The following is a 71,477-nucleotide window of genomic DNA, read 5'->3' on the forward strand; positions in this document are numbered from 1 at the left end:
GTTCGAGTTAGCGGTAGCACCGAGTGATCTAAACGGTGGCGAGATATAAGGCACCAGCTCAGAAATATAGAGAAGGTGAGTTGAAATCCAAACAGTGCCTAGTGCAATGGTCCTTTCACATCACACTCATCAACTATAGATTCAGATGTTTTTGAGCGGATAAATAGTATGTATAAAAGGCACAGTGCATTAAGATGACACAGCCTAAGCATTTGTTGTGTACATCCTCACACTTGACTCCGAAAATAATTGAAGTAAAATGCATGTGTTCCTAAATACACTAGTATCTTCATGAGTGGTACAAAGCACCTATGTTTAGCGTGTTGCTTTCACAGCCTATATCCATCCATTCATAAATGAAAATGAATAAACAGTAAATATTTCACTTGCTATGCAGATTGAGTTAAAGTTGCAGGAATAAGTAAAGCACGATTCACTGAGAAATAATGTGAGACGTCAAATGAAATTGTTTCACCACATAGGCACTATGTCCAAAGCTTGCATGCAGCTGGAAAGGACTTTATTTTATATAGGTTCAACATTAATGGTTTTAAAGGAGCAAAAAAAAAAAATTGCTTTCAGTCATGGAGTTCAACAAGGCATGAAAGTGATGTTTGTGGGTGCTTTACTTGCTCTGCCTTTTTTAGGGGGTGTATAACACCTCTCACTAATGATGAACAAATGAAATGTCAACTGCAATTGGCACTCGACAAGACTGCTCAATTTAAATGGCAAAAGCAAGTAACAAAACAGCAATCTACTGAGCAAATGTTCCGTCACTTCGACATTTCAAATGACTGGTGATAAGGGGAATGTCTGATTTAGACATGTGTGAACAAACTCCAACCTTTGGGTTATGCTTGGCTATGGCTATAAGAGATATATGCAAGCAATGTGACGAGCGCTGGTTCATGAGTATTGATTGGCTGTCACATGCAAGCACTACTTGTTATGAGTGATATACAAATTCAGAAATTGAGACTATATTTAGAACTTAGCCTTAGTTGGCTTCACCTCATAGTATTACTAAAACCTTGCTTATTACACTTCCTTATTCTTTCTATTCTTATGCTTATTACACTTCCTTAGCAGATGTGCCCATTGGACTAACACCACTCCCACTTCAAATTGCTGAATCATCCTGGTTGGCTATGTTAATGGAGAAACTGCCATGGAGTGGCAGTTGTCCTAGGTTTGATCTCTGAACCAAGACAACTTTTTTTCTACTGTAAGAATTCAGAAGTTTGTAGCTGCCCTCAGATGGATATTAATTGGTAATTACTCTCAACTGCACACTGCTAAGCACAAGGTACCAATTGTTCACCACTGTAGTATGGCATGGTATATGGCATTTAATGTTCTATAGTGATATCGGCTATAGGGGGCGTTGTATGCAGTTGATGGCTGTGGTAATATAGACCATCCACGTTTCTTTAATGTGGCCTGACATTGCACAGTATACAACAGGCGCCTTGGGTTTCACCTTGATTGAGGTGCGGCCAATATTGAACCTATGTCCTCGGGTTCAGCAGTCAAGCACCTTAACCACCACTGCAGAGCTAGTGCTACATGTTTTCCTGAGCAGTGAAAGCATTACTCAGACAACACACTGTGCAGTTAACTCTTCAGATGCCCATTTTAAGATCCATGTTTTTTTTCATGACCTTTTTTAACACCTGCTAGAAACAAACTTGTCCAGAAATATCATGCTGGAAAAATTTTGGCATGTTGCAATGAATGCAGTGGGCTTGCCTTTTTCTGAAGACATGGTAAGAGGTGAAGAAAAAAAGCGCGAAAACGAAGACGAAACCACACAACACAGCGCCTGTGTTGTGTGGTCTCGTCTTCGTTTTCGCGCTGCTTTTCTTCACCTCTATTATGCACCAACTAGCCCGCCAAAATGCTCTCTTGGACATGGCAAGACACTGAAGCTAGATGGCTTATGAGGTTTAACATCTCAAAGTGACTCTGTCTCAGAAGTATGCAGTAGTTGAGGTTCCCAAATAATTTCTACTGCCTGTGGTTCTAGACACTTTTTCGTGTCTTTGTAGGATTACTCACAGCAGTAACTGAAGTGCTATGTAGCCCACAGTGAGCGCCAACAGTGAGAGCTGCACTGCTTTCATACACAGGCGTAAGCTAAATGCCCATGTATCACTGTATCCACCCATTACACTTTTTCCATCTGCAGTGTTCTAAGGAAATATTTAGATCAAGAATGCTAAAGCCAGCGAATGACAACTATCAGAGGACAAGACATTAAGTGTTGCCATTTGTAGATGAATTCCAATTTTGCCTCCTATACTACCACTCATATACTAGCACTTCGAAATAACATAAGATATAAAAGCAAGTAACAGTTGCTACATACTCCCTGTGGAATAATCACAGATGAAATCAAGCCAATTTTCCAGAAGTTTAGGCATCATATAAGCACACACACACACAAAAAAAAAAAAAAAAAAACGGGTTTGTTTCAAACCAAAAATGTCACACCAATCAAATTTCTGTTATGTGAAGCCCATAGCAAAAAAATACTATGACCTAAACTGCATACAAACCACAACATGAATATTTAAAAAAACCACAAATTTGCCGACAGTGCATGACAAAACTGAAAAAGTTCCTCTTAAAAAGAAAACTTTCAGTCGAGCACAGATATTGACTGACACAGCCAATCACAGTATAGAAATCCAGTGTGCATTCTTCTATACACAACAAAAATCTACCTGTGATTAGCATCAGACGAAGCTTAATAGTCCAGCATTTGAAGCACTCGACCAATATGTTTAATTTAGCAAGCTGCCAAAGCATATGAAGCAATTAGTTAAGCATGCTATGTGATTTCGAGGCTAACAAGTGTGCTATGAAATTGCTTTCAAATGACAGTTTTTTTCTTCAAGATTACAGAATACCAACAATTTTATTTGCCCTTTACACCCAGAATTACATATTCATGTTCGGTTTCTGGCCTGATGTGTCACAAGCAAAGCCTGTTACAGTTCACTTAATTTCAGCCCCGAGCTGAGACAGTTGCTCCAAAAACTGAGCAGCATTGACCAGTTGCGTGCAACCGTAGACCACTTTCTTGGATTTGCCTTTTGTGTAGTCCAGCAGGTTCTGGTACTCTATATAATTTCCACCTCCCAAAACAAACACAACTGCCTCTTGGAATGGTGCCTGGACTCGTGGTTCAGCACGTCCCAAAAGTTTGGGATCCAAGTACCGGAAATCATCAGTCTCGGGCAGTGATTTCAACTCCATCAAAGCATCCACCAGCCGTGTAATTGGTAGCTTGTGCTTCTTGACAACCAGATTCTTGACGCCTTCCATTACAAACTGTGAGCCTTGGCTCATCAACTTGGAAAACATTCCCACCGTGCGAGGGCCGCCACCATAAGAACCTATGGGTTGTGGGGCAGTGATGCGGGTGTAGTCCTTCCAGCGACGCAAGTACCGCAGAGCACTGAGGTCACAGCCTGCTCGCTGCAAGGCCTCCTCATATTCGAGGGCTCCGTCGACTCCCAGCACAAAAGCTATCAAAATTAGCCTTAGTTTGTCCTGCGCTGTGCCAGCCTCTGGGTCATTGATCAGGTCCAGCAGGGAACGATCCAAAGCTTGCCTACCAAGCAGTTTCTCCTCAGTCTCAAAGTACAGGTCCAGTTTGCGAGCCTTGATGTGTTCCAAGATTGCAGTGGCTATGCTCGTGTGCATATCAATAAGCCTCTTACGTTCAAGCAGCTCTGGCAGTGAGCTTACGGCTGATGTCAGTTTTGCTGTGTTATCAGAGAGCATTGTAATAGCTTCATCTGTTCGGTCACCTTCCAGTCCCATGGCTGCCTTGAGTTTCTTCACTTCATCTTCCTGGGCTCGGTATGCCTCTAACTCTTCCTGCACTGCTTCAGCCACAGTGGGGAAGGGGCTTCCTTTATGCTGCTGCCAGAATTTGTCAGCCTGAGTCAAGTCGAATGTCTTGGTCTTTTTCCTTGGCTTGGCACCTACATGCTCGGATGACGGGGATGATGCAACAGGTTCCTCTAAGGTAACACGGTTCAAGCTCAAGCCAAGGACGTCATGCGCCAAAGCCTGATATGTCCACGTGTGGTGCAATGGTGTTGCCATATCCATGTTGCGATCGAGCACAACCAAGAGAGGCCGTTGAAAACTGAACTGGCCGCCGCCATGAGTAGAATCCAGGAACAGGCTGTTACGCGAGTCGCGCAGATTCTCGCGTATTCTTTTGTCCAGTTTCTCTGCGACCATTTCAGCAGCGTTTCCTTTGGGGCTACGGATTATGGGCACGGTCCCTAGCGTCGCGAAAACGGAAAAGAGGCAGTCGACGATGTTATCCATAATGGACTCAATCTCGGTGTCCTTTACATCGCCACGGTTAATGGCGTAATAAGAAACAGTGTGCCGATCGTTGTGCTTCAGCAGAAACAGGTCATTCTCTACTGTGATGAAATTGAGGTACTGGTCGAACACTTTCGATACGTTAGCTACAGAGTTTGCCTGCAGAGCTGCTGAAGCCAGATCTTCAAGGTGCTGGCGTGACACAGGTGACACGAAATTCAGGTAATACTGGTCGTACAACTCATTTCGGAAGTCCTGTGATATTCGCGAAATGTTTTCGTCAGTGGGCGCCACGAAGTAAATCGCAGGAACCTCCGGAATGGGATCTCGGTCGGAGTGCAGTAGCATGTGCAGAGTGATGCCCATGTCGCGTAGCTCTTTCACAGACAGAAGAGGCGATATGATGTCCTGTCCGCAACGATCGTACACCAAAAGTTTCCATACAGGCTCCGAAAACGAGCCTTTCGGCTGAGGGACGTTGAAGTTGAGCATCTGCTTCAGTGCAGCGATCTGCTTATCGCGTATGTTGAGAGACATGACCTACACTGCAGTGTTTGTCCAACGCGATGGTACTCTTTGTAACGTGGACAGTAATTTCACATTCTAGGAAAACTCACCGGCCGAAGAGAAAATTACCAGTCCTCTCATACACGGTACACAACCGCAGACACAGTTCCCTGTGACGTTGACGTGATCAGCGGACTTCGCCACTTGCACCGCCTGCGATTGGTGTCAGTGGCAATCCGGCTGGATGTTTTCGTTTGGCTTTGACTTTGACTGCTTTGATTTTCACAATCTTTCGGTTTCTAGACTAACGCCTTGCGAACATTTGCAAGCTATTTTTTTTTTGTAGCCAGTAGTCACCTTCTAACATTAATGAACCAATCAAAATGCTTTCCTTATTTTTACAAATAACATTAAAGTTAGTTTCGGTTTTTGTATGAAACCGAAAATAAGTCGAATTTTTGTTCCTGACAGTTCATCTGGTTCATTCGGAAAATGCGGAAATCCTGGCATGCAAATTATACGAGAAATCAAGGATAAATCAGACCCTGCTAGTGTACGGATCAAAATGAGTAAGCATTATGGAGACACTCAAGGTTATGACGCGTAAGACAGTATTGTACACGGATCACCTCTTGATATTCGCCTACGGTCGCTGAATAATTTATAATCGATTGTTTTTTTCTGGCCAGTTTTGGTTTGGGTTTCAACAACCTAGCGATGGCTGTGACGTCAGTGTCAAGTCTAGGTATGAAAAAGACAGTGATATAACCGTTCCTCTGCCGTTTTAATTCACCAGAGCACTGAAGTCAGCCTGCCTCAAGGACACGAATTGTAATAAGTGAAGCATCACTGACCACAACACTTTTTTCAAGCTGCGCGTGACCTAGACTTTACTCTCTCGGCGTCTGAAATCGAAACTGGCGAGTGAAAAAAAATTCAATTAAAATTATTTAGCAGTCGTAGGCAAAAACCACATGGTGATCCATATAGACCTTTGCAACGAGGGCTCTCTGGGCGTCGCCATAGTGGGCGCTGGGCTGCCGTATGCGCCCTTAGTGTGTGCATGACGCTAGCACCGTGGAAGCGGCAGCGGAACCGGTTTGCAACAGTCCAGAGAGGAGGCGTTTTGACATTCTCCTCGCCCGATGCAAATGTCTTACGCATCATTAACAAGCAGAAAAAAATCACCAAAATTTGGTATCAATGAAGAGCTAACATCGCCTTTTCATTCCGCGAATACTTTCATGTTTTTGTGTAAATCGTTTTTTAAGGGAAAGGAAGGCGCAGTACCTCCTTTTTCAGTGAACACCAACACTTGCCCTATGCATTGCCGAATGGCGTCGGTTCGAATCCCTATCGCAATCTAGCCTCCAGCTTCACTAAAAGATGGATGCTAAATGGGATGGATGGATGCAAGACTATTTGCCACTTATTTGATAAATAGGAAGCGAAATTTTATCACAGCACCCTGAACGCTGCACAAGGTATGTCGTGCATATCTTCTCCAACACCATTTATCTCATCAATATGGGCTATGGCGACGGCTTTTCGGTCAAAGGAACTCTATATGGTAAGCTGTATGGCTTGTGTAAAGTCTGTAAAATCTGCTAGCCACAACTTTCCTTTTCCAAGCATGGTTTCATCAATGCTATAGAGAAGTAATTATTCCTTCTCAAGCAGTACTTAATTTCTTGTTGAATGTGAAGGATATGTAGAGCTCGGTGGAAGTCTGGACCTAGAAGACGATAACAATGGGAAATCCCCATCAATGAACGAAGCAGAGATGATCCTCTGCTAAAGTGAACGCGCTCAGTTGGACTAGTTGGTTGGCTACTATAGACCTCCTAAATGCATTATTACAAGTGGTATAGCAGAGATAAGAATGAAAAGACAATACCAGTCATCTTGTTTTCTGTCACACCTGTCTACCGCATTGCCATTACTCATGAATTTCAAATGGTACAGCGAAGTAAAACAATACTACATCCCATACATTCTATATAGAACGTTTTTCCGCTGCCTAAGTGTGAACAGTAGAAAAGAAGGCTGTCATATCAGTGCTGGTAAGAGAACCCTGCTATTTTCCTTCACTTGTGTTAGAGCATGCATCACTGCCACTGATTGCACACATTAAATTTTCTACTTTTTCTGCTCTGTTCACAGCATAATCATCTTTATGCATTATTAGGGCTTAAAAACATTTGTAGAAATATTCTAATGAAACTGGGTCAGATCTAAAGTTTCACATCGAAAAGTCGAATTTGGTGTATATGCCAATACTAAATTATTTACACAAATCTCTACGAAATTGTGTTGCATTGCTCTAACATGCAAAGGGTACACAGTTTTTTCCATTGTTTCGGTTACAAAGCAGCATTCTAAACTTACTTTCTTGCAGTAATTTGAGATTGCTAGGAGTCGTAGCATGCTACCATTTACAACATGCATTCAGCCATATGATCTATACAGGTGTGGGCGCAATCAAACACTGTTTCCAAGTGCAATCATGCGTTTCCTACCAGAAAAGAAAAATGTTTTGTCCATGAAGTAGCCCACCAACATTCTCTACTGGTATGCACATACAACAGCTGTAAGGTAGTGCAACCTATGAAATATGTTAGAATGCTATAGCATGATGTGTTTTGCCCGAACCTGTACATTTTAGTGCCCTACTAGATGCCACTCCTTGTCTATGGAGTAATCATGTCGAAGTAATGCTGCTACATGAGATGCGAATGCACCTGGAAGATGCTGACGAATGCTATAAACCAGCATGACTGCATTCTGCATAAATATGCGCCAAGATGCATGCACTATGTTTTGTACTGGACAGACTGCCACATCTGAATGTGACTTGAAAAAGCAGTAAATACTTGCAACACATAAAATATGGCAATTTTATTATACATTACTACCACATACAGTAGTCTCAGTAACAAAGGTGGTACAAACAAAATAAAACAAACACTTTCCCAGCATCTCCAACCAGTGCCTTATATAAACATTAATTCCAATAAAATGTGCAGCTCTCCACGATACTGCAGCGGCAGTTAACATGGATTGTTACAGTTCCACTGGAATGCTAAGCACTACTTGGCACCCAAAAAGAAACATAAAAAGACATCCTTTCATGGCCTGAAGGCAACCTCTCACCAACAATCTTAACAGTGTGTATATCAGTGCAATCGTGTATATCCTTCCATGGGAACCCTTTGTGGCAGTGTCAAGCTAACACCTACACCCTGGCCACTAGTTGCTACAACTGGCTGCAGCCACCAGTGGGACAGCCTTGGCCTTTGCTAGCTCAGTGGCCAGCTTGGAACGAAGGTGCTCTTTCTCAGCAGGATGAGCCCCAGGAAACATGCGCTCCAGGACATAGGTGAATCCCTTGCATGCCTTGGCAGCATTTTGCTTGAAACGTTCCACTCCGAACGCTTGGATGGCGCAGGAGAAACCAAGAATTGAAGAAGACACCCAGGCTTTTCGCTCCACCACAGTGTGCTTAGGGTTGTCAGCAGCAGGCCTGTAGATGCACTTCTCTTCTATTGACTACAAGACAGCAAGGAAATATCCATTAGATAGCCTGTTTATTCTAGGCTGAGTATCTTTCAACAAAACAAAACACTTTTTGGTACATGGTGAACACTGATAAATGCAATGCATACTGATTCAAATTGAGACAGGGTTTGTACAGGTGGCAAAGAAAAAAATTCAAGGATATTCAAGGAATTTCAAGCCCCCATAGGAGGATTTTCAAGGCCCCCTTCGAGGGCTTAATTTTTTTTTCCATGTCAAAGATCTTCAAACAGTGCTCTCAAAACGTCTGAAATATTTATTCCACAAAGAAAAAAAACATCACTACGCAGATTTGTTTCTATTGCACAGAAAAAAATTAAATATAGCTTCATAAAATATCACAGTGAAAGTTTGGTCATATCCCGCAGAAAAGTAAAAAATTAGTTTTATAAAATTGTTGGTTATTTCCTATACCCTCACAAAATATTGTCCACTGCTTCAACTGCACAAAACAAAAAAATCCTTAGGAAGCAGCTCCTCAGGGCTACTTCAGGGGAGCTCCAGCAGCTTTTGTTGAATTTGGAGCTTAATGGCGTGTAGCTCCTCACTCTTGTCTTTGGCCGTCTTTCTGAGGCTATTGGACTTAACAATGTGTGTCACATTGTTTTCTGCCTCTGCTTTATCAGCATAGGCATTTGCAGATGCCATGAGATCATCAATTGTCAATTCCAGCTTCTTTTTCTTTCTTTTCATTGCATCAAGCTCTTCCTCAATGCAGTGCTTTTTTCTCTGCTTTGAAGCTTCAAGGTCCTGCTTTTTCTGGGCTTCCAAGTATGCTCCATACTTTTGCCTTGCAGCTGACACAGCGATCCTCAGTTCCTTGGTGATTGGAATGTTTAGAACACCACCTGCTTTCTCAACCGCATCGCACACGATCCGTTGTGAAACATATGAAAGGTCCTTCAGATTCTCAACGCACACCTGTCGGTTTACACTGAATCCACGCTCGACAGTTGCCGTGCCATGACTGAGGACAAGCAGAAGTTTCACAATGCTCCACAACTTCGAGTAGGTTGAACTGAACTTCAAGAGATCAGGGTAAAATTCATCCAGTCTGTCAGCGCACTTGTCAAATTGTCTAAGCTGATGTTTCTGCTCGTGCAGGAGCTCCGTGTACTCGGCCAGCACCGTGTCTCGAAGGTGATCAGCCATTCTACCTGCAGTGATGAGGGTGTCCAACACTTTTCTGAAACCTGCAAGGCATTCCTCTGGCTTCGAGCACATCTGTCGTGGGTCTAGTGAAGAAAGGCCCCTAACAAATGCAAACTTCAAGGGGCTTCTGTCTAGAACTTTCTTTGTGGCACTGATCAAAAACTGTTTACATTCCATCCGGAATTGAAACACGTCCTTTGAGCTCACTTTAGAATTCTTGAGAACTTGCTCTGCTTTGTAGCCTATATCCACCTTTTCAAGTGAAACATGGTTCTCGGCATTATCAATGTCGATCTTCAGCAGACCCACTATCCCTTTGGCAGACAGGATCGAACATTTCAAAAACTTCGTCAGCAGCTTTCTGAGAACAGTTTCTAAATCCCTTGCAAGGAAAAAAAAACCATTGGTTTGTCTGTCTGGTACTCTACCAGAAAAGGGTTCAGTGCCATCGCCACACATAAGGCAAAATTCAACTTTGCTGGCAGCAAAGCATCACAGCAGAACTCCCACAAGTTACTGAACGATGCACATTTTGGCAGGTTGACTTCTTTTTTTCTAGCAGCCTCAATGTACTTTTTCATGTCACACCACAACAGCAACGCTCTCTCAATTACAGGAACATTCTCCACCCACCGGTGGGCGACAAACTTAAGAGGAAAGGTATCTTGGCCTGTAACTGCCGAAAAGTCCTGTCTCCGTGCTGGAGCACCTTCAAAAATTGCACTCAGACTAGACAACAAGCAGTCAAGTCCCCATTTAGTCGCTGAAACTCCAGCCCTATAAGCATTGTGCACTGTGTGTAGCCCACAAGTGCCTAAGTCCACACACAGAACTTGGTGGTTTTGTTGCAAGTGCTCTTGAAGACCTTTGAAGAACTTCAGATTGACATTGGGCCCATCCATCGATATCTGAAGAATCTTGGCAAGAGGCAAAGGCTCGAGGGCGCTTAGCAACTTTTCCTGAATGTCATCGGCTGTGGAATGCCCCATAAAAACGGAGGTGTAATACCTGGTCGTCACTTGGTGAGCAGAGTCCCAACACCTCACGTGCACATCCATTTGCTTACTTTGCAGAAAGTCATTTGCCGACTCGTCAAACAGTACGACATAGAATTCACACTGTTCTATTTCTCGCTGCAATGCTGAAAGAAAGAAAGGCCTGAGACCGTGACACGTCATATAGGCGCATTTCTTCTCACCACAAGAAAACGCCTTTGCCACTTCACTGTCCGGAAACATGCGCTGATATAGCTCCACTGCTTGGGATGACGACCGGTACGAAAAGTGGGATGTCAGAACTTTCAGAGTCCAAAGAATTTCAGCGTCAGCGACAAGCTCGTGCGCTTTGCAAGCATCGTTTAGGCTTGGCGACTGCGAGGAACACGCGCTAGTAGACTGCTCTACCGCGACCGGCGTCGGGTACCTTTTCAACGCGCTCCCTTGCGCTACCTTCATTGCGCTAATATGCTTGCCGCTTTTCATGTGACTTTTAAAGCGGATTCACCCATGGCAGTCACATCCACAGTTTTACCGCAAAGCTTGCACTTAGCCCGATGCGGACTCGTTGTATCAGGCGCAATCCACTGCTTGTATTCGTCATGGTGGAGCCACGTAGCCTGAAACTTGCTCTTTCCGGGCATTGTGTCACATATGAAAATATCACGTGCGCTGACAGGCAGAAGCCACGCTCATTCCAAAAATGCAAGCACTAGGGCAACGCCAGCGTAGACATGGCCGCACGGCTCGGTAAACCTATCTAAAAACGTTGGGCTCGGTGAGTGATGCCGATGCGATAGCGATGGGACGACGCAGCCGCGCGCCCACTGCAGTGTTGCCAGCCGCCTAACGAGAATGCGCTAAATAGGCTAAAAATCGATACGTTTCCTTCCCCGCAGTTCATTCAGAACTCAGTCAAGAATAAAAGTTTAGCAACAAAAACATTTTCATGACGAAAAACACCAGTTCAAATTTAGTATTCAAGGAATTCAAGAATCTTCAAGGACCAGTCATAAATTCAAGGTTTTTAAGGGCCTTGAAAACAGACTTCCGTAATTCAATGGTATTCAAGGTTTTCAAGCACCTGTGCGCACCCTGTGAGAAGGCAAATGAAAGAGGTGTCAAATATAATAGCATAAGCAGTAAAGAACTATGCATCAACAAATGCAAGTTGCAACAAAAACCACAAAGGTGAAATGCACAGCAATGCTACAGAACAACTTGAAACAGCTATTAGTGCCCATTCTGCCCTCTGCTTGAGAAAACATTTTGCACTGCAAAGGCAGTATTGACAGATGATGGTCTGCAAACCCTTTAGTCGCCTTAAAGCATTTTCCCTTTTTAAAAAGACAATGAGGTCAAGTTAGCAGAATTTTATTCTGAATATGGTTTTATGGCTCTTACCTGTACATCAACTAAAGATGCATTTATTGTTCAGACCATTGCATTTAAAAAATTTTCCCTTCACTCTCTACAAACTTGCATCTACACGAAAAAACAACAACAAAACACTATAGTAAAATTTCAAGCAAATGGCAGTGCAGCTAAGACACTGGAATCAGGGCCAAAAGAAATGTTAATGCATTGCAATGAAATCAACTGATGACCGTGACACCCGTACTTCACTTTTTTAGCATTTATAGCCTACAAAAGCTCCGTTTTCAGTGAAGCATCATCTTTAATCAATGTATCCCTTGTTGTGCTTCTGTTCGCTACTGAGTTTGGCTTTATGGCTCCAGCCAAGAAAGAATATTACCTTTTGATGCACCACCTAAGGTTATATTTTGTATAAAATGAAAAAGACAAAAAAAAAAAAAAAAAAGTGGCAATTTATTGGCACAGGCCAGCATAAATCTGCCTTTAGAGCCTCATACACGATGGCCTAAACTCAAACACACGGCCCCTCCGCTGGCTCCAAAGGTTTCAGCCTTTGTCACGGGTTATTACTGCCAGGCTCATTTTTCAACTAAAACCAACTAAAAGGTATCGTCCCCAGATGGTACACATTCTTTGTGAAGATATTAAAGGAGCCATCTTAAAGGGGCACAGTAACGTGCGTAAGGTTGTTAATTCCAGCCAACCTCTAGGTTCTCTGCACCGTGCTGATGTCAGTAAAAAAAATTACAAAAATCTGCGCATGGAAACGAGAATTATTCGGTTTATAAAATTCCAAATACAAGAGAAAAAAAGAAACAGTGCATCTGAGCTGTTGCAAGAGGGAGCCCCTCTCCCATTTCGTTCGCCCAGCGCTCGACTCGGGCGGAACCTATCAGAAACGCAGCTTTCTGCTGACATATCGGAAGCTATCCACCATGGTTGCCTGTTCAACCCTACCAGCAGCCACACTTTTTGGCAGCGTCGTTACCGATGCTGCGAAGCACAGCTATGAGGACCGGCTTCTTCGTCTGCTCCCTTGGTCTGCTCAAAGTTAGCCTAGCCCGCCAAATTCTGCTCCAAACCATCTTTGCCATCTAAGTGCAGTGCCCACATATCGTTCACGGTTCAATACTGATAATAAATGTTTTCCAACCCAATTGCGGGGGTGTCGACGAGGTGGACCCGACGGACAGCAAATCTGTGTCGCCGTTTTGGTGTTCTGCCAGCGTCCATCACTGCTGCTGTCATGCATCACTCGAGCGCTACTTGTGCGAAAGTTCGAGAACGAGTGTGAAAGGCAAAGACGGGAGAATGGCGTACATGAGCTAAGGCGAAGCCTACCCTGTACCTGGTAGGGAAGCGAACATGCTTCTCGAGAGATTTTGACACAACTAGCGCCACCTGTTGGGCGTCGGCAGAAACGATCAACCACATGATTTTGGCTTGTCCAGCGATTTTGCCGACCTTCGAGATCCGAACGCTGTCAGCTGCCTTGGGATTTGAGGAGCCTGTGGGAGTGACCTTTGTGCTTGTGAAGGTAGAGCCTGGACAGCGTATTGGCACATGGCAGACTTTTTTTCTTTCTCTGTTCTTTTTTTTCTTTAATTCTTGGCTCCGGCGACCTGCTACGAAGGGCAAAGCCACCATCACCATCATCAGAACAAGCAGACGCTCCATCGCGCTTGTTGGCAACACCGCATTTATCCGAGTTTACATTACCCATCTTTACAAGCACTCCACGAACACATGCGGAATTAAATCACCATTTATTTGTTTTCTGAATAGTAACTTGAAGAACATTCGAATATAAAATCTAATATGTGTGCCAAACCAATCAGCGCCACAGAAAAGGAAACGTCATATCCGTTAACGAACTTCGCCGTCGTGTGCCGCTCACATCGGTGCCAAAACGCTGATTATTGAAGCGGATTAAAATATTACGCGCTACGATTTCGCCGTTATGATTAGGCTTTGGGGCATCGGGAAGGTGTAAAGAACTATAGTGGCCGACTAGAATTAGTGGTCTGGCGAACGTCATGGGGCCCCTTTAATCTGCCCAAAATTCGGACAGACATCAGCTACCATCAAGAGCAAGGTGCCGGACAACCCGTCCTTTCTTTCATCTCCAAGTCTACATCTTTTTCTTTTGAAGATCAGCGTGGCATTTATTACCCAATGCAAGTTTTCAGTAGCTCTCTTCAAGCCATTCTGAACTGGCACCTGTCCAGCGTTTAGGAAAAATAGAGCATGAGCTTTTTTTTTTTTTTCCCATAAAGAATAGGAGGGGGTGGTGTCAAAACAAGATGTTTCGGTTGATTTCTTTTTTATTTTAGTGTTAATAATTTCTTTAAAATTTCACTGTCATCACTTATTTCTCTAATGTTATTTTGCTGTTTCTGGCCAGCGAGGGATGAAATTTCCTTAATGCAGCCCACATAGCAACAGGAGTTCGAGACCCTGCCCTAAACATTTAACAGCTCAATGATAAGACTTGATGAAGCTACACGTGGCCACTTGTGTAAAGCTAGCTTAGCAAGTTTAGTTTATAGGGTTTACCGTCCCAAAGCTGCTCAGGCCATGAGAAACACCGCAGTTCAGGGCTCCAGAAATTTGGACCCCCTCGGGTCCTTTAAAGTGCACTGACATTGCACAGCACATGGGCGCCTTACTTTTTGCCTCCATTGAAAAGGGATCAGAAGCATACAGATTGGTGCTGTTATGCAGGAACCTACATACTAAACAGCAATTGTGTTTCTGAAGCCCCCTGCTACAATGAAGCAATACAGAACATGAAGAAGCAAGCAAAAGGAACAGGTAAAATGATTTTTTTCCCACTGTGGGTGTATAACCTGTTTATTATTATTACAATGCTTCTCTGTTTCCTCGTGCTCCCAAACAAGGTGTGCGTGTGCTTGAGGGGTTCTCTACACAGGCATGGCAGAGGACCACAATACTAAGAGCAAAGAGATCTTAGTTTAAAGTGCTTCCAAAAGTGCCCGCTAAAGTATCTATCTATTGTGATGCTTAGCCAAATGAGGCAGCCATAGCCACAAGTGAAAAGGTAAGTAAAGTGCTGTATAACATGCTTTGCCACTGTCATTCAAATAGTTCAATGTGGAGAACCTGGGACATATTTGACAACAATCAGAAGTCGGTGCACTTTGATTGAAAAGCTACACTGAGGGCTAGGAGAAAGTCCGCAATAGATAGCTGCACATTAACACTGATGTGGGGCTTTTAAACCGCTAACCGCATGAGGCAACAATTCGCGGCGACACGCCGCGCAACGGGCTGACGGCCGCTAAAGCGCGAACTGCACGAGGCGACAATTCGCGGCGACATGCCGCGCGACGGTCTGAGAGCCGCAAAGCATTGCCGCTCGTCGCTGTCGCTCGGTTTCTGGGTTTTTAGAAAATTTCGCGTGTCGCCCGGAAGCAGCTCACGAGGCAGCCAATCGCAGAGGGCTTTCGGGTGCTCAACTTCCGTTCTGGCTTTTTTTCTTTTTATTGCGTATGAAGTTTGTTTTTCTAGTCTGGTTTGGGCGAAGAACCTGGTGCCTTCACGCGCTTACTTCATCTGATCCGTGTATATATGAGTGCATCGAGATAATTCAGTAAAAGCTTGGAAGGGTAATAAAAGAAAGAAAAAGGTTAGCGTGGCTAGATATTGTTAATTTTCGAAAGGAGCAGGAGAGTCGCTGCTTGCAATGCAAGTCGGCATCGCAGTGTAGTAGCTCACCGCTGCGCTGTGACCCTTTAAAATATGATGCGTTACAAAAAATTTCATCAGTGTTTTATCGTACTTCATGCTGTTTAGTGTTAGAAATAGGATATAGCGTGATTGCATTCCCCTTGACCGAATGACGAGGCAGCGGTAACAGAGCAACACTGAAAACGCGCCTCTCTGTCGCTGAGCTCTGTCGCTGAGCCCTTTGTGCGGTATGCACCAGCGACGACAGGCGTTGGCGGCAGCATCGCGCGACGGATCGCTAGGGGTTGTCGCCTCATGCGGTTACCGCTTAAAGCATTGACGCTCGTCGCTGTTGCTCAGTTTCTGGGTTTTTAGAAAATTTCACGTGTCGCCCGGAAGTAGCTTGCGAGGCAGCCAATCGCAGAAGGCTTTGGGATGGTCAACTTCCGTTCTGTCTTTTTTTTTTTTTTTTTTCGGGTGAAGTTTGTTCTTTTAGTCCGGTTTGGGCTAAGAACCTGGTGCCTGCAGACGCTCACTTTGTCTGATCCGTGTATTATGAGCGCATCGAGACAGTTCAGTAAAAGCTTGGAAGGGTAGTAAAAAAAGGCTAGTGTGGCTAGATATTGTTAATTTTCGAAAGGAGCAGGAGAAAGTCACTGCTTGCAATGCAAATCGGTATCGCAGTGTAGCAGCGCACCGCTGCGCTGTGACCCTTTAAAATGCAATGCGTTACAAGAAATTTCATCAATGTTTTATCGTACTTCATGCTGTTTAGTGTTAAAAATGGGATATAGCGTGATTGCACTCCCCTTGACCGAACGACGAGGTGGCGGTAGCAGAGCAACGCTGGAAACGCACCTCTCTGTCACTGAGCCCCGTCACTCCGTGCGGTGTGCACCAGCGGCAACGATAGACGTTGGCATCGCGCGACAGATCGCTAGAGGTTGTCGCCTCATGTGATTACCGCTTAAGTGCATGCCAAGGAGCAAGACATTCCAAACCGAAAAGTGAGCATGCAAATGAGGAGAACTGGAGTGTCATATACAGTGAAAGCAAGAAAAGTTTCAGGTTGAGATAAAAAGAAATACAAGCATAATGTATTAGGAGAAGCTCCACACATATTTTCATTATTACAGCGCAAAGACGGCACAGAACAGGAGGAGGACACAACAGCGCTGTTGTGTCCTCCTCTTGTTCTGTGCAGTCATTGCGCTGTAATAATGAATGTATGTAACCAACTCGCCCAAATTGTTGTATTATGGAACTCCACACATAACAAAAGAAATGCAAGCCCATATGTGTAGTACTTATTTACACTTGATTTGTGATGTGCCTTAATGTACAGCGCTTTTTTGTATTTATGGTTCATGGGGTTTAAAGTCCCAAAGTGAACTAAGCTATGACGGCTCTGGATAATTTTTACCACCTGAGGATCTTTAACGTGCCTTACAAAGCGGTCACCATGCCTGCGATCGACCCGGGTCGCCAGATTCAGTAGTCAAGTGCCCTAACCACTGAGCCACCATGGTGTGGCACTTATCTACATTGAATTAGAAGAGCTAATTACCTTCAACTTGCTAACAAGTAAAAGTTTGCTTGCTTTAAAAATCTATAAGCATATAAGCCCATATACATACACAAATGAGAGAATAAAACTTCACCTGCTGAGATCACAACAGACAATTGTGATTTAGCCACCTGTTGTGTTCCATGTACACAAATCATGTTAAGCTCTTTATATAAAAATATTAGGATGCGTGGCTTTACGGAACAACTCACCCTCAGCCCTCAGCAGGCATATGAGAATAGAGTAAGATTTGCTGACAAATGACAAATCTTACTGTACTCAAAGCACAAACACATTTCCAGCACCTGTCTTTTGTAGATACTGGAGGCCTTCTTTCCACAAACCAAAACACAAAATTGACAGGATATATTAGGATGAAAATCACTACCATTAGGTGAGAAAACACGTAGTCAAATATCAATAATTCAACGATGAGAAAACACGTATTCAACTACCGATAATTCAACGATGAAAGGGCCAAACATCTGTTCCCATTGTGTGTACTTTAAGACTGGCCTTTTTAACAGAACGTTTACAGGATTGAAGGATCAGTTAAAGTAAACCAGAAGTTTGAATTTAACTTCTGAACTGACCATATTCTGTTTTATGCCCTCGGCTTGAGACTTTCATGAGCTTTTAACCTTAGCCCCATGACTAAACAGGACAGCCATAGAGAAATGCTTATAGTTGGCGTACGCACTGCAATAAGTTATACCCAATACATGAGAGCTAGTTGCAGGCATTCTACACACTGATATAAGCAAAAAAAGTTAGTTGTGATTTAGCTCTGATTAAACCTGGATGGAAGTGGAAGCTTCTTTTGCCTGGCTATGCTTGTGGCCGAACTCAGTCTTTAAGGGTATGACACAAGAGCGTAAGCTACCAGCACATATATAAAGTACCGCTTTAACCAAGCCGTATGGATGTGCCTGTGTGTCCAAGGGGTAACATGAATGCAAAGGGTTCTGGCAGGCTGATTCTGATATCACCCTCCCATATGAAAGGAGCAACCCAAGTTGGCAGCTTTTGCCAAACGTAATGTCAGGCAACCCTACGACCAATTAGTGCTCGGCTATGTCAGCTGCCAGCTACCGCCTGCCCATGCCATGCTCTAAGGCTAGAGGGGTTCAACGGTGCTGAACCCAATGTGGAGCAAAAGCTTTGCATCGAGCTTTGCATCAAACCCAATCTGTGTTCAGTTGAACGCATCAAAGTTCACAGACATTCAATGCAGAACCCACTTTCCTGTAATGAACATGCTTGCGTGGCATAGTTCGTTGGTTGGTTTGTGGGGTTTAACGTCCCAAAGCGACTCAGGCTATGAGAGACGCTGTAGTGCAGGACTCCGGAAATTTCGACCACCTGGGGTTTTTTAACGTGCACTGACATCACACAGCACACGGGCGCCTTGCTTTTCGCCTCCATTGAAAAGCGGCCGCCGAGGCCAGAGTTGACCCCACGTCCTTGGGAACAGTAGTCGAGCGCCGTAACCACTACGCCACCCCGGCGGGTTGATTGCGTGGCATAGGGGCAATGTGAATTCAAATGTCACGGCAGGCCGATTTTATGTCCCCCATCCACATGGAAGGAGAGGCTCGAGCTGGCGCTCTTTCAGGCACTTACTGACACCGACGCCTAAGGCTTGAGCTGGCTGCTATAGTGAAGCTTCCGCTTCAAAATGTAAAAAGAACTGCTATAGATTACATTTACACCTGCCACATTTAGCCAAGAAAGACCCTATAAGTACCTACACAGGTTCTTGCTTAATGATAACAGGAACAAAATTACTAAAACCAGATGTAACCAACCTTGGTGTGGCAAAAATAAAAAAATCACTAATGTTAACAGCAGAACAGAGTGTTATATCATGAGTTTCGGTTTCTGTTTCATTTTCATGGATTGGATATTTAGTTGTTTGTTTATAATACTTGTTGAGTGGCAGTTTGTTTCCCATACCTCAAACATATAAATATGTCTGCTCACTGAATTAACATCAGCCAGAATCTAGTCATAGTAACATCAAAATAAGTCTCAGCTCTCTTCATTACGGCCGCCCTGGACGATATAACAAAGAGGACCACAAGCAGTTCTAGAAAGGTTCAGTAAAAGAACAAGTGTGAACAACAAGTGTGAAAGAACAACAGTGTCATGCAACTTACCATAATGTGTTGCAGACCAATGTTGCGCGTGTAAGTGACCAAGGTCCTAGTCCTTGGATCAACAACAGATTCTTCAACAATACGAACAGACTTCGAGCTCACAAATCGCTCTCCCCACTTTGGTAGCCGATTCATCGGGTTGGTCTTTGTGAGCAGCCGTTTTGTGAACAGCTTTCCACCTTCGACATATCGTGCAACAATGTCTTCAGTCAATACATGTGTGCTGTAAACAAAAATACCTGCATTATCACAAGGTTGACAAAAAAAGAGGATCAAAGAGCAATTAAACAGTAGTCACAGGATGCATAAAGCAGGACTGAATCGAGGGTTTTGACATCCAATGGGACTTAATGCACGAAGTGCCCACTTCAATACCGTGTTCACCACGCCCCCGTGTTACCCCAATCACCAGCACATTCTATAAATTTATCGGGCAATTTTACAACAAACCAATTCACCCATTGCGACGTCCAATGAAGTTACAGCACACTAAACACTCCTGTCACCGTCAATCATGTGGTGCACAGCAAGTCTTCTACAGCTAAAACAAGTTGTAGTTAGTCGAGGTTTATTACTGTGAAACGATTGTTTATAAACTTGCCTGTATGGGTTTGGATACCTCGCCCAGAAGCCTTGAGCCACCTGGTCCCAGCTGAACTTGAACCTGTCCTTCCTCTCGTAAAATTTCACCATCGCGCTAAAAAAAAAAATTACAAAAAAAATGACCAGGCACACCGGTTAAATGACTCAATCAAGAGCGACCTCAGTAGTATTACTTTCATTCATGACAAATGCTATAAAGCGTACCACAGGACACATCAGGGTAGCAAGCACTTCAAGACTGCCAATAGTACAAAGCTTCAAACTTATCTGAAATGCTCCCATTAGGCTTTTAACTGCACTGTAGTCTAGGTTTCTGCCCCTGCAGACATGGCGGTAGTACACTCGTGCAGCTGCAGCGCGGCTTGAAACTGGCCTTAGTGAGGATATTTCTATGCCAAACAGCAACTCATTTGCTACACGCAGTTGCCGAGCGCACCATAAATCTTACCACGTATAAGCTAGACTAGATGATCAGCAAAACTACACAGGTTAACACCTTACCCGTCGTCGCTGTTCCCTCATGGAACGCCGCACACAGGCAGCGATGTGTCCAATGATACGATGGCGATGGCAACCTAAAGCAGCGAGCACTATGGTGACTGTGACTGTGGTACCGAGAGGGCGCCGTCTGCTGCGACCCGGTTGCAGCAGCGAAATGCTTCCTGCAACCGGGTTGCAGGAGCAAAATGCTTGCTGCAACCCATGACGTCTTATCCGGTTTAAAAAAAACGTCACGTCCGGCTATTGTTTTGTGGGTAGGTGTTTGTTTTTAGTAGCAGAATGGCTGGTCGTCGGAGCCGTGGGAGCTGCGTCGCCGTGCCAGCCGTGCGCTCTCGTGTTGTACGGTACGTAAGCAATTTTTTCTATTTTTTAGATATTTCAGTATGCATGTATTGAGTCATTGCCCGCTGTCTGGAACTCTACATTTAGTTTTCAATTTCCCTGCGCCCGAATGTTCTGTTGACGACCATTGAGCCTGCTTGGCCGGCAGTGGGCCCGAACGGCCCAAAGGTGTATTATAGAAGGTTTCAATCGAAAGCTCAACGTAGTTCGACACCAAGGAACATGCGGTTAAATACCGTTTATTAGGCCAACCGCACGAAAGTCTCAGTCATGTAAAACACGCCTGACTACCAGTCTTGCGTGCGCCTAAAAAGGGCGGGAAACTTGGGTAAGCTTTCTTCAGCGGTCTGGATGAATAGTTAATGATTGTAACGTCTTTGAGCTGATGGAGGGACTTAAGGAGATACTAGGACATGACAAAAAAACGCGTAGAAGCAGGAAAGGCGAGGATCAGACAGGCCTGTGTGGGAAGCTTTTGTTTCGGTGCACCACGACGTACTAACCATTTGTGCGACGTGACCCTTTGTGTGACCCTCGGGCCTCATTGCTATGACGCGGTGTAGAATAATGATTTCATACCTCATTTTATGACTGCGCACTGTCAAGTGTATGCAGGGCCACTTTCTAATTACGGTGAGGTAAGCGATTTCGCCTTGTGTTTAAAGTGCATCAACATGTACTTGTCTTAATTTCTTTTGTGTGTGTAAACATCGCTTATAAGCTGACGTCTAATATTGGGTACGCAGGGACCTTCCTGATATGTGTTTTGGAGTCTAGCATGGGCTTGCTGGTTGCTGAGGCTGAACAAATGGGACTATGAAAGGCGGAGGCAGCATATGCTCCAACGCCACAAGGTGAGCCCTGTACTTAATTTCAAAACAATTGCTGTGCCACCGGGACTGGTCATTTGTTTTAACTTTTACATGGGGAACATGGCACAGCTCACCAGTTTGCATAGAGTGCGTGAATGATTCGAATAAGCAAGCATCCCTGCAGCTTCCTGCAGCTGCGGTGTCCAGCTTGTAGTTTGCAGCCTTTCTTTGTCAGCTGCAATTAATGCATTGCAAACAGTGTGCAATGTAACAGTTGATTCAGACTAAGAAAACCAGACTAGCTCCAAAAACAAACAAATGTTTGCACGAGATGGAAGATCAAACCACGCTATATTGTCTTCTCAATTTGCTGTGAGAAACTAGCAAAGCTGCCTTCTTTAACGAATGGTATTCCTACGCAGATTGGTTGTGTCGCTTTTTTGTGCGTGTGACAAAGTTGCTGCAAGAACTTTATTTATTTATTTATTTGGTTACTATCAGGGCCGTTGAGCAGCTAAAAACAGCGACAGCTTCTCCGGGCACCGATATGCCTACCAGCCGATTGTGGCAGGGTTGCTTCACATTAATCAAAGCAGCCTAGCAAATGAGGCTCACTGTAGCAGCAAGAATTGTGAGCATGCCCTCGCACTCACTTGCTTTGTCATCTCCTGCATCTTCTGGCGTAGCAGCGCCGGGCAGTCTCTTTCCGCTCATCAGAGATGATCCTTTTATGCCAGGGGTCTTGGACCACGGTCACCGAAGCTGCGTGATGCAGTCTGCCCAGCTCAATTTTTAGCCGACGTTTTGAAAGCATTACCACCAGCCCTAATTTCGAACTAAAATAAGCTCAGACTTAGTACCCAGTTAGTACGCATTCATTTTTGATAAGGCGTTGACCACTTAATCTGCATGAACTTTCATTTGACATCACTATGCATTCAAAAGCAAGGAGCCGGACATCCTGCCTTTTCTTTTATTTCCAAGTGTGCTTTTTGTTTTCTTGCTGAGGATTATAAGTGTGGTATTTATTAACAGGTATGTCATTTCAGTACCTCTCTCCGAGCGATCCTGAAGCTGCTTTTGTCCGGCATTCAAGCGGAAAGGAGCACACGTTGCTTTTCTTTTGCAATAATGGAAGGGCTTGATCTGGAAAAAAGAAGTTTTGGTTATTTTTGTTCATTTTATCGTTATTTATTGTACTTTGTTTTCTGTTGTTTTGTTATTTTCTGGCTCCTGGGTCATGAGAGAAAAGGCTTTGTCAATGCGGCCCACGTAGCAATATGAGTTTGAGACCGCTGCTCTATGCCCATAATGGCGTGGCTATCAATGTATATTTCATAATGAGTTGGTCTGAGGTAATTGTCAAGCAAAAAACTACCATATGCCACTGGTCGGCCCGGACCCACAACCTCCGCATCATGGTGTTAGAATAGAAGTGCGTGAGCGGGCTGCTCCGCACCGAACAGTAAGTGGCGATACAGATGCGCTGATTTCTGTAGGCTGCCGAGAGACTACGTTGACTGTTGGTGGCCGCGGGTTCACTGGTTGCCGCAAGGAATAGCAGTCAGTTCTCAACTTTCGCTCACGCCCCCGCTCTATGCCTTTCTTCGATCATGGTATATTCTAAGTTGTAATGTAATGTGGAAAAAACTTGCATTGTTCTCCACTGCGATACAGGCTACGTATTCTGCAATGAAAAATGTCAGCTTTTTTCGGTGCGAAAACATGTCGAACAGCTTCAGCTATGGCGGTCGGCATACCAAGATAGGACCGAGCTATACAGTCACTGTTTGTGAGGGGCATTTGGAGCCCAGGTTTGTGTCCAAAACATGGATGACAGAGTTAAATGGGCATGTGCTGCAAAGCGTTGCTCATTGCTAGCAAAGGAAGCGGTCCCCACGATATTCTCTGCCGGCCTTGCCTACCTTTCAGACTTCGAAAAGTAGAAAGCGACCCACTGAAAGGCAGCCCCAGGAACCGAAAAAATAGAAGATCGTCAAACTTTGTGTAGAAGTGTCAGGTGAAGGTAGCACGTGCTTCACACGACACTGCGTGGGCATGGGCCGGCCCAAAAGCCGGGTGCGGCTCAGCCCACGGGCCGTCTGGGCCGACTCATGAACATTTTTGCTGGACCCGGGGAGGGCTTAAACGTGCGGGCCCGAGCCGGATTCGGGCTTGTACACAGAGAGCCGATGTCCGATTTATAGTCACTTTGTCAGAGTAAAATACGCATCCGTGGCTTCGCAGCAACGAAACGGATGAAATAACCATGGTACGCTCCGAGAAAAAGGTTTAGTCTTCATAGCTTATTTATTTACTTATTACGCCACCGCGGTGGCTTAGTCATTAAAGCTCTCGAATACTGAGCTGGGATACCCTAGTCTGATCCTAATTGGGAGACAGCATTTCTGTCGAAGCTGAAAGCATGGCAGGCATATGCTTATAGATGACAGTTTCATTGAAGAACCCCATGTGGCCGAAGTGATCCGAACGCCTGTGCTACAGCGTCCTCATACCTTGAGCCGGTTTGGGACCATTACTCCAGACATAGCTCTTTTGTTTTTGTTTTTTTTTTTTTTTTTTTTTTTTTTTTTCGTTGTGAGAAAATTCAAAACCGAACGTAGGTATGGTTTTCATTTTTAGCTGTTGATTGGAACGTCTCATAACAGAAATAGCCGCAAAGGCTTGAGTTTAGAAATCTCCTTGACGTTGAAATAAGATAAATCTTGAATGAGCAATGTTTAAATAAGTCAATTAATGTCGTAAACAATTAGACATGCACCGACCACATTGAACAATTCAAACGAATATATGAAATTACTCCCCTCTGTGACTGAAGAGCAGCAGTCAGACACCGCTCTTGCATGTTTTAAAGCGTAAAATGCCATGTGCGGGTTACTCTAGTGTGGTGCAGCTTGGCGTTCGCCTAATAAATTAGAGTAGCGCTGGATGAGGCTGTTTCAGCTATCAGCGAGCACAGACGGTCTGGTCTGCGATAAGGTGCTTCCGCATATGATCAGTTTTGTATACCACTGGAGACTAGGAACTGGAAACCTCATACAAACCACTGGGAAGGGCCAACGTCTGAACGCTTTATGAGGTTTGGCCTTTTCCAAGGTTGCTGTTCAACATTCGGGACGCCTCAGCCACAGATAGTCTTGCTGCCGCAACGGCGCCATCTTTCTCGAAAGGGGAAATTGGAGGCGGGGGGGGGGGGGGGGGGGACCTTCTACATGCAGAATCAGCGAAGAGCATTGCAGCCAGAACACATGCCGGCCCTGGCGGCGGTGCGATAAATATAGCTATGATATAACAGCGCCTCTCGCACACCACAGGGCGGGCACGCCGCCTGAGCTTCGTGTCTTTCTTCTACCACCGTCGCCTCCAGTTCACAGATACATTAATTCGAGAAGAATATTGGCTTTCTCTTTCTTTGACGGAGGTGATACCTACGCTTGACGAACGGCCGTTTTGGCATGGCGTGAAGACTACATACGCATGCAATTGGCTACTTTGCGTTTCCTCGAGATTTTAATGTTATATTTTGCTGCACGCGGTGTCTAAATATTAAAGCCTCCTCACAAGAAGTCCGATTACTTTTCTTTCTTTTTTTTCGAGGCCCCCTCGAAAGTTTAGACTTGGTGGGGAAGGAGGAAGCCGCTGTGGCAGTGTAAAGGGCAGTGTAAAGGGCAGCTCACGAGGAGCTCACTGACTGCCGGCGTCTCACAGTCTGGCACACACCTGCGTCGATCGGCGTCTGTCTGCGTCCCATTGTCGGGGGCACTCCTGCGTCGAACCATGTCGAACGCGCCACTGCGCGCTGTCGGCAAGACGAATTGGAGAAGCGTAGTGTAAATGGCTAGCGAGGATTTGGTCTGGGCCACACTGTCTGCATCACAAGGGCCGTTGCGCACTGTCGGCCAGATGAAGGGGATGACCGCGTGGCCGGCTTGAGGGTACTGACATAGGCTGGAAGACGCCGGGATTCACTTGAACCTTTTTGTTTCCCGATGGCCCGACTTTGGCTGCTGTCGCCGTCTGGCCAAACACCCCGCGTTTCTTTCTGGTGGGGAATTCTTGTCACAATAGTTGAAAGCGGTAACTCTCGCGCTCGTCTCGTTGTCGCCATCCTTAACAGGGGACATGGCTCTTAAAGCTATTTTTCCTACGTTTTTCAACAAATTTGATAAAACCTGGTATTCTGATTTAGTTTCTTGCACTGATTTCAAATATATAATTATGTTTCGAATTGGCCAATTAGTTCAAAAGGTAAAATGAAATTGGTCATAATTTGCGGGAACAATGAAAAAATAACCGCACTACAAAAAATTCACATGAACACTTTGCTATGTACTAGAAAGCATAACGAATACAATGTTACGCGCACTTTTGTGTAACAAATATTAGCAATGTTATAGCAGTTCAAAATTCACTGCTCCAAATGTGAGTGCCTTCCTGTCTGATTTAGAGCAAAATTGAAAACTTTGAACTGCTATAACATCGCTAATATTTGTTAAAAAAACAAATGCTCCTAACATTGTATTCATTATGCTTTCTGGTACCTAGCAAAGTGTCCATGTGAATTTTTTTGTAGTGCTGTTATTTTTTCATTGTTTCTGCAAATTATGAACAATTCATTTCATTATCTCTTTAACTAATTGGCCAGTTGGAAAAGTGGTTGCATGTTTGAAATCAGTGCAAGAAACTGAATCAGAATGCCAGGTTTTATCAAATTTGGTCAAAAATTGGAAAATAATTTTAAGAGCCATGACCCCCCTTAAGCAGAAGCGAAATGCAATACAGCTGACATGTTTCGTGGTGTGTTTGGAGACTGTAAACGGCCTAAACTAATACATTCTTTTTCAGCGAATTTCTAACAGTCTAGAGTTAGAAGACGAAAGAGTCACACTGGCCGTACTGCCCGAATCCGTGAGTCTCGCTGCCTGTCGGAAGTTGGGCACACTACGAGCAGTGGCATGCCGCGCCGGCGCGGCTCGTTCATACACAACCCTTCAGACACCACGCTCCACATCATGTTCTACTTGGCACTTGCTGTATTTCATTTTAAACCAGCCAAAAGACGAAACAAAGAATAAAAGCGAACAAGATGAGGCTGGCTTCTGTGTCTCGTCTTTTGGCTGGTTTAAAATGAATGATTACCAACTCGCCCAGTCGTTAACCTTGTTGCTGTATTTACAGGGCATTCCCACGTCTGCTGCTGTGGTTTAGTTTAGCACTGGTGAACGCTGTCTATGTTGGGATACATGCAACATAAATAGCTTGAAAGTAAAAGATTGCACAGCCATTATTGTAGCTAGTTTGTAAAGCATGGGATGCATAATGTGGAGGTCTCTGACCTCAACGGTGGCATGTTTCTTGTTTTTGTTTTGTTTTCCTAGTTTGCAATAAGTTATTTCTCATTTGAGAGTAGATACACTGCTAATTGCCATTCATCACCAATGCAGATTTTGTTTTTATTAGTTAATTATATGCTTTCCTCAATTTTATTCTGTTGATTTGCATACCTGTGTCGTAACAGGGCCTTTATATATTTTTCCTTTTCTGCTAAATAGAAGAGCATGAGCCTCTCATAGCCTGTGTTGCTTTGGGACATTAAATCCCATAAGCCAGACCAGCATGAGCCTCGTTTCTGGCAGTCGTAGATCTATTTCATTGAACCTCTTTGTTAATAATAAGCTTGTCAAACATACGTCAGACAAAAACATACAGTATGATGGGTGTGACACCATGAAGGTGTCAATCATTAGAAATGTCACAAGTGTTGGGCAGGCATGGAGGGCCTATCATTAACATGTTAAAATTAAGGAAGCTCCGGTGCCACTCAAGCGAAAACATGAGAAGCCACTGACAGAGGGCCATGGAGTAGGGCATCTGAAGGAGGAAAGGGCTATCCTTGAGTGCAGTCTATCCTCACTGAAGTTATTACTGACCAGTGCCTTGGAAATTTTATCAGAGCAGGCATGGATAAAAAAAAAATTATATGCACAAGATAGAGAGTGGAAATGTGCTGCTTATTGATGTGAACTCCGAACTAGTCTAGTGGTGCTTGAGCACATCATAGTGGTATAGTTCACATTTCTCAAGCTAAAAGAGTCATGTTTTTAGTCAAACTTATCGTTCGGGCACCAAGTATAGAAACAAGCATTGCATTTTCTGCTAGTTTGTTCCAAATTGTTGCTAAGGTCATTTGTGTTATTTTAAACATCTGTACATGTTTTGGCTGTTAGTCTTGTATTTTCAGCAATGCATTGATCTCTGAATAAAAAGGAATCAAATAGGTTATTTTGGCATGTCAGGTATAAAATATTCAGCTAATAAAATCTTTTGACTTTAGAAACGTGCTCTAAAACAATTTGAATGCTTCAAAACTCCCGTTTTATAGCTTCAAAGTGCTCGAGCCTGCTTCCACCTCTCCAAGTTGGTTTGTGGCTCAGGTCATTATTGACAATTCTGCATGACTGAATTGATGTCTTCAATTTGGAGTTTTGGGGAGGGTTGCATCCATTGGGAAGAGTGAAAAATGCTGGCCGAAGATAAGGAACGCTGCATTATGAAAATTCCGATTGCTATTGGGCAACCATCTCATGGATGATGGCACTTGAAAGCGTTTTGACTGGAGGTACTCACACTGCTTGGTCTAGGCCAGTGCAGCACTTCATCTTACAGGAGCATATGCACCTAATTTTGGTCGCATTTTGCTTGTTAACGACATGCAAAACATTACTCTGTACAGATCATCACCTGGTTTTTATTTTCAACTGCTAAATAATTTATAATTGAATTTTTGTCTTATCTGTTTCAGGGTGTCTATACTCCATTAACACACTGAATGTTAGTAGTGCTGCTACTGCACTTAAAATCAAGTGTTGGTCTCTGTTTGCAATATTTTTTAGCTGCTTTGAGAAGTATGATGCTCATGGACGGCCTCCTTAACAACATGAACTGGTGTATTTGTGATGAGGACCATATATCAAAGACAGCCAGAGGTTTTATGATGCTAGCATTGTAGCAGCTGCTGGCAACGGTGCTGTAGTTCGGTGAGGGATTTGGCCATCTTGTGGTTGTTGCCTGTTTGCTGTGGCCACCCTCAAAGTAAATAGCTATGGTCCTGTCACATAGTTTGAGAACTTCTTGTTACTTGTATGGAAATTACTGTTTGGCACAAAATGACTTATGGCTGCCATCATGTGCATTATAGAGGGCGAGCGACTACATTTCAGTGGAACAGTTCCTCATTCTTTTTCACAGCCCATAGGAAGGATTTCGCAAGTTTAGAAAAATGAAATGTTCACAGCTGAGTCAGTCGCAATTCTGGAATCATGCTGTGTAGTCGACAAACGCTACAATCCGAGAGCAACGCATGTCGTCTAATGAACAGTGCAATCGAAACTTCTTGGATACAGCAGCAAATGAAAATGTGCACACGTGGTTTTCAAGATGTCTCAACGTTTATTTATATGCTTCACAACCTACCAAAGCCCGCATGCTTGCGTTATACCAAAGCACAATCAGCTGTCTGTTCTGATGTCTGCGGCCAGTGTTGATAACTTCATATCAGTTCTTTACCACCCATGGTGTCCATTTCTGCTGTGCATGTGCACTGCAGTGATACATTGCCACACGCATGCAGAGAGCACTAGTACTGGCCTTACTTAGGGTAACCTTTTCGCTGTTTTGGCTTTTCTCATTCTTGAGCTATGCTACAAGGTGCACACTTTTCTTTTTGTCTGGGTCCTTTGACGAGTCATGAATTCAGCATTTGTGCTTCTTTCCTTTTTGAGGGTGTAGTGACCATATGCAAATCCACTATTAGAATATATGAGCTGCTGCATAGTCTGCAGTCCTGTTATCTTTTTATTTAAATTTGGTACGTCTCTGAGTTTCTCTGGGTGTTTTGTTATTGTTCTGAGCTTGCATTCTTTTGTTTTTTCTCCCCATGACAGCCGATCCTGCACGTGACTGATACTAGTCGAGAGATCACAACAGCTGCCCACCTTTCAAAGCATGGCATTCCCTGGCCCAAGTTGACTGCTCCCTGTGCTACTGGCTCAACAGTGTACTCACAAGTCTGCACTTCACTTACGAGCGTAATGGCAACACACACACGTTGGCCATAGCTTCCCATAGCTTCTGTGTCAAAATAAAATATTCCTACTTATGTGCCTTTTCATTCATTATTAACGCACATGATTGGAGTAATAAACACTCCAGTGCCAAAACACCATGTTGACACAGTCATTTATGTTTAGACTGCCTACCTTCTGCATTACTTCCCTTTTGTAACCTACCTAGAAAGGTAAGTATTTACTTTATGTGTCGTAGAACCACATGTATTTGTTATTCCTTTTGAGACTGGAAATAATCCGCAAAACCAGTGAAGTAAGAAAAGTTTCCAGATATGTTTCGTAGATAATTTTTTGAGGTAAGCCCAATGATGTTTCGAACTGCTGACAGGGACTGATGATAAAATGGCAAAGTGGGCGGTGTTTGTTGAATTGCATAAGATCGGTTTAATTCAGTATTTTGTAGATGAGCAGCAACTTTCTTAATTGCAATGCTTACTTACACCCATGCTGTCACCTCATGTAATGCTCAAACATTTGGCAGTGCTAATCACTTTACTAAAATATTGAACTCTTGGCCCTTCAAAGTGAATTGTGTTCAATAGCGAGGTGACATGCTTGTAGCAATGAGATTAGATGTAACCTTGGATACCCGCTTAATACACTATTGCTGTGCCTCTATGCTACTGGGATGGTGAGGCAGCATACTAAAAGGGCATAAAAAAAAGCGTGTGCAGTAATTCTTGCCATGTAACAATAGTTGAAGCCCTCGCCTAATTTAATGTGACTGCATTAAAAGGCCATATTTACCAAAAAAGGCAATTTGAACGACAAGGATGAGTGGCAGATACTATGACCGGATGAATTGGTCTGTGTGATGTGAGGACCATGGTATGGTCCAGCTGCCTACCCAAGCAGCTCCTTTGACATGAGAAAAACTCATTGCCTTTCAGAATCACAAGTCAGATGTGCGAGTTGGGAGTTCATTTACATAATGTGGTAATTAGTAATTTTACAAATTGGTATGTGTGATAAAAGTGCAAACTAAGATTGGCGAGTCAACAAGTAGCCAACTAAATGTACAGGGATGAGGATACAGGAGTCAATGCTGTGGCATGTTTTCCTTAACAGCGGTGCTGAAGTGCCCCCGAAATATTTGTTGCATTTGCTCAATTTATGTGTATTTCAGTTTCTGGTATAACCTTTCCCACACCTTTAACCTTTAGGCACAGTAATTGTAAGTAAAATCGGCAGTTAAAAAAGTAGCATTGTCAAGATAACAGCGTTCCAAAAAATTGAGAAATAGTAATTAAGGTACGTATAGCAGCAAAAGTTGCTACACTGTATCATCAGCATACACGTGTGATCCCAGCCATTTTTGGAACCATAAATGCAGTATTAACATCACTAGTTTATCAATTCAGTTTCGGACTATCCTCATGTTTGACAAGATTTTAATGATGAAACTTTCAGCTTAATGCCTCCAGTAGCCTGAGTATTCTGAAGCATAGCATTGTTGCCTTACTTAATTACTTGGCACACTTTCCAATTTTGCAGTGAGAAATTTTCTTAGCTTAAAACTGAAAAATTTGGCAGTACTCTGTCAGGGACGAAGCAAGCTTTTGGAAAAGGAAAATAGAGTAAATGTCTCTGAGTGGACACCTCATATGTGCACTGTGAATGAAACTAATGAGCAAAAAAAAAAAGCATATGCTTTCAAGCAAAGTATTGCAATGCTTAATATTACATAGAATTCCTCCTGGCACACATAGATTTCATATTTCAAGCTGCCAGTTTCCATCATGCAAGGACGACATCTGCTAGTTTCTATACAGCATCTTCGTGCTTTCGCACTGGCAAGCCATGTTTTGCGAGAGGGTACCTTTCTAAGTGGACTCAGCTAGGCTTCACCTGATTTCCATGAAATATATATGGAAGGGTGCTTAAACCAGATGCTATCAGGCTTTAAGTATACCTGCAGGTAAGGGCCCTGCCAACTACTATTTTTAATAAAGAAAATTTGATATATCTAGTCGTCACTTAGTGTTTGTCATATTGTAACCCGCGCTAACCGTGTCAGTTCTGGAGGGAGAAGAAGACGAAGTTCTGCGGAGTGCGCGTGCTTCTGGGACGCCGCTGCTTTCGCCTGGTCAAGCGCCTGCTCTCTGCCTCCTGTGCCTCAACCCCGTCCTTTGACCCTCTCCTTCTGGACTGCCGTCCGGGTAGCGATAGAACCCGTGACATTCTGGTGGAGACGCGGGGTAAATGCAGCACAGCCCCTCAAAACCCGCTACTCTGAGTTCGCCCCCAAGTCTCAGCCGCCGCCCCTTCGACGAGGAGGCCGAGATACGTGCCAGCCGGCGACTTCAAGGACTTGCTCCTGAATTTGGTCTGTTGCCGAACTCCGGCTCTCCACAACTTACAATGGCCCGGAGTACCACGACCCAATGTCAACAGACGGACTCGTTTCTCGCACCGTCCGTGGTGTACCTACCGATGGCTCCTCGAGCGGCTGCCACGTTCCATGGCGATGCCTCCGAAGATGTGGAGGATTGGCTGGAGCAGTACGAACGTGTGGCCCGCCACAATGGCTGGAATGCCGAAAACTGTCTTCAGAATTTGTATTTCTGCCTGGACAGTACGGCTCGGCACTGGTTCGAAAACCACGAGGCCTCCCTTACATCCTGGGACACCTGTAAGGAAGAGCTGCGACGGACGTTCGCCAATCAGTATCGGCGACAGCGAGCAGAAGACCTTCTGCAAACAAGAGTACAACGACCCGACGAAACTGTAACGAGTTTTGTTCAAGACGTCCTACGACTTAGCTCCCGTGCCGACCCCCGTGCCACCGAAGAAAAAAAGGTGCGTGCACTCATGCGGGGCGTCAAGAGTGACATTTTCGGCGGGCTTATTCGTGATCCGCCGACTACAGTGGCACAATTTGTAAATGAGGCGACGAATATCGAGCGAGCCTTGGTTACGCGAGCGGACCATTATCGTCGCCTTGCTGGAGGTCCCAGCGTTTCGAACCTTTCAGCTGCTCGTTTCCCTGCTGGTTCCCTCGACACCGCAAGCCTACGCGAGATCATCCGCGAAGTTGTACGCGAGGAAATACGGCAGCTGCTTCCACCTGCTGATGGTACGGCATCCTGCGCCCTCACGGATGCTGTCCGCGAAGAAGTACAGCGTGCCCTTTATCCACAGTGCTCCGTTGCTTCTTTACCTACTCAGCCCCCTACTCAGCCCATTGAGACGTACGCGTCCGTTGCTAGTCGCCCGCCGCCGCAGCAGCCACCACCGCCGCCTGTTCGCCGACAGTACTTGCCTGCACAACCCCGTATCCCTGTGTACGATCTTCGTCCGCAGCAGCAATGGATGAGCAAGGCTGACGTGTGGAGGACAACCGACCATCGCCCACTATGCTTCCACTGCGGAGAAGCAGGCCACGTCTACCGTCGCTGCCCTTACCGCGAGCTTGGTCTTCGCGGTTTCCAGCGGAATGCTCCCCGCCCGGAGTTCGGCGAGCAACCCCGCGACATCGCGGATTATCTGCGCCGTTCACCACCACCCGACCGGTCTTCACGTCGCGACCTCCGCTCGACACCGTCCCGCCGATACGATTCTCCCCTTCGCAGCAATCGACGGCAAAGCCTGTCCCCTCATCGGGAAAACTAAGCCCGGCGACGTCTGGAGGTGACGTTGCCGAACCCGTTCCTGTTAAAGAGCCTCCACGTTTTTCGGCCCGCTCCCCCACGCGAACCGACGATCAACCCGACGACCTTCCCGACGAACTTCGCGCCGAACTTCTCGCCGAACTTCCCGCCGAGCTTTCCGACGAGCTTTCTGACGAACTTCACGACGAACTCCCCGACGGAGCTTCCGACGACCGCCGCACCACAGTGTACAATAACCTCGATGTTGTGATCGACGGATACGACGTGACGGCACTCGTTGACACCGGTGCAGACTATTCTGTTATGAGTGGGGAGCTATGCCGCCGACTTCGCAAGGTAACGACGCAGTGGGATGGCCCCGATATCAGAACCGCTGGAGGCCACCTCGTGAGACCAATCGGCAGATGCACTGCTCGTATTGAGATTAACGGTCTCAGGTGCCCGGTTACCTTTGTTGTACTATCGAAATGTTCCAGAGACATTATTCTCGGCATGGATTTTTTGAGTGATTGCAGCGCTGTAATCGACTTTACCGACCGCCGCCTCACGCTTCGTCAACCTCGATATACCTCGGCGCAAACAAAGCCCCAAGTTTGCACGGCACGCGTCTTGGCGGAGCACGTAACCGTACCGCCCCAGTCTAGCGTATTTCTTCCTGTCACGTCCGACCACGTTGCTTCTGGCGAAGTTCTGCTGGAAGGAAGTGCTCAGCTGCTTCTTGAACGGGGTCTTGGTGTTGCTCGAGGTATCGCGCAGCTGGATACTGGCTGCGTACACGTCCTAGTCACCAACTTTTGTGGCACTCCACAGCGCCTTACGAAAGGCACAGCTCTCGGTACCATGGAGAGCATTACCGCCCCTATTCAAGTTGTTGCCCTGTCCGAAGGTGCTTTCTCCTCCTCTTCGCAGCAGAACGATGCACCTTTGGGTGTAAGCATTGCACCTAATCTCTCTGTGAGTGAGAGGGCCAAATTGATAGCGCTGCTTGCAGAATTCCAAGACTGCTTCTCTACGTCATCCGGAGTTCGCCAGACGACCATTGCCAAACACAGAATAATTACCGATGACGCTGCTCACCCTGTTCGTCAGTCGCCTTACCGAGTTTCTTTCAAAGAACGTGAAGTTATTCAGAACCAAGTGCAAGAAATGCTGGCCGACGATATAATCCAACCCTCGCACAGCCCATGGGCAGCTCCAGTGGTACTAGTAAAAAAAAAGGATGGCACTCTTCGATTCTGTGTTGACTATCGCCGTCTCAACAGCGTCACCAAGAAGGATGTCTATCCCCTTCCTCGCATTGATGACGCACTTGATCATCTACGACATGCCCGTTACTTTTCATCCATAGATCTGAAAAGTGGTTATTGGCAAATCGAAGTTGATGAGCGCGACCGAGAGAAGACTGCTTTTATCACTCCGGATGGTCTATATGAGTTTAAAGTGATGCCGTTCGGCCTCTGTACCGCCCCAGCAACCTTTCAGCGCGTTATGGACACCGTCTTGGCCGGACTGAAGTGGCAAACTTGTCTGGTCTACCTTGACGATGTTGTAATCTTCTCAAGCACGTTCTCCGATCATCTTCTTCGCCTGAGAGCAGTACTACAAGCTATAAGAAGCGCTGGCCTCACTCTGAAGCCAACAAAGTGCAAGTTTGCCTACGATGAATTAAAATTTCTTGGCCATGTCGTCAGTAGCGCGGGTGTTCGTCCAGATCCCGATAAAACAGCCGCCGTCGCCTCCTTTCCTACACCATCGGACAAGAACGCCGTACGGAGGTTTCTGGGCCTCTGTGCTTACTATAGGCGCTTTGTTCCCAATTTTTCTCATGTCGCTGCACCGCTTACTCATCTCACGAAAGAGAACGTCGCCTTCCAGTGGTCGGATGAACAGCAGCGTGCATTCGACCGCCTTAAACAAAGCTTACAGACCTCCCCTGTACTCGGGCACTTTGACCAGGACGCCGAGACTGAAGTTCATACAGACGCCAGCAACAAGGGCCTCGGAGCCGTGCTCATTCAAAAACAGAACGGGACAGAGCGTGTAATCGCTTACGCAAGTCGAACATTATCGAAGGCGGAGACTAACTACTCGACCACTGAAAAAGAATGCCTCGCGGTAGTTTGGGCGATTAATAAGTTCAGACCCTACTTGTACGGACGCCCATTTCAGGTGGTTACCGACCATCACTCTCTGTGTTGGCTCAGCACTCTGAGAGACCCTTCAGGGCGACTTGCACGGTGGGCCCTTCGGTTGCAAGAATTCGATGCTACAATAGTTTATAAGTCCGGTCGCAGGCACACAGATGCTGACTGCCTCTCCAGAGCCCCTATAGAATCAGCATCTGACGGTCAAGGCGACGAGTATGAAGATGCTTTTATAGGTACCATAAGCACAGTCGATATGGCAGCGCGGCAGCGACACGACACTGAACTCCGTGAAGTAATCGCCCATCTGGAAGGTCAAGAAGGCACCATTCCACGCGTCTTCTTGCGCGTTCTGCCCGCATTACGTCTTCGCAACAATGTGCTATACAAAAAGAGCTTCGCAGCGAGTGCGAGGTCTTGGCTACTGGTTATTCCGGCTGACCTACGTAATGAAATTATGGACGCCTGTCATGACGACCCAACTTCCGGGCATTTGGGATACAGCCGAACACTCGCACGAATTCGTTCCAAGTATTACTGGCCTCAACTTCCTAAGACTGTTCGTCACTATACCAGGACCTGCCGCGAATGTCAAAGACGTAAGACTCCGCCCGTACAACCCGCAGGACATCTTCACCCCATTCCGCCGCCTATGACTCCGTTCCAGCAGGTAGGCATGGACCTGCTCGGACCTTTTCCTACGTCCAACTCGGGACACCGCTGGATTGTTGTTGCTACGGATTACCTCACACGGTATGCTGAATCGCGAGCTTTACCTTCTGCAACAGCGGCTGATGTAGCGAAGTTTTTCGTCGAGTCCATCGTCCTCCGTCACGGTGCTCCCGAAGTCTTGATCACAGATCGCGGTGCCGCGTTCGTGTCCCAGCTAATGGCAGAGATCTTGCGTTTAAGCAACACGCACCACCGCAAAACTACCGCATACCACCCCCAAACGAATGGGCTCACAGAGCGCCTTAATAAGACTATGGCCGACATGATATCTATGTATGTGGACGTCGAGCACCGTACATGGGACGAAATTCTTCCCTACGTAACTTTCGCTTATAACACCGCAACTCAGGAAACAACCGGGTTTTCGCCGTTCCGCCTGGTGCATGGCCGAGAGGTGATTACCATGCTTGACGCCATGCTTCCCCATGAGCCGGAGGCCTTCTTTTACGACGATGTCCAACTGGTAACCCAGCACGCAGAAGAAGCCCGACAGTTGGCACGACTACGCATCCAAGACCGCCAGCACGTCGATGCACGCAGGTACAACCTCCGGCATCGTGAAGTTAATTTTGCACCTGGTGATAAAGTGTGGGTGTGGACTCCCGTTCGCCGTCGCGGTCTCAGCGAGAAGCTGCTAAAACGTTACTTTGGCCCATACGAGGTCGTTCGCCGTATAAGCGACGTGAATTACGAGGTGATTCCGATTGTTCCGAGCACATCTCGTCGGCCCCCTCATCCTGAAGTGGTGCATGTGGTTCGCCTGAAAACTTACTCTGAACGCTAGAACCACGTATTCTGACTCTGAGCTCTGCTCGATTTAGCGTTTCAGTTACGCTTGTGCGCGCATCGGGACGATGCGCCTTTCAGGGGGAGGAGTAGTGTAACCCGCGCTAACCGTGTCAGTTCTGGAGGGAGAAGAAGACGAAGTTCTGCGGAGTGCGCGTGCTTCTGGGACGCCGCTGCTTTCGCCTGGTCAAGCGCCTGCTCTCTGCCTCCTGTGCCTCAACCCCGTCCTTTGACCCTCTCCTTCTGGACTGCCGTCCGGGTAGCGATAGAACCCGTGACAATATATACTCCCTCAAGCACAATTAATGGTGGTCTAATCGAGCTGCTTGGTTGATACTAAAAATGAAAACGCAGCACTGACACCAAACATGGACGGGCTACTGCTCAATTAAAACGCCTGGAGAGAGTGCAACGTAAGTCAACTTAATCGCTTTCACTTCTTTCTTGCCGACTGCGACGTAAAGTATCGGCAGCACTTGTGCAGTGGTCACCTTTACAAACCAAGCATGCTATGCGTCTGGTCATCGACTGGCAGCTGTCGGCCGGCGCATCGTGGCCGTCGATTCTCCTAGCAACGCCACGCCCTCCGCGGCACGGATTCAACCCTCTTTCCAGTTTGGTTGCTAATGGCCATCAATTTTCGCTGATTATTGCACTATAAGCAGGTAAGCCATCTCTACTAATTGAGCACATAAATAAAATATTTTATCGAGTTTAGTTTACAGCGCAGCCCTATGGCAGTCGCGTAACCGGCGAAGCGAATAAAGAGCACATCAGAGGATGAAAGTTCGGTGATTCACTCTGATGCATATCTTACGTCGCACTGGATTTGTTAGAGACCAACATGGAATAATTTGAACAAATTGTTCGATATAAACGGTCGTTTGGCTGCTGGATATACCATTGCTTGTAAATCCGGCCGCGCAAAATATATAGTAAAAAATTTACTTCTTTTTCCATATGTTATGTTCACAACAAACATATGCATAACCACGCACTGAGATCAAGTGCCACATGAAAATTCGCGCTTCCACTTCAGTTCGAATAATAGCTCTCGAGGTCAAATGTTCGAATGAGTCACGTTACATATGCTGTATGCGAGGTGGGTACGTGGGGGACGAATTAAACTGCACTGCAAAAGATGGTTTGGTTTGGTTTATGAGGTCCCGAAGCAACTCGATCAGGCTATGAGATACGCCATATATAGTGGAAGGCTCCGAGAATTTCGACCATCTAGCTGGGTTTTTACCATACCGCGCAGTACACGCGGGCGCCTTGTTAGTATTCGCTCCCATCGAAAAGCAGTCACCCCAGTCAGGATTGAATCCCACACCCTTGGACACAGAAGTCGAGTACGCCAACTGCACTAGCACAGCGGGGGAGGGGGGGCGGGGGGGACTGCAGAAGACACTGTTGCGTTGTTGGGTGCTTGGTTTAGCCCGCGGCTGCTACGTTTTTGTGACATGGCCATGCAGTCCCGTTCCACCTAGCTTCCACTGGGCCATCGCAATTCAATCTCGACTTCCTATAAAATCGCAACCATGCAATTCCTGGCACGAAGTCGCCTCCTGGTCGAATTAGCATGGCTTACCCTGCTCTAGTCGCCAGACAGTTCGTTTGTACACGCTGGCCAACAAAGACGTACGGGATCTGTTGGCTCTTAAATGATCACAACGGTGCACTGCAATGCCGATCGACGCCACGTACACGCTTACGGGCGGCGTGCAATTCGTTGCAGCCTCCGCTGCTGCGGGTGCGAGTCGTGAAAAAAGAAACTATGCAGAATTAACATGCAGTTTCACGGGTTGGTTCGGCTGGAGGCTTTTAATTGTGCCCGTGTATACGGTGCGATAACAATTAAGCAGGCGCTGGTATATAACTGATAATACTTTTTAACTAGTCATGCGCACTAGCGCCTCATTTACTAACAGCTATAGGTTGCTGAGGTCGCAATTATAATATCTATATCAGTTTTTTAAATTTTGGAAACACCATTATCGTCCCCGCTTTTAGCACATGAATTTAGGCCGCGCATGGCAGAAAACGAAACCTCTCGGTCGAGGATAATTTAGTGCGCGCGGCATATATATGTACGGGTGTACGTTGTACGATCGCTTCGCTAGCCATTCCTCCTGGGCGCTCCCGAACACTATGAAAGGAGTGACACCCGCGGCGGTGCGTGGCGCGTATTCAGCATGCATGACTAGCGTGGCGATTTGCGCTCACCCGCTATATAGTTTCGGTTTCGCCTGTGTACGGCCGAAACTACCCGAGCAGGTAGCGTAGATGGCAGCGTACTGCTTCGAAGTTGTCACTTGCTCCTTCGTAGCGGCCAGGAGGGACGGCAAGCTTCGAGAGCAAGGTATATATGAAGCGGGCTCATAAGAGTGCCAGGTCGAAAAAATAGAGGTGGCTATGGCCAGGTACGTGCTCAATCATCACAGTGGTTTCAATTTAGCCCGCGCATAAACATTTCTTGCGCTAAATACGCCAACAGAATTATGTTTTGGGAAAGTTTACACTGATATAGATACTGACATGGGCGTCGGCATGACCCCCTGCATGGTGCCAACAGATTCTTATTCACTCAAACTGCATTGTCAGAACACTTAGTGACATAATTTGTTCATTCTAGAAGGACAAACTCGTGGAAGTTTAAATTTTGGGGCTTGTGTTATTAAATTAAGGAAAAAAGTACGGGAGATGGAATAAACTCCACCCTTTACAACCCCCTTTACTGATACATTATCACCAGGTTTGATTTGGTTGTTTAATCTGATGCAAAAATTCATAAGAATAGCAATAAATGGGCAGCAGAAGACAATTAAGTAGTTCAGTTTGGTAGTTAAAACCTTAAGGGTCACTGTATCAAATGCTTTTTGAAGATTAAGAAAAGGTAGCTAATTTTATTTGAGTTGAACATGCCCATGCTTCTCATTTAGTGAATCAGTATATACAAAGCATTCCTCATCACCTGATGGGCCAGCTCATCAAGACACCTACAGTAATTGCTTAACTGTGGCTGCTTCCTCTTTGTATGAAATAAAAAACTAACTTGAATTTGAGGCAAACATTTCTAAGAAAGGAAAAGGCGCGAGTACTGAGTCATCACAAGTGCCTTAAAATTGAGATACTCGCTTAAAATCAAGAGACTTAGCTGCAGTATATGCAGCCAAAGAAGAAACAGAAAAAGGCTTTAGAAATTCCAAAACAAGTGATTTTAATAGCACCCCCAAAATTCAGCAAGAGTACTGGGCAATTTTAGAGTGTATGGTTAAAGCAGAATTCATTTTACCCAAATTTAATACTCACCTCGGCTGTTCTGCCAATGCCAAATTTTTCTAAAAAATTGCAACACTTAGAAGCACAAAAAAAGCCTAGCCCTGAAGGCTTTTGCTTTCTTTTCTAGAATGCATTCATACCTTCAGTTAGAAATGTTAAGCTATAGAAGCACGATCAAAAGCGACCATTCAGAGCTTCATTGGAACTATCCAAAATATAAGTTATGAACTGTAAAATAAAACGACCCACGTTTAAGGTCTAATTGTGTTTTTTAAGTTTCGCTCTCAGCTATGCTGGTCCCTGTAGACCATTCCTCAACTCTTTAAACTGTACTTCAAGACCTAGTAGAAGTAGTAGTAATAAACTTTATTTGGCTACAAAAATGAGTGCCAAAGAGGTTTGCAACTTGTAGAACCAGGGCCATCTGTCACTTCGACATGGAGGACTCCAGCCAGGTACACCAATTAAAAGGAGGAGAGTCAAGATAAAAGGGGGACTGAATGGCAATGGTGCAAAGGAAAAGCAGTGTTCTAGGTTAATGCAAATGAGAGATATAGTTGGGACAAGATGCTTTAGGTGGAAACGGTAAAGAAAAAAATGCACTGGGAGAAGGAGGAAGAAACTTTAATGACACGGAGTATTAGGCACCGAGAATGTCCTGAGTACGGGTCACCAAGGCCAACCAGTCCGTCAGCTGATGCAAGACTAGCCAAGCCCACCAGGTCGGGAAACAAAAGTGCGGAAAATGAAATGTGCCGGGATGGTGAGAAAGTTCGTTCCCATTATACGTTTGACATGAGATTTAGTGACAGAAGAAAGGAAGAGGTGTCAAAAGAAGAATGAGATAATCTCGAAAATGCCTGGAAAGCAGCTTCATTCATCTAATTGACAGGTTGAAAGAAGCCGGCTATCCGGAACATGGTGTCATCTCAGTTGCTGAAGGAACCTATATAAAAATGAAAACAAACAGCAAGGAAGCTATGCCTAACACAGCAGACAGAATACAACAACAAAATCTGGTTGCAATACCCTATCTGCACAGCATATCGCATGATTTGAAACGGATAGGCAAAAAAGTAAATATCGAAGTAGTTTTTACAGCTTCGGAAAAGTTATCGAAGCTTTGTAGGATCACTCAAACTTGTGGTGTGCAGCGACGCGCATGTAGCATAAAACACCCGACTTTATTTGTACCCTGCAGCACAGGTGTGGTGTATGAGATCCCATTAAGCTGTGGGAAACGTTACATTGGACAAACGGGTAAATGCCTCAATGAACGGCTCTGAGAACACAATTATACCTATGAAAAACTTGCAAAAAAGAAACATCTGCGAAGGAAACGTTGCTTTGCACTGCAGCAGGTGCACAGGTTGTATGCCCTGGCTTCTACAGGGCTTAAAGCCAGGGGGTGTGTCAGAGACCCCCCCCCCCCCCCCCCCCCCCCGTAATATTTAACAGGGGTCCGAGATCCCCACAAGCTTGAATTCAAGCATGAGGACTGTGAGAATACAAACCAGGTAACCATTGTTTTGTTCTTGTCAGTGGTGTAATTGGAAGGTTTTTTCTCTACCGTTTCAACAGTTTCACATTGAGTATTAATAAAAACCAGAGATGGAGAAAAATAATGATTTCTCCCCTTTGTATAAAACGATTTGCAAAACAGGCAACCAGCCACTTTCTCTCTTTATTTCCCTTTCCACCAATGCTAGAATCACTACAGACCCCCTCCGATTGAGCCAGTCTTTAAGCATTGGGCTTCACAAAACAAAGATTATTGGTAGAAGCAACAAGCAGATTACAAGAGAGATTCTGGAGGCAAGAGTCATCAAACAGAAAAAGGGCTTGTGCATCAGTGCACCTTCGATAATGCTCAGTGAAAAAGAACTTGAGATCCTGTAAGTAGCGTAGGCTTACTCAAAACGATTAGTATGTTATATCTTTTCTTGTATGGCAGTTTTCGGTTCTATATCTGGTGGTTTTTAAGGCTAACGACACAACTTAATCCTGCTCATTCATACTTTACATTTTGACAACAGAAGCCCATATACAGCTCAACCTGGCTTTTTCATTTGTCTTCATCAAATGTTTAGCGGTGAGGCATGTGCTTGCTCATGGTGTATACTACTTCACTTGCGTTTTGAATTTTTGTGATTTCTTGTTTATTGTCACTTTTTTTTTCGTCAATGCTTTGTTAGGAGAGAAAACTGGTATACGTGTATATGACGTTTTGACTTCGGCTGAGTCACATGTTATGAAAATGCGCATAAATTCCTCCATTTTCCAATAAACCCTCCGTTTTCCAATAAACCTCAGTTGACAGTCAGTGCTGTGTTCATCTCCCTACCTCTGACCACATCTATCTCAATCTCAAAGACCTCATTCCAAAAGTAACATGCACAAGTATTGATACAGCCATAAATTTATTACAATGAATAAGACTGCTGTCAACCATGATGAACTTGACTTTCTGCAACATCTAATGTCAAAGTGAAAGTGATCGCTCCTTCTGCTTATATGCTTCGCTTATTATTAAGGAGATTATTAAGTTGGTTTAGACCTTAAGGCAGAATATTAGTTTAAATAGTTTAGTCACACAAACAAAAAAACACGGAAAAGAAATTATAACCGAGCTTTTCCTTGGTTGAAGTGCCGTACAGAGGAAGAAAGTAATCATATTTACACAGGTGGAAGCAGGCTCAAGCATTTTAGAACAGCTCAGGGAGCAGTAATAAAGTAACTTCGGAGCAGCTTTGAAGCAATAAAACTAGAGTTTTGGAGCAATCACATTATGTCTTGGAGCAAGATTCTAGACTCGCTTTTAATAATAGAATTCTAGCTTCCTCACTTAACTCTTTGACTGTCGAATATTTCGAAGAAAAAAAAAATCACCTCCAGTGTCGAACTATTTCAAACGCTATGCGTTTAGCACAATACCCGTACTGCAAAAACGCCACGGGACGGCATGCAGCCGCAGCACCTGTACGGCAAAACTAGTCAAAGGGTTAAATAGCAGCAAATGGAATGCTGCCTTCTACACTTCATAATTGAAGATCATTTAACTAAGAGATTTATACTGTTTTGTAAGATTCAAAGGTGAACTTCACCACTTGGATGCACTCAAGTATTGCCACTAGTTTGAAGTTCACATCAATGAACAGTACATTTCTGCTTTCTATCTTGTGCATATTCTTTTTGATCCTGCGCCTGTGCCGATAAATTTCTGGGTACTGGCCAGTAACGCCTTAGTATAGCCTTTTTCCCCTTCAAATTCATTACTTTATGGCCCTCTGTGGCTGCTCAAATTATTGCTTGAGCTATCTTAGTTTCAACACACTGGCGATAGGCCCTGTATGACTTTCCAACACTTTTGAAAACACATTTAGTGACTGGCACCTAAGTGGCATCACCTCCATAAGAGTTCCAAGTGTGCCTTTTGTCTGTCGTAGGCATGACAGGCTAGATGGTGAAGCACCTGCTTGTATTCACAGCAGAATCGCTACAAACAAACCGTGTAGTTTGTTGCAGCTGGACAAGTTTCCAATGGCTCGTAGTCATCATCGGCCAGACTATACCAACTGCAGGGTGAAGGCCTCTCCCATACTCCTCTACCTCTGCTAGCTGCATCCACTTTACTCCTGCAAACTTTTTAACCTCATCCGCTCACCTAACTTTCTGCTGTCCCCTGCGACGATTTGCTTCCCTTGGAATCATTTATTACCCTAAGCGAACATCGGTTGTCCTCTCTACGCATTACATGCCCTGCCCATTTCATCTTGATTTCCACTAGAATGTAATTAACTCATTATTTCTCTAACTCACTCTATGTGCTTCCTATTTTTTAACGTTACACCTACCATTTTTCATTCCATAGTCATCTGCGTTGTCCTCAACTTAAATAGAACCCTTTTCGTTAGCCTCCATGTTTCAGCTCCATAGGTAAGTGTAAGATGCAACTGCTGTATACCTTCCTCTTGAGCAATACCGGTAAGATACTAGTCATAATCTGAGAATACTTACCAAATCCACTCCATCCCAATCTTATTCTTCTAGTTATTTCCCTTTCATGATCTAGATCTGCAGTTACTACCTGTCCTAAGTAAACATATTCGTCTACCACTTCCAGTGCTTCGCTACCTCGTAGTAGTTTGGTGCGCCTGCTTCACTCGCTGATATCATTTCCCTCACCACAGGCGATTCAAAAGGCCGGGAGTAGGTGCTATATCAAGTGCACAGAACATTTTCCGCAACAAATTCCTCAAATTTGCTTATAAGCAAACATTATGCTGCATACTAAAAGTAATATTAAAATTTTATATGTATTAGGCTCGGGTGAGATGCATTACACCTCTGCTACCGGTGTGCTGCCATCGTTTTGACTACACCAGCCACATACCCTGTATACAGAACTCATAACAGACCATTGCCCAGCTGCGCTTCTCATAGTCGCTTAACTTAATTGTCTCGGATTGCGGTTCTTGCTGTCAATACCAGTAATGTCCCACTGTGCGGCAAAACCGTGCTCCACTAAATTTAATGTCAGAACATTGATGCAGTCGAGTTTGAGCAATTTTGGAGCACTTCCACCCCTGCATTTAGGATGAATGCAAAGAAAGGAATACTGCAATCAAATTCTAAATTCATTCTAAGTTCAAAAGGCAAGCCACCATGTCAGTGTTATCACTCAGTATCCTAATTTCTAAGTTCAATATCATAGGAAAGAGAATTGTTCCAAGCTCAAGCTTAACACCGTTCAACATGATCCAGTTACATATATATATATTCCTGCCGAACATAATCACAGTTCCCATATTGTAAGGAATCTTTATCAACCATGCTTTTATTTATGTGTTTATTGATACCTCAGAAGTCCTAATGCAAGACTTTACAGAAGGAATGGGCTTGTGCACAGTGATAAATGGCGACAGGTTAGTGGTATACATGGCTATGATTAGACAGGCTCTTCGATGGCAGTATTGAAGCTTACAGGATCACTGATGAGGGATGATTCCAGTTGTGAACAGTGCTTGCGAAGAATGACTCATGAAATGTAGTTGTGCGGGCATGCGGTGAAACGCCACTTTTACGATGACCTGTGCGAGGTGTTCTATACACAGGTTAGCCGAGACGACTGCCATGAGGTCTTGTATGAAAAGCTGGTGATAAAGGCAGGGGCATGAAGTACAGTGACGAGAACAGAGACTGTAACAGAGATTTCATGGCAGAGATGCTGAAGGAGTATTCGAGGGAATGAAACTGGTGGCATGGTTTTGAACAGGCTCATAAGGTTCAGTAAAGTTACAGTAGTGTGGATCAACTATATGATTGGTATATTAAAGTTGTGATCACACAAGGATTTTGTAATCTAGTAATTTTACACAAGAAGGTGCCAGCCATGGGTAGGTTACGATAGAGGTATCCAACAGTTCTATTAGAGTAATTAGTTACATGGCTTACAAGGCAAGACAATGTTAAGCCATTAGTGAGGTGAACACCAAGGTACTTAAACGAATTCTTTGAAAAAGTAGTACTAGTGTTAATTTTGTAAGTAGGATGTGTTGTTTTGGCAGTGGTGAGAAGAAATCAACAGTTTAAAGCTTCTCAGGGACGGAGGCCACATAGCACATCACTATTGTATGCGAATTAGATATAGATATAAGGCAGAAGCGTCGGACGAGTTGGTTACAGAGCAGCGAAGTACACAGTCATCAACTAAAATGTGGATGGTAAAAGTTACTGAAGGGAGATCGTTAAGAGTAAGGGACAGTGCTTTGTGGAACACATAGCTGAAAGAAAACTTTGAAAAAGAGGACTGGGTATTAGCAGTAACAAACCGCGAGCGGTCGGTCAGAAAGCCTTGGATCAAACTAGTGGATAGAGGTTTGTTCAATTCAGGCAGCTTCAGCAGAATGCGGGCAACGTGAAAAATGCGTGAAAAATGCGTGCAGACAGGCGACGCAACTTGGGAAAAGCGGTAAAAGAAAATCTAGTACCGAACCTGCTGGATATTTTTTTCGAAGTTAATATTGGGATATATTGAGGGCGAAAGGCACCATTTCGGCTCCATCTTAGTGCCTATACCCTGTGCGATTCAGGGAACGTAGGAACGGGTGAATGCTAAATATTTTTTACACACTCTTGTACACTACGCGAACGCGCACACTTCGTGAATAACGCGAAATAGAAGTGTCCTTTCGCTAAGGCAGCTTCGAAAAGACCCGTTTTATCTGGAGTGCCCGGCATTGCAAAAGAAAGAGCACATAAACACCCTTCCAGAATCAGCCAAGCGATTACATACGGTGATTACATAAACACCGCAACCTTCAAAACGAAAGCCAAGACCACCTACACGTTGAGAATATTCTTCTTCCATGGCAGCACAAACCAAATCACGATCCCCATACACAGGCCTTTTACATACGCTCTTGGTTTCTAGTATGCCACACTGTGCACCATTCATGCTTCAAAAATAAATCCAAGACGCCCTGTTCGTGAAGCAACACGCAAATATGATTTGTTGCAGAAGAACGGAGAGACCGACGGGGTCCGCAGGTAGGAGCACTCTTTCAACTTCCGTGGATGCACGAAGCCAACGAAGCCTCTACTGCGTCTATCGCCTCTGTCGTTACTAACTTAATCCATGAAGAAACTGCAAGATGAGCACTGAGGCACGATATGTGCACGGCGCAAAAATCGCGATTCACACGACCACACATTCCGAACACACACGACACGTGATCTGCCTTTGGCTTTCCTGCAAAAAGCCCAATCCGAAAATAATAAACAAAGCCAAGCCAATCCATGGGTTGCAATAACGGTTTGCTTATTTTCACCCGGTTGCACCAAGCTTCTAGCTTATTCCAACCGGGTCGCAGCAACGCCGGCCTACCGAGAGAAGGCGGGCAAGGGGGGTAAGCCAGATCTCACAACGTCCTGACGGTCCTGAGCTGAGGCTGTATGGGGCGGTCCCCCGTTGCATACGTCTGCTCACGTGACAGAACGTCATCGCTCGGCCTGGCGCATGGCCAGGCGCGAGCGTGGCAGCGCCAACGAGAGCGGCGTCGCGTCGCTCGCAGGCATGCTAGTGCGGGTAGTGAGGTTGTCGTCTGCTTCCTTGCTGCGCGCTTCAACGCAGCATTTCTGTGCGGAGGCTACGCACAAGCCCAGCTTTCCTGCAAGCCTTGCAGATACTTTTCGAAAAACAAGTGACTTCCCTTCAGGCGAGTGAACCATAATTGGGTACGCAGACAGTGCGGCCGTGCTACCGGATGGATAAGATGCGACGCGAGGAGTTTGACTAGCAGCGAGAGAGGACAAGCTCACTACCAGCCCGGAGACTTCGAAATAGGTGTGGCATTGGGGTATGGTGCACACCAGGTGGACTAAATTTCCGGAGCCTACTTCTACGGCGCCTTTCATAGCCTGAATCGCTTCGGGACGTTAAACCCCACAAACCAACAAACAGAACCAAAGCGACTTCAGTGGTATTCTGCGTGGCGGCGCTCGATCTTCAGAGGTCGGTGCAGGATTGAAGACAGCACAAATGCTAGGAATAGCTTGCTTACATTACGAGCAGATTGAGGCGACAATTCAATGCGTAGCGAAAGCTACTCGTAAATGTTGATCCCAGTTGAGTTCCAGTTGGTATCAATTCTTAATCAACTGGGAACTAACGGTCTGAACTGGGAGTTTGTTCCTTAAACCAGTTAGATAAGTTAGGATTTTTACCTGGCTCTGATGGTAAAACTCCTGTCCGCAGTTTTTTCGTTGCTCTTTTGTGTGTGTTAATTTTTTTGCGCCAGGCTGTTTTCCCAATTTTAAAAGATGCTAGCTAGTGTACGTCGCGACGCCTGTCGCCGTCGCTTGTATACAGCTTGTGTGCGGGACAGCGCTGCTCACAACACACAACCCTTAGTAAAAGTAATAATCTGCATCATTTTGGGAATACAAAATGGGCGAACCCTTCTTAGCACCTCGTCGAGTATCGCCAAGGCTGAGCTTCATGTACGCGTAGCAAGTGCAATTCGTAGGTGTAGTCTTGAGCCTATACCAACGTCCGCCGTACCTTTACCAATAATCGAATGGGTCCGTCAAACGTATCTTTTCAAACTTCGTTACTTATATCCACTCGTATACGTGGCCGAGGCACCCGGCCGTTGCTGAAGAGCTCCAGCGACCGCCAGCTGAGCCAAGAGCGGCTGTTGACTTTCTTCCAAGGCGATATCTTCGCCTCTTTAGAGGAAATACCGTCGCTTACCGTTGCTAAAACCGATCGATGATTTCAAAATTATGGAGTCGCAATAATTGTCGTCCAGCCGCCGAAGCGATGGAGTCATGCTGCACAGCCACGTGAAAGGGGAGCCACTTCCTCCAATTCGCTGTTCGCTCGTAGCGGACCTCAATGTAGCGCCAGTTTCCCCTTATTTCGCATCGAAATTGTGATACAACTGTTCGGGTAAGGTGACGTCACACGTTTTCCTGCTGCATATAGCGTACATATTCCAGTCAAGATGGAAGCTAGCACGCAACAAGGATTCTAACCGACGACATATAAACTGACAATGACAAAATGAAAATGGGTTTGAGGAAAGAAGGGGAGAATATATGTCACTTCAAATCTGGACACCAATCGCATCGGGTCGGGTTAGCACCCGGGTATGACGCGAGCGCCAACAGTGCCCACTTCTGCGTCAAGTAGGATAGCGCCCCCAAGGAATGCATGTAAACAAACGTTTTAAAAGCATTTTTATGATTTCAGAGTGCACCTTTGACGGTCTCCCATCGTGAAGAAAAGTCCCCAAGTGCACCCTAGAAAAGATAGGCGAAGCATGAAACCTCATTTCGAAGGCGGCGTACGTTTAAAACATGGCGATATATGTGTGTATGGGAGGTCAACCCTGGCCGCCGGCACCGGAAGGAAGAGTGATCCACAGAAACAAAGTATTCAATTTTTCTCGTCACATGCAGCCATTCGTTCGCAGTTGGTGGGTGCTTTGCGAATAGCACCTGCTTCTCTTGGAGTCCAACTTATTAATGTGCTCTTGGAGTCCAACTTATTAATGTGCGCTACGCTGGCTCAGCAAGGTCGTTGAATCTAGAGATCGTAGAATGAGCGGGTTTAACTATACGGGTTTAACTATCTCCCTTGCTTGGCCGTGTTTACGTCGAGAATGAACATATGCGATAATCCTTTGTTCTGATAATAATTCTACAATTTTTATTTGCAAAACAATGTGACTACGATATTTAGAGTGCTAAAGAAATCATTCCCTCAGAGCATCTTGCTCGAACAAAACCGCGGCTGTGCTCAATTATTCGCAATATCTTCGCAGCAACTAACATTCGTAGTTTTTCAACGAAAACTAATTGCAGAAGGCGCTATATTTTTACGAATGCGTAATTTTCCTGTCATACGGCCAAATATGGTAGTATTTTCATCAAAAATTACACTACTAATTTACCAATCAACGCCACATACATTAAAATTTTCCATATGATTTCTTCGGTTGCCACATTTTTCTTTATTCACATTCTCACACTCGTTGACATTAGCTGCAAAATGCCCTGTAATGAGTTCAGCGGACGTACTCGATCTACTCGGCGCGCAACACAGTAAGCTTTCCTCCTTACAAAACAAATGACTTTTGAGCAGGTGTCGACGCCATGCCGAGTATGAGTTTAATTGACAGGAAACCAACATGAACCCAAAGATGTTGAGTCTACTCAACAATTGCTAACTAGAATTTCCAGCATAGTTTGCGTTGAGGAATTTGGTTGACTTTCTGTTGTAGTATTACAGAGCATATACGCACATAATTGCATTAGCTGAAACAGAAATGGGTTCCTTTGGCAAATATTTGAAAGGGTATGCAATATACTGCATACACGTAACAAGATAATATATCAGTGGTAAAATCGAGCATGAAACATAAGTATCGGAAAGAAGACAAGTGCTGTGATAGTTGAGAGCAACGTGGCTCTCAACTATCACTCTTGATCGCTTGACAACTAAAATCGCTTGATTTTAGTTGTCAACAAAGAAATGACGGAACTCAGTTAACAGAGCGTCGCATGTGAACCTGCTTAGTTGTACTGCAACACAAATAAATGAATATTCACCAGAATATTTTATACAACATTGCTGATCTGCAGTTCGCAACCTGCACACATCGAGAAACCATTGTGGAGGGGTATGTATATAGACGGACAAGAGGTGTAATATACGTCAAAAACTCTGTCCTGTGCCAATGGAACGAAGGTGAGATAGGAAGCGCGAGAGAGCAGGGTCAGAGAAATAACTCGAAATAACATTCTAGTGGAAATCAAGAAGCAGAAATGGGCAGGGCATGTAGTGCGCATAGAGGACAACCGATGGTCGCTTAGTGTAACAAATTGGATTCTAAGGAAAGCGTAGCAGGGGGTGGCAGAAAGTGAGGTGGAAGTTCGCAGGCGTCAAGTGAATGCAGCTAGCACAGGACCAGATTAAGTGGAATATAGCCCGGCGAGTCTGGCTGCCACTGCTGCTGCAGATTATGATGATGTGCCTACATTACACATAAAATCCGCAGTGCAACTTTCAATATAAAAATACTCATTCATAGGACCCTGGTAAGACCGGTATACTTGGGGGGTTACTCCATCTAACAAAACAAAAATTGAAGTACCTCCGAACCGATTCACCGATCGAATTATGCAAATCAGTGAATTTAGAAAAACTAGAATGTCGCACCAGGGTATCAAGGCTGAAGTATCTCTTCCTTCTAATCCATGGTCACTTTAAGATTAATACATCACATTATTTTGCAATGCAATATACCCCAATGAGCCATCAAGACATCGCCATAGTATGTATATTCCTTGGCCGCTTTCTCACAATGATTGTATTAAATCCGTTTTTTTTCCTCGAGTTATGAAAGATTGGAACATGCTGCCTGACTTCATATTGTAAGAAATAATACTCTAGATGCCTTTCTTGAAAGCCTGAAAACATACTTTTGATCCCGCCCGTCGGCGGTTGCGTTTCGATGGAGGCAAAACGAAGTGGCGTCCATGTGCTGAGCGACGTCAGTGCACGTTAAGGATCCCAGGTGGTTGAAATTACTCCGGAGCCCTCCGCTACGAAACCCCTTTCTCTCTTTCCGCTTTCACTCCCACCTTCCTCCCTTGCCTTACGGCGCGGTTCAGGTATCCATAGAACAAGTGTGACAGATACTGCGCCTTTACTTTCCTGTGAACCGATTATTATTAACGTAACGCATTTATATAAAAGTTGTCCCTCTGCATATCGTTGTTTTGCTGTATTAGAGAGGTTTAGCTTACCGTGATCCGCGATCCGCCACCGTGACTCTCTACCGCGCGTTGGTGAAATTTGCTCCCTTTTTGAATGAGCATTTTCTTTTTTCTCCACTCCTGTAATAGCCTGCAAAGGCTGACAGTATAAATAAATAAATAAATAAATAAATAAATAAATAAATAAATAAATAAATAAATAAATAAATAAATTCCTCCATGCGTAACCTGTGCGTGTTGGTGTGTAATACTTCAGAGCGTGAGTTTGAAATTTGTTTGTGTGCGCAGCATCGTGTGTCTAAAACGCCCGATATATAGGCTGCATCAGTCGAACGTCCTTGAAAAAAAAAAAAAAAAAAACTGCGTTGGCACACGGATGTCATTTCTTTTTTCTTTCTTTTTTTTTTTTTAGCCAGAGAAGATCTGCGTGTAGAATCAGTCCAATAATTTTAACATGGTCTCAACATGAAAAAAGCTAGAAATAATGCTGCGAATGCTCTACTCCAGCACGGTGGCCACTTTGCCGTTGAAATTTAACTCTGCTTCAATATTATGCCCACTTCTATCCTGCATGATCAAAACACGAATTCAACATAGAATGTTGAGTCTTCTCAACAAAGAACCAACACGATCTCAGGATTTTTTTTTTTTTTTTTTTTCTAAAGGCTATGCGGTCAGAGTTCCTGTACTGCATTAGCGGGACCTCACTTGCCGTAGTTCCTGCTTCGTCTAGCCAGAGTTGACGTGCAGTCGCAGGTTTAGTGTGTGGCCAATTCGTCAGGCAGTATACGCCCTTTGTGTTATATTTAATGAGCTTAACCTTCGATTCAAGGACCACGTGGCGAACCGGGCTGTGTGTTCTTTTTTAAGGCATGTCAGAGCAAGACCTTGCATATGCGTGGGCTTGGAAGACGCTGGTAGAGTATATCGTCCCGGACTTCGACATGCCCTTTAGTACGCGGCGCGGCTTCAGCTTACTAAAATAAATGTCGACGAGGAAAAGTGCATGAGTATATCTACGCAGCTCACAGAAAGTACATTTCGGATGGCAATTTTATTCAAAGTGAGCACCGTGTCACACCAATGACACTTACACGTGCACACTGCTGAAAAAGCGAACAGAAAAGCAACACTTAATGGGGAAAGTGTAACGCAATGAATCAGGAGATGAACTGCAAATAATGATTGGTGACCTAGACAGGAAAAGTAGAAAGGTAGGCTTGAAAATCAATTTGCAGAAGTCTAAGGTAATGTTCAAGAGCCTCGGGAAGGAACAGCAATTGTAGCCAAGCATTGGAAGTAGTATAGGCGAATATGTCTACTTAGGACAGGTAGTAACCGCAGATCCGGACCATGAAAAGGAAATAACAAGAAGAATAAGATTAGGATGGAGCGCGGCAAGCACTCGCAGATTATGACTAGCAGCTTACCGGTATCGCTCAAGAGGAAAGTATACAACAGTTGCATCTTACCTGTGCTCACCTATGGGGCTGAAACGTGGAGGCTAACCAAGAGGGTTCTACTTACATTTAGGTCATTAGGTCAACGCAGAGGGCTATGGAACAAAAAATGTTAGGGGTAACATTAAGAGATAGGAAGCGTGCAGAGTGGGTCAGAGAAATAACTCAAGTTACTGACATTCCAGTGGAAATCAAGAAGAAGAAATGGGCATGGGAAGGATCGACATGTGGTGCGAAGAGAGAATAACCGATGGTTTCTTAGGGTAACAAACTGGATTCCAAGGGAAGGAAAGCGTAGCAGGGGACGGCAGAAAGTTAGGTGGGCGGATGAGGTTAAGAAGTTCGCAGGGGTCAAGTGGATGCAGCTAGCACAGAACTGGGTAAATTGGTGAAAAATGGGAGAGGCCTTCGCCCTGCAGTGAGTATAGTCAGGCTGCTGCTGCTGCTGCTGATATGATGATGAACGCAATGAATATATCAGGCCCGGTAGCGCGGTACAGCGAAAAACGCGTTCAAAACAGCGCTAGCAAACTAAAAGACGGGTGGTTGCTTGCCCTGTTTTCCTATAATCCACGCCTCTTTTCAACAGCATTCGTCAATTCTACGTGTGTTCTCAAAAATTCGCTCACGACTTGCAGAGGGCACGTTTTCTTCGCCAGACAGTCCGCCATAAACTTGGAAAGAAACCGACGCCGCAAATGATGTAGATCGCCGGCTGCCGATCTATACCAACCATTTGAGAGGCGCCTCTTCTATGTCAATCATCACAGCGAATTCCCATAGGCGATGAGTCTTTAATCTAAAGAGGGGGGGGGGGGGGGGGTTAGTATCCTCTCTCTCCTTTTCATGCGCCTTAATTCCGCCTTCCCCACCCCTCCTCCGAGCATGTTCCTTGGCAAAATATATTTATTTATTTATTTTACCTTTATTTATTTATTTACCCCCTCATTTATTTATTTTACTTTCAGAATTCAGAGTACATTACAAAGGGGAACGGCAATTCACAGCAATATAGAAGATAAAAAAAACTGTAAGGGGGCCAAACACCAATCCTTGAGAAACGCAGCCCAGAAACAAGTGGTACAGTAGAGGAATCAGCGTCATTGAAGCTGATAAATTCAACCCGAGAAGAAGGAAGTTTATGGATAGAGTTAAGAATTTCAGGGTTAGTGTTCAGCACAGTTTATGTAAAGTGAAGATATATGCAGTGAGATGAAAAAGCGGAGTCCAAATAGAAGTGCAAGTCGTAAATAAAGGACAGTATTTGAATGTCACAGGAGAGAAACTTTCGGAAGCCATGCTCTTATAGTTAGCCGAAGAATGTGCCCAAGTTTCACTTCTGTGCTATTACAGGATGTCGCCCGTTAATAAATATATTTATTAACGATGCTCCACTCGTTGATATGCACACTCGAGCCCGGACACCCTTAGAGTGAATGGAGGTCTGTTTCGGTCTCAAAGGAGAGGCCCTCAACTTGTATGACAATTGCTGAGCTGGAACCCAGCTACCTGTAGTGACAGAAGGGGGTAGCCGTTGGGTGCCCTGCTTTCGCCGGTTCAAGCAAGATAAAGGGCCGAAGTCAGAAAAAAAAATCAAGAAAAACAAATTGTATACAGGCAGAGAGAATACTGAGCAATTCACACTGATACACAAGGTCCTCAAGAGCAATGCAAATCATGCAATTACAAATAGTGGTCCGACAACAATTAATGCATGAGAGAGAACAAATAAACACCCAATTATTCACCGGGCACTGTCGCAGACCGATGTCTGGAGAGTCAAGTTGTGGCCGTCCCGTAGACGTGCGCCGCTCCCTCGTAGAGTTTTGGGCTTGCCGAACAGCGGGTTGACCCCGGAAGCCGAGCAGTAACATTTGATGACTGACTGCAGCACTTGCTAGCATTCCGAAGCGACGCGATCTCAATTTGTAGGGCGTTCCATATCTGTTAAACGCGCCAAGGCAGGCGCGCACATACAAGTAGCTTTTACAGCCCAAGTGTCTTCTCTCCCTCCCACCGAGACGCGCGTCGTCATTGGTCAGGTGAGGTGGAAGCCCTCCAGCTCACCCGCAGTCGGCGCCTATGGGGATAGCGCATGCGCCGTGGTCTTCAACGGTGGTCCTGCTAGTCCTCGCACCGGTCCGCGCACTATATGAATCCGTGGCGCACCCAAGATAACCGCCCCATTTGCTATGTCTGCGGTGCAGCTCGCGATGTGGCCCGGTGGTGTCGTGCATGTCTATCCCGTCCTTACGCCTACGGGACCGCGACGACGTACGACGAACCTGTCTCCGACCCACTCTCGCGTCGTCCGTCTTTGCCTCACTCTCCGACTCGTTCCGACTCGTACGCACACCGGTCGCCGTCTCCTCGACGCCGGTCCCGCTCTCCTAGACCCGACGCGCATCATCCTTTATGACGGAAAATATAGGCGCCGCACTGTTGGTACTGTTGATGCCATTGATCCCGCCGACGCCTCTACTGTTCTTGATGACTCTAGAGCGCTTCATATTAACACCCTCACTTCTCCTATTGGAGTCACAGACTCTACTTCATCTCACGTTTTCGACCGTTCTATCGACGCCTCCCGCTCCCTACCCAGCGCGACAAGCTTCTCGCCTTGTTCCAACGATTCAGCGCCTTCTTCGACTCACACCAAACTTCACTGGGACGTACAACTGAGGTCCGCCACCACATCGACACCGGTGCATATGGACCCCTGCGCCAGCGCCCCACCGAGTCTCTGCCGCCGAACGCCGCATCATTGATGACCAAGTGAGTGACATGCTCGAGCGTGGAGTGATCCAGCCCTCTCACAACCCTTGGGAATCCTAGTCGTGCTTATCAAGAAAAAAGACGGCTCCATTCGATTCTGCGTCGACTATCGCCGCCACAACAAAATTACTGGGAAGGACGTTTATCCTCTACCTCGTATTGATGACGTCCTTGACTGTCTGCAAGGAGCTGAATATTTTTCTTCGCTGGACCTCTGTTCTGGTTATTGGCAAGTGCCAATGGCTGAGGACGACCGCCAGAAAACCGCATTCGTCACATTAGACGGATTCTATGAATTCATTGTCATGCCATTCGGTTTGCGCAACGTTCCAGACACTTTTCAGCGTATGGTGGACAACATCATACGGGGGCTGAAATGGCAGATATGCCTCTGCTACCTAGACGATGTTGTAATCTTCTCGAAGGACTTTCCAACCCATCTTCTTCTCCTCGAGAGTGCTTTTCGATGTCTGGCCAATGCAGGTGTTGGTTTGGCGCTCGGCAATTAACAATTGTCGAGCGCCAAGGACGGTGTCCTGCCGGACCCTGCCAAGCTTCATGCAGTGATGAAATTTCCCAGGCCACGCTAAATGAAAGAACTGCGCAGCTTCATAGGGCTTTGTTCCTACTTCCGCCGCTTTGTCCGAAATTTTGCCGACATTATTGCCCCTTTGACTCAGCTCCTTGCTGGGAGCCCAGACTTGTCTGCCTGGTCACCTGCATGCGATGAAGCGTTCACCACGCTTCGCAGCCTTCTCAAGTCCCCTCCGTCATTTTGACCCCTGCGCTCCAACTGAACTGCACATGGACGCCAGCGGCATCGGTGCCGTTCTCGCTCAGCGAAAACCTGGTTTTCCTGAGTACGTTGTTGCTTACACGAGTCGAGCAATGACCAAAGCAGAGACTAATTATTCAGTCACCGAAAAGGAATGTTTGGCGATTGTTTGTGCCATCACTAAGTTTCGCCCTTACTTATACGGACGGCCATTAGATGTCATCACTGATCACCATGCTCTCTGCTGGCTGTCGTCTCTGAAAGATCCTTCAAGTCGCCTCGCCCGCTGGGCTCTCCGTTTACAGGATTACGATATTCGGGTCCTTTATAGCTCTGGTCGCAAACACACCGACGCAGACGCTCTCCTCCGCTCTCCTGTGTCGTCTGATCATGAACCACCCTCTCTGTCGCCGGCCTCACTCCCTCTTCCTTTGAAACCATGGACATAGAGCATGAGCAGCGCAAGGCTCTCTGGATTATTTCCATAATGGACATTCTAGCCATAATGACTAGTGATGGTAGTCATTATCCAGTCCCCCCCCCCCCCTCCCCCCTCTCCCCCAAGCCTTTCAACCCGAGCGCCAAACCACCAGTTCATTTGTCCAGATTGCTTGCTTTGATGGGGCTGCTCGTTCTGCGTACCCCACGACCTGATGCAAGCGGAGGAAATTTTTTCTTTTTTAAGATTTCCACATAACAAACGTGTCCCACGATTGATAATTCAGCAGAACATCAGATCAAAAGAACGTATAATTAAAGAATTATTGCCAAAACAACAACCCGAAAAGGAAGGGCGTGTCCTATTTGTTTTCCAAAGAAAGGTCCAATTGTAGAGACAAAATAGGTGGCTTTCGAAGCATGCATTTCCGGATCACGACCATAAAAATAATGGGCACAAAAACCACGAGAAATGAAAGTTTTTAGCATCTAGAAACACTTGGACTGGTGCGCACTCAAATCGCTAAAAAAAGATGAAGTGACGGATTCCGCCAGATTATAATGCGGGGGCAATGGGGCTACTTATTATACGTCTGTCATAGCAGAACCAGCGAAAACTGTGATAGATCGCAGATTTGGCTTATTGTGGTTCATGGCCTTTTTCTTGGTTCCACCAACTCAGCATAATGACTGTATAATGTTATGAATGCGCAGAAATTACACTCGCATCCGCAGGAATTAAAAAAGAATAAACGAGAATAGGGAACCAGAACAATGTTAGACCATGTGGTTACCGTGTTTGGCGCATCACAGTCTTAGTTGCTTATGCGCCATAAAATCTTACACAACAAGAACAACAACCATGTGGTTACGCTCGCAGGGAAATTCATAGGAATGACATTTGAGTCCTAAACAGGAAAATATGGCATAAACAAAGGACAACTCGAACACACAGAAAAGGACTGAAGTTGCGAAGCAAGCAAGCAGTTAGCCCCGCCGTGGTGGTGCTGTGGCTACGGCGCTCGGCTACTGTGCCCGAGGATGCGGGATTGAATCACGGCTGCGGCGACCGCTTTTCGATGGAGGCGAAAAGCAAGGCGATCTTGTACTGTGCGATGTCAGTGCACGTTAAAAAACTCCAGCAGGTGGTCGAAATTTCCGTAGTCTTCCACTCATCATCATCATCATCATCATCATCAGCCTGACTATACCCACTGCAGGGCGAAGGCCTCTCCCATATTTCTCCACTTAACCCACTACTTCCAATACGGCGTCTCTAATAGCCTGAGTAGCTTTGGGAAGTTAAACCCCATAAACCAAACCAAACCAAACAAGCAAGCAGTTATCTGATGCTTTCAATGGCCGCGCAGCGAAGCACTAAGCGCGCGAAAGGGACAAATCCATAATTAGCCTGCCGCATATGACAAGCATGTCCCTTGATTCATCTATTAAAAATTAAGAAGCGGTCGGTGTACAAAAAAACAAAAAATTGGGAACACGGTCTGCAACCTTGTCACTGCGGGAGCAAGAAGACGTACCGCGGCGCTCTTCACAAAAGCGGCGCTGCGCGGCATTCACGCTAAAAGCAGCCAGTTTCTCCTGAACGGTTTTCACACCTCCCTTTGGAGAGATGCGTGAGTTGCTCCCATTAGCACCGTCGATTGCGGAAGGCCCGACAGCTAGCGGATGACGGAGGGAGCACCCGGAATTCAAGGGTGCCCGAAGACCGTGGATGGTCAGCGTACGTAACGGATGTGGCGTGTGGCCACTGAATGCGCTCCTTGCGTCATCGTCCCTCCTTCATTTATTGGCCGTTCTTGAGTAACCCTTACAGGAGCGCCGCCTGTGTGCGTCAACGCGCTGCTTTCGCCGAACGGGCGGAATATCAGCTAGCGTACCGGCACGGCTGGCGCTGAGGGGCACTGCAGCGTATCTGGCGGTGAAGTCCCTCGATATCTGGCGGTTTTGTCGAGTGCTCCTGAGCGCGCCGAAAGGTGCCCACGACGCTTCCACAGCGGTCAGTCTTTGTGGTCGTACAGGCTGACGCTAGACTGCGCTTTTACGGGCTGCAAGTGAATTTCACACCTCGTATCTTCTGTAGTGGGCCGTGCTTTTGCCGGAGGTGAGTCCCGAAGGCTCGCGGCCGTGCCTGCATGTGTCCCGCTATTGCACGACTGGGTGATATAACGGTTCGGTACCGACATTCCTATCAGCCCATCGTCGTTGGTTGAGACGCCGCCACGGCTCCGTTATCGCAGGAAGCCAGCGCTTTCCGGTCGAGGTTTGGCGACCTTGTAAGCACTAGCTGCACCAAAAAAAAAAAAAAAAAAAAAAAAAAAAAGAAAAGGAGCGGGAAGGGGGAGCTTGATCGTGCGGCTTCCAATCAGGGTTCAAAAATCTCTGGCCGGTCATATTTTTTCTTTTTTTTTTGCCAGCTGTTGAAAGAAATGTTTACTGTTGCTCTGCCTTCTATTTGGTTTGAAAAATGTATGCCGGTTCTCTAACTTACACAACCATTTTAATACATTGTTCTAAAGCTTGGTCAGACCGCTCTTGGAGTAGTACCACCCACATTTTTTGCCTCGCTTCTCGTGGTGAGTTCTACGCTTGGCCAGTTTTGCTGCACTCGTGACGACTTCGCCGTGCACCGATCTTGTTTATGCACTATCACCCACCACCTGCTGTGTTTTTGTGGGATAAAGAGCACCAACAAGCGACGCCACGATGGACAACGCACCGACCCGTCCTGGGAGGGAAAAGGGCAAGATCGCAACGCCGGAGGCGGAGGCCTACGCCCGCGACCACTGTGTACTGCATCCCGTGCTGCGGAAACTGATTACTGTAAGTAACGACACTTGCGCCTCTATTCCGTTGCTCACTGGGTGCGGCGAACAAGAGCCATCCACAGCAGCAGTATGCAGCAACTAGACCCGCAGAGTTTATTCGTATGTGGATAGTTATAATTAAGGAAGGCACGGGAGTATGACGATGCCTGATCGAGCCGCAAAGTGCTGCTCTGCACATCGCAATGCACTGCAAAACGCTGGCTCTGTATAACGGTTCCGAAGCACGAAACCATGAAAAAAAAAAAAAAAAAATGCTCACTAACGCGCACTTGTCACGTGACCAGACAAGCGCGCAGGCTGGAAGGCTAGGTAAAGGGGTAAAGGGCGCCAGAAACAGCTGCAGATAAGAAGGCCGGAAATGCGCTCTGGTGTGCGTGCGCTCCCCTTGCGGTTCCCTTTCGCGCGTCTCTTTGCACCGCTGATGAGAAGCGCATTTTCGAAGTTCTAAACATTGACATGGCTTTTGAGAATGGCGTGCTGAAAATATGTATAGACTGTTAAAGCATCTAAGTGCGATGATTAAAAGTGAACTATAACAGTGTGGTTAACCAGATCGCTGTTAATGGTCTTAGTAATTTTCTGGTTTGGCTTGGTTTATGGAGTTTAAAGTTCCAAACCGACCTAGGTTATGAGAGACGCTGTAGTAGAGGGCTCCAGAAATTTATACCTCCCGGGGTTCTTTAACGTGTACTGACATCGCACAGCACACGAACGCCTTGCTTTTACCCTCCACCGAAAAGTGGCCGCGGCGGCCGGGATGCGATTTGGCATAGCAGTCCCCCCACTGCAGCATCATGGCGGGTAGTAGTTTTCTGACGCCTTCCACAGATGACAATACAATACCATAAAAGAAATCGCTCCTACACAGAAAGTGTATGATCGAGAATACTTTTAGAGTCTTTAGTGAAACAGCCTTTTTACATTTACACACACTGAAAGCATCATAATTCTAGGCGCTTGGTGCATTTACCCGTGTGTCTTGATGGGTGAAACGGGAGGTAATGTAGGTATGTAGATGTGACCACGCCCAGAGCGAGAAATGTTGCGCAGAAACCGTACTGGGCTTTTAGGAAATACGCTCAGCACAGCTCACAAATTGATATCTTTATATTTTGTATTGCAAAGGAGGCGCCTACCTAAGGCAGCACAAATTGCGCTCATGTTTTTAGGCTTTTTCATTTCCCTTTTGGTCGGCCCAGCGCACATGCGGCTATAGGATACGCGTTCTTCTGCCATTTGACAGTATTATTAAATACATAGGCTAATGATGGCGCGAGCGCATTCAGGGGCAGGAAAAATGCGCATCTACTGCCTGTAAACACTCCACACGCTCCGCACTCAAAGCGAATGCGCGGAAGAAACTATATGCATATATATATAAAAAAATGGAGCTTGCTTATAAAAAAGCGGTGACTCTCCCTCTGGTTAACGTATACACCTGAGAACTTACCCTCAGCAACAACTGAAACGCGAACAAGAAATTTGAAACATGTGAACGGCAGAGTGAGGACATCTTAGGCGGGGAATGCTCATTGCTAGAGCAGGCTGTAATTTCGCTTCAAAGGATCGAAGACTCTCCTTTAGTAGTGTTAGTCAACTTGGCTTAAATTTGCTCCTTACGAATCAACATGTTTGTGTTTAGCGTTTTATTTGTTGTGCACAGTGTGTACTGGTATTGCTATAGGATACCAATATTGCACGAGAGGTTGTGGTTTTTTACGCGACGACATTGAAGGCCCAGTTCTCCGAAAAATTCGCCCCCACGGCGTTGTCGGTGTCATGAGCGAAAGATCACGGCCACGCCTCTGGCAGGTGGCAGGTGGCAGTTCTGGGCATGCTGAGTGGTCGTCAGGTTGTGTGATGTCACGAGGCCGCACGGCATTTCCAGGTTGAGATGGGACTCGAACCCTCCAGGACCCTTGGCTCCTGGGTCATACACGCTACTCCTAGACTATATGCAGGAAAGCTCGTAGGGCTTGGCTAAAAAGGGGCCTAATTATCTATGTTGGGTGGCCGTTCACATAACGTGGTAGCTTACGAGTACAGAGTAATCAGTGTAAAGTAACAGAGGAACGAATTAAGCGAGTAGCAACTGCGATATAATCGCTTATTAGTCACATTAATTAATTACAGCGCTAAAGCCAGCCTGTCTCGAGAACATATAAGTCGAAACTAGTAAAGAAGCAGTGAATATATCAAAGTTTTTTCTTTTATATTTTACGTGATACAGACTTAACTTTAACGTCAAACCATCTCTGGCTTTTGAAATCAAAGCAGAAAAAAATATAATTTAATTATACATTATTTCGCGATTGTAGGCGAACATTACACGGTGACCCGTGTGCAGTAATATCTTGGGCATGAAAAAAAAATGCAACCAAAATTTGGCTTCTGTGTTTCTTTGAGTGTCCCCCCAATTGTGAACATTGAACGCATTTTATAGGGGTCTGCAAATATTCGAAATCTTCGAATGCCGAATCAAATAGCGCGCTCTTAAAATTATTTTATTCCAATCAAATATGATTATTTCAAGTTATTGAATTTTTCGTGAGTCATTGGTACGAAGTTCGCGTGCTGAGCTGGATGCGGATGCAACGTCCCAAGACGTTATAATGCCGTTGGCATGAGGTCCCTACATGGCCTCCAAGGTTTGGCGAACCGCGCATTCATGTTTACTTTTGGAGGTCATGACGCATGCGTTGCTCTGGCGCCCTTTCGTCTACTGAAGTGTAACGCAGGCTTATTCGCTGTCATCATCAGGAGCTAATGACAATTTTCATATATAAATGCAACGACGGTTATGCTGACCTAGATAGGATTCTGTAATGTAGAGTGGATATCAATGTTGCAAAGTTACAGAACCGCACCGACGCCGTGGCTAGGGCTTGGCTGTTTTTTTTTTTTTCTCGCAGTTATTGGTTCCGTGCTAAAATATTTGGTTCATACTTTGATTAGGCTTTTAGCTACATTATTGGTATCCAATGCGGTTGCAAAGCATCACTGCTTGTATTCGATTCGGCTTTGAAAGTGCACCCTTAGTATCGGTAACTTGGAAGGAATCGGGCAATTCTTCCTTCTTAGCTATACAGTCCACTACTATCTGCACTCGCATGTGCACTGTGCTTTATCTCCCGCTATAAGTGGGCTTATTCTTAGAACAGGTTCGTGGCAAGCCGCAAGTGGTTACCATCTTTTGATTAAGCTTGCAAATTACGGGGGATTTTTTTTTTTTTTTGCATATCTTTACTTTAAAACGCCGTGAAAGGTGCCTATGTGCGGCCTGTGCAGGAGGGTTGTACAGCAAGACGAGCATTATGTAAACTGTAGAGCTCGTTGATTAAATTGTCTAACTAAAATTAACTTATCAGCTCTCTTATCTTAATCTTAAGGGGCAATGCTATATTGCGAAAATGACGGTCCTACAGATCAGAGGCGAGTCCCCATTTCAAATATTCTTCATCGGCAATATGGCTTCAAATATGTAACTTCAAAAATGTGCATCCGAAAGCTCATCTAGTCGGCTTTCACGTATTGCACATTTATATTTCAGCGTCGCTTGCATAATTTGTATCCATCAAATCATAGACGCCGTTTTTGTATCTGATGACGTAGAACTTGGCATGATTCTGGCGAAAATACCGCGCGCAGCGGCGGCGTGCTATTAATGTGTAGTGCGTGAAAGCCAACTCAACGGGCTTTCAGATGCGTATTTTTGACGTTGGATATTTCGGCCCGCATGACTGATTAAGCACGTTCAAAGAGGGGCTCACCTTCGATATGGACGGCCTTAAATTTCCCACTATAACATATGATCCTTTAAAAAGTAAAAAAAGTTTATTGGTTAATTTCAGTTAATTATTCGTATCTAATCACACCCTCACCTGTTCTCATATCTTTTGCTGGCGCATGCGCCGAGAAGGAGACAGTGAAGCTGCCCCACGGACGCATGCACACCAAGCCTGCACAGCTGCAGCTTTACCAAGTCCTGCTGAAGGCCACCCGTGCTAAGAAATACCTGGAAGTTGGTAAGCTCACGCGACGAGGCCATCACCGCCGTCACGATAACGGTTGGGTAAAAAATTGCGCAAAAAAACACAAAGGACAAAGAAGAACACATAAGACGTGTGACAAGCGCTAAGATGGGCCCGCTGTACTAGAAATGCAGTTGAGAAGAGCGTATTGCCGGGCTAGTGTTCGTCTTATGTGTTCTTCTTTGTCCTTTGTGTTTTTTTGCGCAATTTTTTACCCAATGGATCACCAACTAGCCCGGCAATACGCTCTTCTCAACCACGATAACGGTGTCGTGGCACGCGACAAAATGGCGCTCGCCTGGGCTCGAGGCACCACTTGACGGCACACGCGAATAACATCGGCGCAGTGGTGGAAGCAGAACGAATGAACGAGCGTATCAAGATTTTTTTTTTTTTCAATGTATCTTTTCTCTGTATGCACGATTTCTTTGGCGGCTTTTCAGATTCAAGGTGATGAAAGTGCGGGCTAGTTGGTTCCTCGGGTCTGCAACACACAGTGCGATGCGGGCGAGGACAAATGATGCTTTATTACACTTCTCTTGTATTACGGGAGTAACTACTCCCAGCACTGAAACCAACAAGAATCCGGCAACTGACGATAGCTGGCCTATCAGCAAGCAATCCTGCATCGTATATCGCCTGGACGCAGGGACCACATCATCGCTTACTCCTGGATTTCATAAGATTAGCCAACCTTTTTCCATTCGTTTAATCATTTCTTCATTCTTCATCTCATACCCAACTGATGCCCTGAGGCAATATGGTTACAAAAAAAAAAAAAAAAAGAAGAAAACTACTCAGTAGCATCACCACACTTGGATGGATGCATGCTAATAATGACTGGTTACTTCCTTATTACGAATCTACTCCACCCATGGGGATTCCCTTAAAACATTGCACTAACTCCTCTCTCCTGTGTGTTCACTTTGCACTGAAAATTAGAGATTTCAAGAGCGAAGGAGAAGTAATTTATTTTTTTCTTAAAGGGCAAACTAAGCCTTTCCTTTCGTACAATTGGTCGCCTGGGTATGCTCTGTGTGTTGGTATCATCGCAATGTGCAGCTCTGGCAAGCTACACCTGAGTCCGATACATGCGCGCTCATTGACGAATGCAGAGCCGGACGTGGTTCCGTTTTAATAAATTATTTCGCTCATCCTCTCGGAAAGCTGCGGACTTGTAACAACGAGTGTTGATTGGCCGCCGATTGCGCGCTGATTGAGGATGCGTTAGCAAACCACGCTGTCGCCGATCAAGGCACTCCAAAATCGTAAACCATTTTCAAATGTGCGCAGCAGCACCAGTTAGTTCCCGTCACTGTAGCTTGCCGACGACTACTGAAATTACTTGTCCAACAGCGCAAAACTGTGGAGCAGCTAACTCAGTAAAATATTTACAACGTTCACTGTTCTTAGCCCATTCGTCAGTAATAGGGGCCGTTTGTCGCGCTTTTCTTTCTTTTTTTTTTTTTGCTTCGCCCGCCATCTGGAAAATTTAATTCAAAATTATAAATCTCATTTTGTAAAAGCGGGACGAAGGCGCTCTGCGATGTTACCGTCGGCTCACAATCAATAAATTTATGGGCGTTCTTTACAAAATAGACCAAAAAATTAGTTTCTCCCCTTGATCATTCGAATAAAGATTCGTTAAATCGCGAGAGACCATAAGATTGGTCTCGCAATTTTGAATTAGTAAAGTATTGGACCCTATGATTGTCTTAGGAGGGATATCTTTGTTAAATTGGGTTTCGTTAAATCATGTTTTGACTGTAACCCTCATTTTTTTCAACGAAGAGAACTCAATAAACTAATTTAGCTTATAGGGTTGAACATTCCAAAGCGACTCAAGCTATGAGAGACGCCGTAGTGGAGGGCTCCGGAAATTTTGACCACTTGGGGTTCCTTAACGCGCACTGACATCGCACAGCACACGGACGCCTTGAACTTCACAGATAGAAAAGCGACCGCCGCTTCCCGGATGCACAGAGAGAAATGCACAATGTAAATAGGACCTTCTACCCACAGAATGGCACAGACTCTGCTAACCTTCTCGCCAGTATCCAATATTTTAACACTATGGCCCTACCCTGTAACGTGTTCAGGTTTTAATGTGACATTCTGGATCAAGGTGTACAGTACAAACCAACACCGTATACTTTTGCTCCCCAGCGGCGGAAGCCATGCATTCGTCCCTTCTGTGGGCTGCGCAGGCGTGTTCACCGGCTGCAGCGCCTTGTCAGCGGCCCTGGCGCTTCCTCCTGATGGCACCGTGCGGGGCCTCGACATTGACCGAGAGACCGCCGACTTCGGAAGGCCATTCTGGAAGGAGGCAAGTTGCACATGCCCGCTTCTCTCAGTTGTAGACCGATGATGCCGCCATAGGGTTATGCTTTCTTCGCTGAGGATAGACTCGAAAGTTTTGATTGAAATTAGCTAAAAAGATATATTTTCCGTTTGCGTGGAGCAAATTGTACGATAGGGCAATTAACTCAGCCTGAAACTGAAAAAAAAAAAAGAAAAGCAATGTGTTGCACAATGAAGCTGTGCTGGAACAGCTCGTGCTCGAGTACTTGGCAGTGACAAAACCGCAAAGGCTCTCCGCAGATAAATCCTACAGGTGTTATGTGTAATCAAAGTTAAAAAAAAAAGCTAAAGTCCTAGTTTGCTGGATACAGGCGCGAGGAGCTTGCAGGTCAAGCATGAAACACACCAACGAAGGATAATTTGTGTTAATCTCATCGCAAATATTAATATATAGGCTAGAGCACTGCACCGGATTGGGCCTTGTCCGAACATCCGTTGGTTCACCGGCCCTATAGGCTGAGCCCGGACCGCGCTCGGGCCCTTACATAGAGAACTTGAGTCCGGCTTTTTATTTTTAGTTTTTTTTTTTTTTTCACTATCGCAGGATTAAGTATTCCTGGGAGCAATCTAGCAGGGACACAGATTAAAGAGAGCTATGAAGTGTTTTTCGCTGAGAAAATAAGAAACTCACTGCTTGGTTAATTTTTCGTGCATATTTTCTCGTGGGATAGAAGCTGCAATAAATGTACCATTTTTCTTTAAATTTTCACCTGCTTCCTGGAACTACTCGAAAACAGCATACCGGAGTTAAAATTTCTTGGGAGCGTTCTTCGCTGCCATGGGATCAAATGCTTATCGGCAACATCATTTCTTTGTGGAGTTTAATGAACGTCTCTCACCATGAAATGTCTGATTGCCATCTGAATTACTCGCCTGACCCCTGTTGAACATGCTTAGAGAAATTAAATGGCACATTTCAATGGTTGAATTTAGAACAGCTCCGAAAGACGTATACCGACACTCGCTGCTTCTAAAGTGCAATATTCATTTACGGGATTCACTACTGTGGCGCTCTTGGCGGAACTACTACGCCTGGCGCACGGCTCATTTGCACGAGACCACTCCCCTAACAAAGTGTACACGGCTGCAGGCTAAGCTGACGCTGTTTCTTCTGCTAGCGAACGGCGAACGCTGTCAGCTTTGCAGTTTTGTGTTAGCGCTTGCGAGTGCACATTTGAAGCCCCAGAAGCAGCTTGAAAAGGGCTTTCATCGGACCAATCGCCGTGCAGCGGTTTCGATTGTGTCGTATGGTGTCGTCCCCTCCAAAAAGCACATCTATACGTCGTGGGCAGCAAACAAACGCGCCAGTGGTGATTTGCCCACTTCGAACCATTTAACTCATAATACGCTAGCAGCAGGCGCTTTGGCCTAATACTGTGGCCACTGCCTCATCTCTTGCAGAAATATATAATAAGTTTTCGACTTAAAATCATTTATTATAGACGTCACAATCGTCAGGTATTTCTGATCACTTCTGAGTTTAGTTTAAGATGCGTTGCTGTAGAAAAATGGCCACCGCCTCTCTGATTAAGATTCGACGAGTATGTTATTGCTGACAGGGTGATTAATTGTGATGTATAAAAGATATATTTGAGGTGCATTTCTGAGTGAATTATGATAGATTTTAACTAGTGATTTGGTAAAAAAAAAAGAAAGAAAGAATGTATCGAATGAAGTTTCTTGTGTTGTTTTTCTAACATCACACAAATGCTGCCTTAACACCTGTATTATTAACTTCCTTTGAAAGCTGGAATGAACCAGGACTAAACCAGCCGGTCAGCAAAGGACTTTCATCGACCCTCTGAGAGGAGGAAGTAAGAATAGCGTCGGAAATGCGGCATTAAATCCAGTAGAAATACATGCCACTCCGATGCACTTCCCGGATCAAAACGTGTTCATAGCCTGCGCTTGTGCTTGTGATATCCGATGTTCGAAGTCCCACCACACCCAGATTTTATGATATCGGTATACGGTGCAAGAACACAACAGATGTTGTTTTCGTGATTAATTTTTCATTATTTATGATTACACCCAAGTGATATCAGATTCATTTCATATTTGTAACGGATGACTTCAACCAGCAAAGTCGTGCTCATAAAAATATAATTTCTACTGCTACGAAGGCTTTTTAATATTTACATATTTCAAGCGTAAAACATAACTGCAAAAGTAGCATTTTATGTCATGTTTTTCTTTTTTCCCCTGATTTATTTTTTTTTTAAGCCTTAACGCCACTTTTGCGCCTTTGCTGGCCACTCAATCACTCGTGTTGCTAGTAAGAGTCTATACGGACAATTTTTTACCATTTCATTCGTCCTCTGCAACTGAGAAAAAAAAAAAAAAAGAGAGGGAGCCCGGACCAGCAAAAGCTATGCCATGCTTAAAACCAATTAATAATGAATAAAAGGGAGCAAAAGCTCGAGATACAAAAAAAAAAAAAAACTTTTTTTTTTTAAAGCGAAACAAGGTATTAAAAAAAAAAAACAAGGTCCATGTTGCAAGGTGGTCCACGCTGGTTTAAGAAGAATAAAAATAAAAAACCAGAAGGTAGCATCCAGACCTGCAAATGAAACAAAAACAGGAACCAGAAAAGAAGGGAACAACAGTCATACAAAATGACAACGGACGGAGAGAGAGGCAGACGTTACAAAACCCGAACAATAAGGAAAAAGAGAGACTGGGGTAGAATAGTAAACAGGACACTCCCCAACAATGAAATAAAAATCGGGTGAACAATAGAGAATTGCAGCCTCCTACGGCATTGTATTCGTAGGTCTACAAATTCACAATGCCAAGTGGGTCTACAATACAAATACGCGCCACTCAGTGACCACGGAACTTTCTTGAACTGTTGCGGGAACGGGCCCGGGCCGAGCAGCCACACGCCGAGGTCGGCGGGCCGGGCCTGTCCTTATCAGAGCGGTAAAATAGTGGGCCTTTGCCGATGCTGAACTTGAAACCGCGAGCCTGGGTCAAGTTCAGGCCTCATAATGAGGCATGTGCAGCGCTATAATGTCTAGTAATGAAAAAAACTAAAATACCATGTTACAGAACCCATAACTGAATAATTTGAACAAAGAAAGTGACTGCGTGAGGTGGCTCCTTTAACCAGAATCAGAGCTGCCTGTTCTGCCCACAACGACGTAGTTCCAGTCAAAATCTCCATATTGAGGGTTCATGCAGCATGTGCGCTTCGCTCTTTGACCCTGGAGATCACACTGTCAGCGACAGGGGAGTTTTCAACCGCCACCTCAGGGCACTGGACCCTGGACTGCGCCTTCCCCTATAGTGCGTCGAGAAGCAACGTTGTTGTGCCATTTATGGCTCGATGTTGCTTTCACGAGCAATATGCTTTCCGCATTGCCCTTCCTGTGAAAATTGTGGCTGTGCCAGACACAGTCGAGCATCTCCTGTCTGAATGCGCGGCATTTGTGAAGAAAGACATGAGTTTCGTTGCGCGCTGTACCTCCTCGATTATCGTCTTTTAACGGCGGATAAGGTCCCTATGGTACGTGGCCACGACAGACTCGACTGCCTTCGAGGCATGGCACTGTTTAGTTACCTAACAGCCACCGGCTTGAGTGGCAAATTGTGACTGTGCTCCACGTCCCTCGACTCTTCGCCTCTTTAATCTCCTCATCCCTTTTCTCCAGGGTGGGGTAGCCAACCGGAGGCCTTTCTGGTTAACACCCCTGCCTTCCCTCCCCCTCCTTATCTATCTAGAGCATGAATGCGAGGCCAACAAAGAGAGTCCTGTTTGCGCAATATGGGCTCATGTTCTCACCGGCGTAATTCATAGCCAGCGCTGCGTGTACGCCAGGCCTGCACTGTCAGTTAGATGAAATGTGGTTCTTTTCTTTCATGTTCTCCTAGGCTGGCGTTGAGCAAAAGATCGACATTCGCATTGGCAAGGCCGTCGAATCCCTTGGTGAGACTTGAGCGCATGAGCGCTACTTTTGTGAAATTGGAACTGAGTTCGAGTTCACGTGCATAATGGAAAGCACCTTGGCGGCCAACTACTATTTAATAACACATCTATTTATCACCTTTAATTTTAGTTTGGCAGTGGAGAGAATAGTCTTTAGGAAATCTTTATTTTACCTGCACCCTGGTTAAATTCCACGTCACCGCAGAATAAAATAACTAGTGCGACACTTCATCAGTGAGTTTTGTCAACCGCAGTTGACGGTGCACAGGTTTCCCAGCTGCAAAATTTTGGACGACGTCGACCTTGCATACGCGCGTTGCCAAAAACGTTCACTTACAGATAGGAACAGCTGTTGAAGAGGACAACAGTAATATGTGGCATGTACCGGTAATAAAGATAATATATATAACGTGCTCGTCGATCGCCGAACAAAGAATGACCGTCGCACTCGTCAACGCTCAATTTAAAGGCTGCTCAGAACAATCTAGATAACGTCGCAAACTGCTAGTAGCACAACCTGGAACATTGTAGAAACATACGCGAGTGATCGGAATCTTAGTAGCACAACCTGGAACATTGGAGAAACATACGCGAGTGATCGGAATCTTCGAGACAGATCTCGGCGCATCTTTCGTGACAAAGAAAATGATAACACGTCGTATCGCGACAGCGAGTATGAACAAACACGGGATACAGAATTGATAAGCGAGCCCGAATAACAATGATAAGGGCGCATGCCACCGGCTGTCGAACAGGAACAAATAAGGATTTAAAGAGTTCGCGGCAATATAAAGAACCATAAATTTGGCGTCTTTGTGTAGAGAAGCAGAAGGCAAATACGGAATCAAACTTCTTCGCTACTAAGCCACGAGTTTACCAGCTTCTGCTCTACGTTTTTTCCTCGTCTCCTGTAGATGCATTGATTTCGGGTGGAGAGTCTGAAAGCTACGATTTCGCCTACATCGATGCGAACAAGGAAGAATACGACGAGTACTACGAGCGTTGCCTGCGACTTGTTAAGCCTAATGGAATCATCGCCTTTGATAACGTGAGTGCATTCACTACGCCTTATGCATGCGAGAAGGAAAAAGAAAAGTCTTCCATTTCCTTCCATTGTAAGTGAGCAAGTGAAGCTGCATAATTTAAACGACGCACTCCTAATTGAAATATGCCAGTAGTTATGATATTGAAATTTATTGTATTCAAATTTAAATAAGGAAAGTTTTAAGGCTCTTCATCCA

General features: G+C 45.3%; 3 protein-coding genes, 1 long non-coding RNA gene and 1 pseudogene across 5 annotated transcripts in view; 2 read left to right on the top strand and 3 right to left on the bottom strand.

Annotated features, from left to right (window-relative positions):
- Positions 1-2,483: 2,483 nt before the first annotated feature.
- Slh (sec1 family domain containing Slh) lies at positions 2,484-5,098 on the bottom strand. Its single transcript, XM_084591048.1, has one exon. It carries the CDS (start codon positions 4,888-4,890, stop codon positions 3,004-3,006), a length of 1,887 nt encoding a protein of 628 aa, XP_084447174.1. The 5' UTR covers positions 4,891-5,098; the 3' UTR covers positions 2,484-3,003.
- A 2,645-nt stretch (positions 5,099-7,743) lies between these two features.
- Positions 7,744-20,599, bottom strand: prel (preli-like). The gene is made up of 4 exons (XM_084591049.1): positions 20,481-20,599; positions 19,978-20,073; positions 19,377-19,599; positions 7,744-8,409 (listed from the first exon to the last, which is right to left on the bottom strand). The coding sequence occupies exons 2-4, from the start codon at positions 20,067-20,069 to the stop codon at positions 8,110-8,112; spliced, it is 615 nt and encodes a 204-aa protein (XP_084447175.1). The 5' UTR covers positions 20,070-20,073; positions 20,481-20,599; the 3' UTR covers positions 7,744-8,109.
- On the bottom strand, positions 8,431-12,037 carry LOC146206383 (uncharacterized; annotated as a pseudogene).
- Positions 20,600-20,706: 107 nt separating the features above from the next.
- Positions 20,707-29,788, top strand: LOC146206384 (uncharacterized). Its single transcript, XR_014704437.1, has 3 exons — positions 20,707-20,824; positions 21,569-21,676; positions 29,599-29,788. It is a non-coding gene; the product is annotated as an uncharacterized LOC146206384 (long non-coding RNA).
- Positions 29,789-58,947: 29,159 nt separating this feature from the next.
- The window catches only part of LOC146206385 (catechol O-methyltransferase domain-containing protein 1-like), a 12,967-nt gene continuing 437 nt past the window's right edge, over positions 58,948-71,477 (top strand). The window contains exons 1-6 of one of the 2 annotated variants that reach the window (XM_084591051.1): positions 58,948-59,192; positions 59,773-59,911; positions 63,836-63,941; positions 66,155-66,273; positions 70,182-70,236; positions 71,151-71,284. In XM_084591051.1, the coding sequence (XP_084447177.1) occupies positions 59,795-59,911; positions 63,836-63,941; positions 66,155-66,273; positions 70,182-70,236; positions 71,151-71,284 (531 nt within the window). In that variant the 5' untranslated portion in view covers positions 58,948-59,192; positions 59,773-59,794. Of the gene's footprint in view, positions 59,193-59,306; positions 59,665-59,772; positions 59,912-63,835; positions 63,942-66,154; positions 66,274-70,181; positions 70,237-71,150; positions 71,285-71,477 lie in introns of those variants that run through there. The other variant, XM_084591052.1, reaches the window with a different exon arrangement.

Source organism: Amblyomma maculatum, chromosome 1, assembly GCF_055883805.1.
Source record: "Amblyomma maculatum isolate TAMU_Amacu chromosome 1, ASM5588380v1, whole genome shotgun sequence".
Lineage (NCBI taxonomy): Eukaryota > Metazoa > Arthropoda > Arachnida > Ixodida > Ixodidae > Amblyomma > Amblyomma maculatum.

What these genes read in the sequence shown, in the direction of transcription:
- Slh (XM_084591048.1), bottom strand. Translation starts at nt 4,890, where the DNA reads ATGTCTCTCAACATACGCGATAAGCAGATCGCTGCACTGAAGCAGATG.
- prel (XM_084591049.1), bottom strand. Translation starts at nt 20,069, where the DNA reads ATGGTGAAATTTTACGAGAGGAAGGACAGGTTCAAGTTCAGCTGGGAC. An exon ending in AGGTATCCAAACCCATACAG is followed by an intron (nt 19,600 to 19,977) that starts GCAAGTTTATAA and finishes TTTTGTTTACAG; the next exon opens with CACACATGTATTGACTGAAG. An exon ending in TTGGTCTGCAACACATTATG is followed by an intron (nt 8,410 to 19,376) that starts GTAAGTTGCATG and finishes GCTGTCTTGTAG; the next exon opens with TCAATAGAAGAGAAGTGCAT.